General features: G+C 38.6%; 1 long non-coding RNA gene across 3 annotated transcripts; it reads right to left on the bottom strand.

Moving 5' to 3' along the window:
* Nucleotides 1-38,858: 38,858 nt before the first annotated feature.
* Nucleotides 38,859-65,093, bottom strand: LOC145554856 (uncharacterized). 3 transcript variants are annotated; one of them, XR_014090887.1, is made up of 6 exons: nt 64,831-65,093; nt 64,692-64,758; nt 54,684-54,751; nt 49,021-49,095; nt 44,532-45,119; nt 38,859-44,268 (listed from the first exon to the last, which is right to left on the bottom strand). It is a non-coding gene; the product is annotated as an uncharacterized LOC145554856 (long non-coding RNA). The 3 variants fall into 3 exon arrangements; XR_014090886.1 differs by lacking the exon at nt 49,021-49,095 and having other exon boundaries at nt 64,831-65,072; XR_014090885.1 differs by lacking the exons at nt 49,021-49,095; nt 54,684-54,751 and having other exon boundaries at nt 64,831-65,037.
* Nucleotides 65,094-72,089: the final 6,996 nt, after the last annotated feature.

The raw sequence follows: 72,089 nt of genomic DNA, 5'->3' as shown, positions 1-72,089 counted from the left end.
AATTTAATTAACCTTATGCAGTATAATTTCCATAATCTAATTTATAACATATATTGTTAGCATTTGTCTTTATGGTCATCTAAGTAGTTAAAGAAATGCAACCGCGGCAATTAATTGGACTTTGCGGTTAAAAACGTTGCTTTCCGTTTGTTGGAATTCACCTAAATATACATGTTGTGTATTTTTCTGATCAAGTCAATAATTGTGAGATAACACACAGTGTCTTTTCACAGATGAAAGAAAACTGCTCACCAGCGTTCTTGCCTGGTAAGTACATTGCAAAGTTCAGCAGCCTGTCGAGCCCAAATGTTTTTAACAATAAATTTGGAAATATACGATTAGACAGTGACAATGTGGAAAACCTGAATGTTTTTGACAGTTTCATTCTGAACCAACATTTTATGAACAAGAAATCTCACAAATTGGACTGAAAATATTTAAAGCTTTTTAGCAACTTCCTCATTTTGTTGAAATATTTTTTTCTGGACTGTGCTCCCATCTTTGTGCACTAACCAAATGTTTAACAGGGGGTGGACCTTATGAGTTGTCTAAAATCAATATACATTACAACCTTGGTATCTAAAAAACAGACTCGATGTCTTTTTAAAAAATCTCTTAGACAGAACCTTGTCTGAAAACATAAATAAGGTAATAGTGTCACTCCCAACTCTTCATTGCAATAGAATTTCAAATGCACTATTAAAATGGCCCTATTAGGGACAGACGCTCACAGCAGAAGCAGAGTGATGCAAACATAGGACTGCTGCTTTTTACGTTAGTCTGTTTTGTCTATGTGCCTTTGTTAAATAAATTCAATAAATTTAACTGTTATTTCCCTCCTTTCAGACAACCTAGATATTTCCACCAAATTCTGCTCAGTGAGGTGAGTACTAGCAGCATGTGGCTTTATTTGATTTAAAAAAGTTAGCTGAAACGTCCAGAAATGTCTAGATCAAAGCAGCTTGTGTACAGAGGACAAAGAACCTTAGCGGATATGTGTGTTCTGGACTCCTGAAGGTTTTCTGGTCAGCTATAACAAACTGTTTCTACTCTCCCTCACAGAGAGAAGTGGACCCAAACACCTTCTCCCTGGTGAGCGGATGTTTCAACGTGGATCAGCCGAGCTGTCACAGCTGATCCAACTGACTCACACACAATTTGAATAAAATCATGTCCACAAACATTTGCTTTAAATTAGATTCAAACAGGATATGTTGGTTATGCTCACATGACGACCCTGTTGTCCAAAACCCTGTAAGAAACATGACTCAGTACTGCAACAACCCTCTGAGTTGTTTTCTGGACTCATGATGAGGTTTTCTGTCACTCACTTTAATCTCTGTGATGAAGAAGGTCAAGTCAACATTAAATTCTGCTAAAGCAACTGGCTCTTTTATCTGTTGGTATGCTGGGATGCATCTTATTTCAGTAAGAATATCATAATCTACATTCATTGAACTATTTCAATAAAGGTCATGAAAACACAGCAACAACCCAATTCACACCACAAAGCTTAGTTCACAATAGTAGTAGGTATGAATCTCTTCACAGTTTGAACCTTTTCAGATGAAATCTGACCCAGAAGCTGCTCTGTTGAGAATGTTTCATTTTGATGTCTATTGGCTGTTCTTTGTCTCGCAGGTGTTCCACGGACCCTCTTTTCTAACCACTGTCGGAAGCATTTTAATTTTCCAACTGTGTTTTTTCCTCTTCCTTCCAACATATCTGGAAAACCATTTACTGTGCATTTTACTATCCCATCCCTAAACTCTCCTACGAATTTCTTCAAAAACCAGCATCCCAATAGGTGGCCTGGTTTTTCCGAATTCAGGAGCCTGGTTTACCAGTAACCAGAGTTCCCTTTATTTCTTCAACCATCAGTTTACTGCCAAATTGATGTTTGCCTGTCTCTCTTAATCTAGTTTACCAGTAACTAGATCTGTTTTCCACTCACATCTTACGTCCTGTGACCTCTGAACAGTTCTTCTATTGATTTTGTGACATGAATTTTGTGGCATTGATTTTGTGGCTATATATTTGAGAAATCCTACTTCTATCGAGTTCATCAGTAACTCATCTGACTATCATTGAGAATCTGAGAGAATCTCCCCTCTCACTGCTCTGTCTTTCCTGTCTACCTCTCTCCACCGTAAGAGTAAATAACTGGGAAGCTTCACACATCTAAGACGTCATTTTTGAGTAATCTCTTAAGTTTGAAAAGCTTCCATTTAAAAATTGGCCAAAAATAATTACTCAAAACAGGTCAACTAAAAACTTGATCTGTATAAATTTTGAAATTGAAAGCAAAGTTTGCTTTCTGCTGAACTACATTGCTCCAATTCTAATTGGACTTAAGTAAAGCTCTGGTCTTGTCTGACAAAATATATTTATAGAGCACTATTGGCATAAAGTCAAAAACAGTAAAAAGAAAAAACGTAAAACTTTGATATTTCTAAGACGTCTTTTTGAGTAATCTGATTTGGACCTGAAGTTTAAAAACACTTCTATTTCAAAATTGGATTATAATTTTCTATTTTAAATAATTTCTGAAACAGATCAACTAAATACTTGATCTGTATACATTTAAAAACTGAAAATTAATCTTCTGAGCTAAATCTTTATTGAACAAAATTCCAATTGGACTGAAGTAAAGCTCAGTTTTTATCTGAGCTGCCTAATTCGTGTTCCTGCTTGCTGCTACTGACGTTGGACTGAACTTCAGGTTTGTTCACAGGTTTGTACTGACTAGCTATTCAACACTAATACATTGATTGTAAGTGCATTGGTGTAGTTTTGTGTTGTATCTGCTTATCTTGAGATAAAAAGATCAACAACGACCATTGGAGTTGCTGTTTCCTGCCTGACCTGTCCAGAAGTCTAAACAACAATGCCCAGAAAGAATCAGCGTTCCCAGGCTCAGAAGCTCAGATGGCAGAAGGAGAAACAGCCTCAGAGCGATAAAGTGACAGGTACTGACTCGGAGAACAAGTCAGTTGGAGAGTCTTTTGAACGACAGCAGGTAAACAATATAAGTGAAAACAGTTTATCCTCTGTGACACTATCTAATGGAAACACTGCCAAACCAGTATTTCAGCATAATGCAAGAGATACAAAAAGTGCATCACAAATGTCTTATGCTGACATGGTGAAAAGGGGACGTGGTTCAGCTCAGCAGTCTCGAGTTAATGTAGAACTTCAGCCATCAGTGATAAATGTGTGTGCCTCACGGAGTCAAGATTCGTTAAAATATGGAAAATACAGGAACAGTCAGTGTATGGCAAACAGTTTGGTTTTTCTGGCTTTTTTCCATGAGAATGAAACAATTACCAGACCAGATCTTGACCTCATTCTGGATAAAGGTGATGCTGTGTACAGACAGGCTCAGAGAGAAAGATTTCCTCGTAGCATCCATTTGGCAACTGATGAACTACCAAATGAGGTACTGGCACGCAGGTCAACATATCAGATCGCCATGACTCCAGTACCCGTATGTGGAACATTTGGAGGTGGACAGAGTTTTCCAAGCCTGGAAAAAGCATTGAGACAATTGTCATCAGATGTACAATATGGGCTGCTGATCATGTCAGGCTTGGCCATTGGGGTTTTTAGAAGCAGATTTGGTGAGTATGGATACTTTGACCCACACACAAGGAACAAAAATGGAATGCCAATGACATGCAATCTTTTAAACTTTGGCACAGCAGTGATGCTGAAATTTTCCCGTCTTAGTGACATGATTCACAGATTAAAATCAGTGTACACAATGCTTAATGTTCCATCATCTTGTGCATTTGAACTCCAGCCCCTCTCATTTTACCAGAGAGATGCTTCAGACACAGTTGGCACCTCTCCACTGCTAAATGAATCGAGACACCAACTGCTGTTCAGCAAGAGGTTGAGTCTGCTTCCCTGACACAAAACATTCCTGCTCTTGAGTCAAACATCAATGTTGAAGTCATGTGTCCTGTTGCAAGTGGTCCTTCTGATGATGTAATTGAAGGTGTATCTAATGCAGTTAGTTTTATGTCGTCTGTCACACAAGAAAATATAGTACTCCCCATTTCCAGTGAAACAAAAAATGCAACAAGTGCACTTTTGGAAATGTCTTTGAAACTGTCAAAGTACCCTAAAGCGAAAAGACAAAAGATGAAGATGAGACTACTTAAGGCAGAGATACCGAAACAAAGAAAAGAGAATCAAAAAAGGAAGGAAAGAGAAAACTATGCATTAAGCGAGTCCTTCAGAGCAAAGAAAATATCTTATTCTCACAGGAATTTTCAAAACAACCCTGAAAGGAAGCAGAAGAAAAACCTGTACATGAAAAATCTGTATAGACAGAGTTATGAGTTTAAAGAGAAACAGAGATCACGCATCAGAACAGCATACAAAGAGAATGAAAAATTTAAACAGAGACAAAAATACTATGTGAGTAATTTATACAGAAATAATCCTAGATTTCAGGAACGACAGAAAAGCTACATCAGAAATTTATACAGAAATAATCCAACATTTAGACAGAGACAGAGGTCTTATATGACTGAGCTTTATGCAAAAAACAGAGAATTCAGGCTCAGACTCAAAGAACTGATGAAATCCCTAATGAGAGACAAATACAATAAAGACAGTTCATTCAGGATGCTGCAAAAGAACAGATGTGCACTGAATGTGAAAATACAGACAGATGAAAAGATTCCCTCAGAGAGAAACGGAGAATCTTGAAACACGTGTTGCACAAACTAATATGCCAGAGAACAGACTGATTAATGAAGCCATTTCAGTTTTCAGATCAAATATAAAGGCTGGCCTCACTTATGTGTGCACTGTGTGTCACAAGTCCTCATTTCCCAACCAAGTAGAACTCTGTAAAAGGTTGAATTATGTAAAGAAAGCAGATGTGTTTGACAGGCAAGTACATTCATGTTTGTGATGAAGGCTGCATGGATGGACAGTGTACAGTTCCTCATGAGAGAAGTCAAGAGTGGATTTGTCACACATGCCACAGACATCTAAAGAAAGGACGCATGCCTCCGCTAGCAGCAGCTAACAAACTTGACTTGGCAGTAATTCCCAGTGAGCTGTCAGATTTGAATATTCTGGAAAGACATCTAATTGCTAAGTGCATACCGTTTGCAAAAATCATTCCGCTTCCAAAAGGCAGACAAAGATTAATAAGGGGCAATTTTGTGTGTGTACCATCAGAGCTCCAAGAGACAGTCAATGCCTTGCCCAGGCTTCGGAGCGAGTCCCAAGTGATGAGAGTAAAATTGAAGCGACGTTTGTCCTACAGAGGTCATCAGCTTTTTCAAACAGTAACCTGGTCTAAACTAATCTCTGCATTATTAAAACTTAAGCAGATTCATCCAGAGTATCGGGACATAAATATTAGACATGAAGCTGAGCTTTGTGACCCTACACTTCCTGATGATGATGATGATGATGACGATGACAATAGTGATGTAAGTATGGATGAGGATGACTATGATGAAGCAGATCTCATGGAAATTGATGAGTATGAGAAACAATTTCCAACATCAGAGAACACTTTGGACACAAGGAGACTCATTAAAGTGACACCAAGTGGATATTTCAAGTCATGGCTATTTCATGTTGATAATCGCTTTGCCAGAGACCCAACATACTTGTTTTTTGCACAGTTTGTGACAGAGATACACTTGGCTAACAACAGCATGACGATTCAGCTACAAAAAGGAAAGACCAGAACCAGAGATGGTCGCAGAATAACCTCAGGTATGTTGCAGGACAAACGAGAGGTTGAGAAACTGGTGAGAAATAAAGACGCGTTGAGATTTATGCAACCGCTGAGAGGAACTCCAGCATACTGACACCGAACAACAAACGACTTGTTCAGTATAATTCGTCAACTTGGCACCCCCTGTTTTTTTGTCACGTTTTCAGCTGCGGAGTTCAGATGGCCTGAAATCATTCAATCCATAAAGAGGCAACAAGGTGAGGAAATTGATGTTGACGCTCTTGACTGGACCGCCAAGTCTGAGATTCTGCGATCCAATCCTGTCACCTGCATGCGTTTATTCGATAAACGAGTTGAGGCACTTTTCAGAGATTTGCTGCTGTCAGATGCTCAGCCTTTGGGAAAAGTGATTGACTATTTTTACAGAGTTGAGTTTCAGCACAGAGGAAGTCCACACATCCATGCGATGCTATGGGTTGAAGGAGCTCCACAGCTGGATGAGTCAGACGATAAAACAGTGTGTAATTTTGTTGATAAATACATCTCGGCACAGCTTCCTGATCCAGACAGAGAACCAGAACTATATCGGAAAGTTTCTGAAGTTCAGAGGCACAGTAAGAAACACACCAGGTCTTGTTTCAAGAGTGTGAACTCTGGTTGTCAATTTGGTTTTCCAAAGCCCCCCTGCAGAAACACAATGATCTCCAGACCAGGTGAGAATAATGATACTGAAACTGCTAAAGCCAAACTCAGACCTTTGATGCAGCTCTTGAATTAACCTGAAGTCGCTTCCATGAGTTTAGAGCAGATTCTTTCTCAGTGTCACTTGACACTAGAAGAGTATGAATCTTGTCTTCAGACCATGAACAAAAAGACTGGCATCTACTTGAAGCGTGGTCCCAAAGATTGCTGGATAAATGCTTACAATCCACATCTGCTTAAAGCTTGGGACAGTAACATCGATGTGTCTTTTATACCAAATGCCTACTCATGCATACAGTATCTAACAAAATACATCACAAAGAAAGAAAGTGGACTGTCAGGGTACCTGAAAACAGTGATTGACAATTCAAACATGGACTGAGTCAATGAGTGTGATGAAATGAAAGCGATCATGCAAGCGTACTCTAAAAAGCGAGAAATTAGTGCTCAGGAGTGTGTTGCTCGTGCCTGTGGATTAAAGATGAAAAACTGTTCCCGCAGTGTTGTGCTCATACCCACAGACGATAATCCTGTAAAGATGAGTCGGCCACTGTCTTTCTTGGAGGATATTCCATCGGATTCCTGCAATATATGGATGACCAGTTTGACGGATGAGTACAAAGCAAGGCCTGAAATACCAGAATATGAGGAAATGTGTTTGGCTGATTTCGCTGCTACCTGCAGGTTTGTAAGTTCAGAGAAGGCAAGCACTAATGGTGTTTTACCACTTTTAAATCAGCTGGGATTTGTAACAAGGCGAAAAAATTACAAGCCCTCCGTCATCCGCTACTATCATTGTTCTAAAGAGAAGGAACCGGAGCAGTTTTATGCCAGATTATTGAGACTGTAACTTCCTCATTAGTCAGAGTTTGAAATTCGAAGCGTCAGTCTTCCTACCTACGAATCCTTTTACTCATCTGGCTGTGTCCGCCTACCAGGTTCAGACCTCCTTGAAACCGTCAAAAGTGTTGTCAAGAGAAACAGAGACAAATATGAGAAAAACAGTGAGGAGATTGAGAGTGCCCTTGAAGAGTTTGAGGAAAGCAGAGACCATGTGATTGATGAGTGGTGTAATCTTGCTCCTGAATCTGAAGTTGTGAGGTTGCAGTGTGACGACGACCTTCAGCCGGCAGAGCCTGAAAACGAACAGGAAAACGTACCAGACTTTTGTCCTCAGTCTTCTGCCGTCAATGAAATGCGAGCCATCAGAGAACCTCCCGCTATGGATCCGACTTTGCTGAGACAAATGTATCAGAACCTGAACCAGAAGCAGGCCTGTATCTTCTATGCCATCAGAGACTTCTGCCTTAAACTTGTCTGAAACCAGAGCCATTCTTTCTGTACGTAAATGGTGGGGCAGGTACTGGAAAGTCGCATCTGATTTGATGCATTTACTCAGAGGCACGCAAAATACTCAGCAGGCTGCCACGCTTCTCAGAGGATGCTGATATTTCTGCTCCAACTGTTCTGCTCATTTCTTTCACTGGAACGGCAGCTTTCAACATCGGTGGAACAACACTGCACTCTTTCTTTAAACTTCCAAGGTCATTAAAACCTCCAATTCAAGGTCTTGGCAATCAGTTGGATGAAATCAGGTCAGAACTATTTAACGTTCAAATCTTGATCATTGATGAGATCTGAATGGTTTCTAAGCCCCTCTTTGCTTATGTGGATGCACGGCTCAAACAAATCAAAGGAAGTCATAAACCATTTGGAGATGTATCTGTATTGGTGCTCGGCGATTACGCTCAGCTGAAACCAATTCGCCAATCTACACCTCTGTGTACACGACCCAGCGGATATTGACTTGTGGCAGTGTTACGTCCACCAAGGACACAACATATTTAGGACACGAGACAACAAGGTGAGGGTTTAACAAAATGTTTATAAATTTTCTTCACGTTGATTTTCTTAATTCAGCTTCCCCTGATTTTCTGCGAAGAAAATAATGTTAAGACCCTCAATCCCGTGTTCCCAAAAGTAAAGAAAAAACAAAACCCCAAAAGTATTAACATAAAGTTGGACCTGGTGAGCCGATCAAACGGAACAAAACGGTACAGCAGGGGGCCAACCCTATACAGGGCCGTCGAAGCCCCTACTGGTACCGGACTAGAGCAAAAAGAGAATCTAATCAAAAGAAAGATCGAAAACAGGACAACCGGTCCCACCAGGCCAAAATCACAAGAAAGACAAACAAAAGCTAACAAAAATACCGCATGGCTGGCTGGAGAGTCAGCTGCGGCTCACAGCGACTGGACGTGCACGGACCGCACGGATGGAGCAAGTGGGACGAGCGGAAAAGGCGGAGCTCGGAAAGGATGATGGCGCTCCCAACATGTCGAAAGCCAGCCTATTTATAGGCGGACCAACAGCGCCACAAATTAACATAATTTTGTGAGCAAAAAGGAATTTATCCAAACTCCAAAATAGATTCATAACAGGTCATTCAACTAAAATCTATAAGAAAACAAGGAAAAGAAATAGTCAAGAATAATAATGTGCTCGCAGCACATAACACCCCCACCCAAAGAGTCTGAAAGGGGGTGCAAAAAAAATTCAACCCATTCAGAGAAAACCGGACTAGAGTCGTGAGAGTGCGTCGGCCACTACGTTGTCCTTACCACGAACATGTTGGATAGAGATGTTGAATGATTGGAGTCGCAGAGACCAGTTCATCAAGCGGCGGTTTTTATTGTGCATGCAATCCAAAAAAACTAACGGATTATGATCTGTAAAAACAATCACAGATCCGCTAGAACCTCCTACGTACACTTCAAAATGTTCTAAAGCCAGGACCAACGCTAATGCCTCCTTTTCAATGGTGGAATACCATCTTTGATACTTGTCCAGTTTCTTTGAAAAATAAGAAACCGGATGTTCCACCCCATCAGTACCATCCTGAAGAAGCACAGCTCCGACACCAGAATCACATGCGTCAACAGCCAACTTAAATGGTACATCAAAACGAGGGGCAGACAGAACAGGAGCATTAACTAACAAATGTTTAGGCTGCTCAAAAGCAGACTGGCACTGCTCAGACCAAATAAAAGCTACTTTAGGGCTAAGTAGGTCTGTTAAAGGGGCAGCCACAGAGGAAAAGTTATTACAAAAACCCCTGTAGTAACCAACCATTGCTAAATAGCGGCGTAGCTCAGTACGAGTGTTGGGTACTGGAACAGACAAAATAGCCTCTATTTTAGCCTCAACGGGGCACACATGACCTCCCCCCACCCTTTTTCCGTGATAGGTCACTGTCGCTTGGCTGAATTGGCATTTTGAGAGATTAACTGTCAAATTAGCCTCACTCAGACGCACAAAAACAGTCTTCAAGTGTTCAACGTGCTCAGCCCATGTCGAAGAACAAATCACTCGGTCATCCAAATAAGCCTCACAGAATGATAAACCTGACAAAACCACATTCATTAGCCGTTGAAATGTCGCTGGGGCGTTACGCATCCCAAAAGCCATCACTGTATACTGAAGAATATCATCGGGTGTGACAAAAGCGGAAATTTCCTGAGCTCGTGCTGTTAAGGGTACCTGCCAGTATCCCTTCAGCAAATCCAGTTTAGTCAAACTGGGCAGCCCCCACATGGTCCACACAGTCCTCCATACGAGGCAGTGGATAGCAATCCGGCTTAGTCACCCCATTTACCTTCCTGTAGTCTGAACAGAAACGGTCCTCTCCATTGGCTTTAACAGTCAGGAGGCATGGCGAACTCCACGCACTACTGCTGGCAACAGCAAGTCCGTGTTTCACCATGTACTCCACCTGCATCTTCAAACGGCGTCGCTTGTCAGGGTTCACTCTGTAAGGGTGTTGTTTAATAGGCTTGGAATCACCAACATCAATATCATGGCTGAGAACATGAGTCTGAGTGGGAATATCTGCAAACGGCGACCTATAAGACTGGATCAAATGAATGACATCAGCCTGCTTGGAAAAATCAAGGTGAGACAACAAGAGAGGTAAGTTTCCCAAAGCCTCGGAATTTGGAAATCTTCCTTCAGTGACAGCCGGAGAGAAGACGTCACCTTCAGGTTCAGCACTGGACAGCTCTTCCCGGGCGTCCGCACCTGCCGTGACGCATGCGTCAGCTCGTTCACTGGAAACACAACTTACAGATTTATTCAGAGTGGGCGCACGCTCAATATACGGCTTCAGCATGTTCACATGACATAGGCGTGATGACCGCCTCCGATCAGGAGTGGAGATCAGATAATCTCGATCTCCAACCTTCTTTGTGATCGTATAAGGGCCACTGTAGCGTGCTTGTAAGCTGGAGCCAGGAACCGGAAGTAAGGCCAACACTTTCTCTCCAGGCTGAAAAAGTCTCAAAGTTGCATTCCTGTCAAATAAAGATTTCATTTTAGCCTGTGCAGTTTTAAGATTTTCTTTCGCTATCTCACATGCCCGGCTCAGCTTCAATCGAAAGTTACTGACGTAGTCCAATAAATTTTGGTCAGTTTTTTCACACAACCACTTCTCTTTTAATAGCTTTAAAGGACCACAAACAGTGTGAGCAAAAACCAAGTCCGATGGGCTAAACCCAAGAGACTCCTGAACCACCTCCCATATAGCAAACATTTGTAAATGTACACCGTCATCCCAGTCTGTTTCGAACTCCAAACAGTAGGTGCGAAGCATTGTTTTTAAAGTTTGATGGAAACGCTCGAGTGCGCCCTGACTTTCCGAGTGATAAGCGCTGGAATGACAGTGCTTTATGTCAAGTTGGCGTAAAACCTGCGCAAAAACCTTAGACATGAAGTTAGACCCTTGGTCAGTCTGCACAACCCGAGGTAAGCCAAACAATGAAAAAAACTTCGTTAATGCTTTCACCACTACAGGCGTAGTTATTTTACACACTGGAAAAACCTCTGGAAAACGAGTAGAGGTGCACATCACTGTTACCAAGAACTTATTACCTGCTTTGGTGCGAGGTAACGGACCCACACAGTCAACCAATACCCGTTCAAAAGGTTCCGAGATGGCTGGAATAGGACACAACGGAGCAGGAAGAATCGTCCGATTTGGTTTCCCAGATACTTGACAAATGTGACAAGAATTACAGTAGCGCACTACATCGCTCTTTAGTCCAGGCCAAAAGAAATAACGCAAAATGCGATCATATGTTTTTCTGATGCCAAGATGACCTGCTAATGGGTTGTGTTGAGAAAAATTATTATTTTGAGTGTTTAACACAGTTTAAACCTTTTAGAACGAATTTCTTAAGTTTGAACAGGTTTGTGTTAGTGATTTAAAACCCGAAGAACTATAGGATCTGCAGGAGAATTTCAGCTCAGACCCCTGGAGTCTTATCATTAAAGACAGGAGGTCATAAATTAACATATGCAGGGAGGTGGAGGACATTATCACTTGAATTACTCTGAGAAAGGGAACTTTGGTCGGTTCACGTAACCAGGATGAGAAGTCTTCCAGAACTAACATCTGACATGGTGCAAAAACTGAATATAACATAAAATGTTTTAAATCACTAACATTTAATTTGTAAGACATTTTTCTTAGTTATTAATAACATGTTTTGACTAAAAATTCTATTATCTTGTTTTAGAATTAATTTAGTTAATGATCAAGTATTTGAATTGTATTATTTCTGACTATATTAGAATCACATGAAAATGTTTTGTTTAGTATGAGAAAATACTTAGGTTTATGGTGAATGAATGTCTTAATTCTTATTCGTTTCTATTCCTAATTAGAAACAGGATTGTACTTCATTATTTTCTGTTTATTATCTATTGCTTTTGGTTTGATATCAGGACTAAACTTTGGAGATGCTGATGCAGAAGAACAAATTGGGTTTTGGAGAACTTTTCATTGAATTAAAATACAGTATTAAAGGTTTGTTCCTGGCAGAGCAGAAGAGAAACCAGAATTTCACAGCTACCTGTGAGGTTCCTGCATCTGTTTCTCTTTGCCAGATGGCTGTAGAGCCACAGGAGGCCGGATAGTGTTAAGAAAAATAAATTTAAAATAAGTTAGTTTTAGAATTTATTATGACTTGATTGAAATACCATAATTATAGTTTTAAAATTTATAACATATTCTGACCTATTGATATATTTTACTGTAGTTAAAGCAGATTGTTTGCCAAGATCTTCTGATCTGCTCTTTGTCTGTTGGGAAACAATCAGTAGGAAGTTCTAGCTTTTCGCACTGATCTGTGAAAGCCATAAACCACCATGAATTCGGAGAGTCTGCTTACACCTTATTTAACAAAAGGTGTTTGATCTTGCGACCAAACTGCGGGATTTTTTCTAAATTTAAAAGGGCCAGAGATGTCTTCCAATTGGTCAAGTAGAGATACGCCTTATTTGAACGCATTAAAGAGGAAAACACACCTACAGGTATAAAAGTTTGTGCACAAGGGAAACAATTCAGAAAAAAGCTGATTCATTTTACTTCTGCACCAGCTCTTTCTCCAAGGACGTCCTTGATATTTCTTTGTCTTCTTGTCTCAGGTAACAATGTTTGTATCTGTCTTTCTTTAGTTTCCTGTACTATCTTATATTTTCTTCTGATTGGGTTAAATCCTGTAATTCTGTGACGTCAACACGCATTGTTGTGTTTTTGTCCCCGCACGTGGCCACGCGAGAAAACCCGGGATCAAAAGGAAGTATCAGAGCCAGAGTTTTGCTAAATTTACCAGTGATATAAAAATTCTTCCTTAACAGTTGTCATGCGCTAACTGCAGAATTTCCGAACGATATGGAGTTGGAACAACAATTTGTGTCACCACACTCCACTCCTCAAGAGGAGACACTTTTAAAGGCGTCCATTTACGCATTAGAAGGCCATCATTAAAAAAATAGCCCGTAGAAATGAAGTCAGACTTATCAGTTAGTGCATCGTTAAATAACGGCGCTAAACTTTTATCAGATTTTTGGAGCTCCATCAACTGCTGTCTAGATAATGACAGTGCATTTACATCCAACATGTCCTCCTCCACCATTTTCTTTAATGGAACATGTTTGGATTCAGCGTTAACCAAAAAACTCTCACTCACGTCAAAATCATCCTTACTTTCCTCTTGTTGACGCTTAAGTGCTGCACGCGTAACTGCGCACGACGTGAACACATCTGGAAATGTAAGTGCAAGCTCATCTGGACAGGTACGCAACACCGGAACAGGTGTAACGTCCGTAGTAACCAACACTCGACCCCCAGCCAAGTCGTTGCCCATGATCATGGAGACGCCCGCTATCGGAAACCTAGGACGCACTCTGACCACAGCGTCACCAGACCACAGCTCAGACTGGATCACGACCTTGTGCAGAGGCACACCAATGTCTTGCATGCCAAACCCGCGAACTGGCACATCAGACCCAAGCGCAGTGTCACTGTTTAACGGCAAGATCCCCTCCAGAATAAAAGACTGAGAGGCTGCAGTATCCCACAATATTTTCACAGGGATTCTCTCACCAGTTACAGACACCGAAACAAATCCATCCATAACGAAAGGCTTAAAATCAGCGTACTCGCAAAGCTTCGTTGTTGACAGTGACTGAGTAACGTGACTAATCGTTTTAATTAGAGCGACCGGCTTAGTATTTTTTTTCTGCAAAATCGGGCAATTAGCCACAATGTGTCCTCTCTTTTTACAATAAAAACACGTCACATGGGTTGTCAAATGATCTGATTTGTTTTCAACGTTGCCGAGCGCAGCAGGCACATCTGATTCAACAAGTGAAACAGTTTTTGTACTCTCCCTTCCGTTATTTTCAGGTTTGTCATACTTATTAAAGACATGCGAGCGCTCAAAATTCCCTTTGTGCGTTAACATGTACTCATCAACAAGCACTGCAGCTTCTGACACATTTGACACTTTATTTTCATTTAAGTAGGTGGCAACTTTCTCTGGCAAGCCATTTTTAAAGTCTTCCATCAAAATGAGCTGCTTAAGTTGTGTTAAGTCAGCAACATTTTTAGCAGCGCACCAACGATCAAAGAGAATTTCTTTATCTCTCACAAAATCCACATACGTTTGATTGTAGTGTTTTTTCAATTTGCGAAACTTTTGACGATAAGCTTCAGGTACTAGTTCATACGCCCTTAAAATAGCACTTTTAACTTTCTCAAAATCAAGGCTATCTGCCACAGAAAGAGACGCATACGCTCCTTGCGCTTTGCCACTTAATGCACACTGCAATAACAAAGTCCACACATCCTTAGGCCATTTAAGTGTTAGTGCCACCCTTTCAAACAGCGTGAAGTATTTATCCACATCTCGCTTATTAAATGGAGGAACCAAGCGAACATTTTTACTCGCATCAAAATCTTTTGATTTGGGTCGCGAAGACTCAGCACCAAGCTCAAGTTCCTTCAACCGCAGTTCAGCTTGTATCTCTAGTCTTCGTTGTTCAAGATGCAGCTCCTTTTCTCTCAAAGCAAGCCGTCCTAATTCTACTTCAAGTTCCTTTAACCGAACCGGGTCATCTGACAACGAAGCTTTCGATGGCGATCCAACAGGACTTTTTGGTAAGATCGTAGCAGGAAATATTCCTATCTGCACCAGTGCTGCCAATAACTCAGCTTCAACTGTTCCTCTTTAACACGTATCAAGCAACCTCGAAATGCTCGGCTACCACAGCAACTGCTCCTTTGTGCATTTAGTCAAGACGTCTAATGTAGGCTTTTCAATAAACTCATCCAGGTCAAACTCCATGTTTACCCCGTGGAATCAAGCTACACTAACTCCCATGCACAAACAAAGCTGCAACAAGACCAGACCTGAATGTCCTAATTAAGCAGCGCAACACGCCAGCTGCGCAAAAATGCACACAAAAGCCAGCACTCGCCAAAACATCTGAAACCTCAGCATACAAGTCTCTAAGGGTAAACCTTCGTTTAGATGAGCCCCCATAAATATGTTACGTCCACCAAGGACACAACATATTTAGGACACGAGACAACAAGGTGAGGGTTTAACAAAATGTTTATTTATAAATTTTCTTCACGTTGATTTTCTTAATTCAGATTCCCCTGATTTTCTGCGAAGAAAATAATGTTAAGACCCTCAATCCCGTGTTCCCAAAAGTAAAGAAAAAACAAAACCCCAAAAGTATTAACATAAAGTTGGACCTGGTGAGCCGATCAAACGGAACAAAACAGTACAGCAGGGGGCCAACCCTATACAGGGCCGTCGAAGCCCCTACTGGTACCGGACTAGAGCAAAAAGAGAATCTAATCAAAAGAAAGATCGAAAACAGGACAACCGGTCCCACCAGGCCAAAATCACAAGAAAGACAAACAAAAGCTAACAAAAATACCGCATGGCTGGCTGGAGAGTCAGCTGCGGCCCACAGCGACTGGACGTGCGCGCACCGCACGGATGGAGCAAGTGGGACGAGCGGAAAAGGCGGAGCTCGGAAAGGATGATGGCGCTCCCAACATGCTGAAAGCCAGCCTATTTATAGGCGGACCAACAGCGCCACAAATTAACATAATTACGTGAGCAAAAAGGAATTTATCCAAACTCCAAAATAGATTCATAACAGGTCATTCAACTAAAATCTATAAGAAAACAAGGAAAAGAAATAGTCAAGAATAATAATGTGCCCGCAGCACATAACAGACAGGAACATTTTCAAATGACCTCTCTAACTGAGATTATGAGGCAAAAAGATGATATTGCGTTTGCAGAGATGCTGAAAAGAATTCGGGTGAAAGGAAAAACTGATGAACTGTCTCAGGCTGACAGAGATTTGTTATCACAAGCCATCACAGAACCAAGTCTTTGCCCTGCTGACGTTTTGCACATTTTTGCAACCAATAAGTTGGTGGATGAACACAATTTGGCAACTCTGAACTTGTTACGTTCCAACATCATCACCATCGACGCAGATGACTTCCAAAAGGATCCACGAACAGGCAGAATGGCACGCAAAGAAAGACCATGCAAGGGAGGTAGAAATGATTTAGCAAACACTTTGAAAGTTGTCGTTGGAGCCCAGGTCATGCTCACCAGAAATATCGATGTTCAAAATGGACTAGTTAATGGTGCATTTGGTGTCCTAACAGCTGTTGTAACTTCTGACACTGATGAACACAGCATCAGTAAGCTGGGCCTGACAATGGATAATCAAACAAGTGGGACCAGAAACCAAAGTGGACCTTCAGAGACTGCCAATCTTGTTTACATCGAGAGAGCAGAGGAGAATCTGAAGCTAAATGGAGTGGTACGTAGACAGTTTCCTGTGAAATTGGCTTTTGCTTGTACTATTCACAAAACCCAAGGCCTGACAACAAATTCAGCTGTGGTGTCTTTGAAGAACATCTTTGAACCAGGTATGGCATACGTAGCTCTCATCGGGGTAACGTCTCTCAGTGGACTCTACCTACTGGATTTCGACGAAAAAAAAAAATTTGCCAATCCTCAAGTCACTGCAGCTCTTCAGACCATGAGACAAGCCAGCGTAGATGACATGATGCCTCTTCTTCAGGTGAAAGAAACTTTAAACAGGCCAGAAACACTGGTAATTGTTTCGCATAACACCGAGGGACTCCCATCTCACATCTGTGACATAAGAAAACATCACGAACTGTGTCTGGCAGATGTGCTGTGTCTGACTGAAACTCACCTAAAAGGATCTTTTGTTTACGACAATCTGCATCTGGATGGCTACAATATGTTCAAACGAAACAGACATGTGTCATACTCAAATTTTCCCCAAATGGCTTCCAAAGTGGAGATGGTGTGGCGGTTTATGTGAGAAACCATATTAAGGTTAATGAAAGAAATATTTGCAAATGTGACTGATCTTGAATTTGTGGCTTTGAAGGTTGAGTCTCCATTCAGGGCAGTGATTGCAGCTGTGTACCGACCTCCCGACTACAGCCTGAGACCGTTCCTGGAAAATCTGGTAAGCCTTCTGGATGCACTGGAGATGTTGGACTGTCACCCTGTCATTGTATGTGGAGATTTCAACGAGAATCAGGTACGCAGTTCACCAGGGCAAATTCTGGAGCTGTTTCAGTCTCGGGGATATGTTCAGTTGATCACTTCTGCTACCACAGAGAAAAACACATTGCTTGATCTAATTTTCATTTCTCAGCCACAGAAATCTTTACATTCAGGTGTGATGAGAACATACTACAGTTACCATGATCCTGTGTTCTGTGTCCTGTCCACAACCGAATCATCAGAGGTCTGTGAGTAAAAGCATGCCAAAGGTAAACTTTTTTTAAAATGACTGTATTTCCTCTTAAAATGTCTTACACAACAGCGTTCCTAATTATATTTCTTCAAATCATTACATTATTCAGCCAATAAGAGTTATGCCATTTTTTTAAATATTAGGAATCCAAACAGTTTATGTTTTAAGAATATTGCAATTTTTCCAGTGATAAACTTTGTGGTAGAAACTATTAAAGTTATATATATGAGGCTTTTGTCACAAAATCTAACCATTTGATTAAACCTAAATAAGTCTGCTCATTTAGATTTGATATATATATATATATATATATATATATATATATATATATATATATAGTATGTAGTATAGGATATGATTAATGTAAAATTCAAATTCATAAAAACTTTAAAGAAGTTGTGGCTTGTGCATTTATATTGATAAGTGCACAAACCACAACTCTTTCAGCAGTTCTAAACAAGCTGCTACAGTAGATCACAAAAAAATTCACCAGGTCGTCTGTGTATAACACAGGCTTCCTCATGAACCAATAACATATGCCAGCTGATGCCCCCTCGGGCTGAAAAATGGGAGTTTAGGAAGGGTTTAGGCATAGTGGGTGGGTAGGTGGGTGGGGGGCTTTGACTAGGAACATTTTAGTCTCAACATCAGTTAACACCACCTGAAAAACAACAACTGCAAGCTTCAACATATCCTCCAGTTCACACTCGACCAAAACGGAAGATCTTACTGCATCCTAACATGACAGTCGTTATTGAAGGCACAGAGTGAAATGCATCCTTTCAGCTCACAACTGAGCACTGGTGACCACTGAGGGAAAAAAAGAACTTCCTTACACAGAAACATGTTCTCCAGCTTGAGCACTCGGAGACATGTCCTCTTGCTGCATCAGTCAAGGAATATCCTACTGCGGCTGAAGTGGAGCTATTTGATTTGTAAGTGTAAATGTTCACTTCTTTTCTCCGAGAATGCTATTGTTACTCATGATAAATCTCTTTGCGTTACAGATTAAAGTGTCTTAAGTCATAGCTCGGCTATCCACTCCAATCAAGCCTAGAATCTCACAGCTAAACATGAACATAACATCTGTTCATGAAACTTCACTTACAAGACACTGTGTCTCCTGCAGCAAGGTTGAAGGTAACTACCTATCATGTGTCATAGGACGTTTACCGTTTATAGGTCATTACAACACATGTTTTCTCTTGGTTTCTCAGGAGGACTTTCCCATGCATGTCTGGTATTCCCAAGGCATCCATTTCACCAGCAGAGATGAGGTGCAGCCGACTCTGGTGAGAACTCAATATTGCTTCTGTTCAACTAACTGAGAAATAACTACAATCTTTGTCCAGCTGACTGTCGTATTTATTTTTTCATCTTTCGTGGCCGTCATGTTAGCGTGATACGACAGCAAAACGCGTTGTGACAGATGACATGATACAACAGTCAGCATTCCAGGACACCTGTGACGAGGACTGAGGCTTCCATTTATTGATTTATTTTGAATATTACAGTATAAAATCATGCACAGGAACAAGAAATCCAAAAGACAGATATTTTTGGACCACAGTTATCTTAACATGTTTGAAAAGAAGTAGGAAGAAGTAAGAAACTTGAACCGTTTGCTCAGAGGGTTAAAGTGTCTCACTTTTTTTCTGAAGATCTGCACCCATTGGACACAATGATGTTGCAAACACTGAGCAGGTTAAAGGAAGCTGCAGCGGCAATCAGAAAGGCCCCATCGAGTGTGAACATTTATATCTTCACAGTGACTGATTTTTATTATTATTTTAACTTGCATCACCAGAATCATCTTCACAACAACCATGTAAATGTGAACTATACACAGTTTTGACAAATTTGTAATTAAGCTAATTTCATTCTGCTAAAATCTCTGTAGATTTGCAGATTTACATCATGTTTATGTACAAATGTGTTTTTTTTATCAGGTTTCCACATGTTGGGTTAAAGTGTCAACTAGTGAAAGTTTAAATATGTAAGATATCAAATCTCAAGTGTTTTAGTTTAGCAGGATTATCTTCATCATACTAAAAGTGGGAATAAGACGGGACTCCTAGTGTGTAAACTTGTGACTTTATGCAATGAGTAATGCTTTGTCACCTGTTGATATTAATGAACATGGTGACAATAAAAAGGAAAGAAAAAACTAAATCTTTACGAGAAACCAAAAAGTAAATTATGCTATTGTAATATTTTTAAAGTCACATATTACACAACTGTGAATCCTGTATTTATGTGGGGGGAGGGGTATCAGCTGGTAAAATGTTATGGCAAAGGATTGCCACACTTAGGCTATTTGAGCAGGCTAATATAGACATCAGGGAAAAGAAAAGAGAAAAGCATTGTCAATTAATTTTAATCATTAGCAAAATTAGAATGAGGGTGTTGAACTAGTATAGTTTAGCAATAGGATAAACTACACCCAGATACTAAATTTTAAACTGAATTTGTTTCTTGGGGTGGGGGTTTGGTCACATTTTTTTCAGTAGAGGCTTTGTAATCTTGACATTCCATTTTTGTAATTGCACTTCACATTCCATTCTTTAAGCTTAAGAATGAAAATACAATACATTTCTAAATATAATTGACCATGTCCTCATAGGTTTTTTTCTGTATCTGTGTAACTTGTACACCTCACACACACACACACATGTGTGGGGGTGTGTGTGTGTGTGTGTATGTGTGTGTGTGTGTGTGTGTGTGTGTGTGTGCGTGTATTAGTGAAACTTAGTGAAGGTCTACCAGAATTCAGCTGAAGTAGCAGAAGTTTGTGTACAACCTGAATTATTTGAAAAAGTCAGAAAGTGAAACAGGGTTTAAGAGCATGATTGAAATAAAAGGAAATTAGTGCAAACCCAGGAATAGTGAATAGTGAATATACTATATTTATAGTATAATAGTGAATTACACTGTATAAATTATATAATAATTTATATAATTATTATATAATTATTACAGTCTCCTTTTGCTTTTGTTAGAAGCACAGCAGTGGGCAGATCCCAATGACTTCATACTACTGCGAGTCCACACCAATCGATTTGAGTGTTAAGGGCGTCTGGTTTATAGTTGAAGCTTATGTAGCTACGTTTCGCGAAGATGGTGGTTTGCAGTTGAAGCCTTTCAGGTGTTTTTGGGTGCGTTCACCCTGCAGCCTGAAGTGACACAATTCTGACTTTTTTGGTAATTCCGATTTTTAATTTGTTTTTGCCCGGGCCGTTCACACTACCAGTAAATGCGACCTGTATGTGTTCTGCAGAGTTGAACGGGCAAACGACCTGAAAGTGTCCCGCATGTGCAGTAGAGGGCGCAATAGCGTCCACGTTCTCGGTGTTCCGCCAACCGCCATAAAAAGAAGAAGAGCTAAGTGTTTGCGGAAGTAAACATGGTTGCTAATGGTGGAGCATAGTTTACATATTTGAAGTTCTGACCGGAGCAGCATATTAACAGCTTAATCTTCATAGTCCTCATTTATTCATACAGTAAAAGACTTGGTTCATTTGGTTAAAATTTATTTTTTCAATTAACATATTTAGAACCCTTTATATTTATTTGTTTAATCTCTGCTTTTTCATTATATTTTGAACCAAGTTGTAAAATGTATAGATGTTTGCAACAGGTGTGAAAAGTATCTCGGTCCTGCTTACAAGCCTCAGAACTTCTAAAAAGTTTTTAAAAATTATTTTAAAAATGTATTTTACACCTCTTTTTTAATGGCCATTTATTTTGCTTCTCATTACAGCTTTTCACTTGTGCGAGACTGAGATTTGGAAGTTTTCCACTGCTGCTTGCTGAGATTCCAACCTCTGCATCATCACACCATCAACTTTACATAGCTGGACTGTTACACATTGGATTAATGTAGCCATTAATCCAATGTGTAACAAAAATGAAGCTTACTGAAAATTTCAAAATAAAAGCCTTGACATTTTTCACATCAGGTATTTCCTCTTTTGTGCTTTATGTGACTGGTTTAAACAAACTACTGTTACACATTGAATTGGTGTGGTAGTTAAAAAGAAGCTAACTGAAAGTTTCAAAATAAAAGTCTGCATAGTGTCCGCCGTAGGCGGTGCAATAATATTAGCTTTCTTTATGTTATTTACTTCTCAGGATAGTGAACTGCCTTGCGCAGCAAGGCAGTTCATTAGCATTTGTACAAAAGTTAGCATTTCACTGTCTTTGACAAGTGCACTAGCACTTTTACCTAAAGTTAGCTTTTAGCTAATTTTCTCATTAGTTAGACATGTTTAGTATACTGAATGGAGTAGTAAAATTAAAACAACATGGTCCTGTTGCTCCACATGCTACTGCCAGCATTTAAGCTAACATTAGCATATTGGCTAATTTTAGCTTATGCATCAATTTTAACAGAATGAATGGTACAACTACAGCTTAGTCAACATGCTTCTGCCTCTCCACAGGTTATTGACTACGTTGCAGCTTTCTTTAGCATTAATGCTAATTTTTAACATCATAACGCTGCGTCAAATCCGACGGGCACACTTTGGCATGCCCCTTTAAAATTTCTGCAGGAATTTTCTAGTAAATATAATTTTATTATTCTTCCATTACCATTAATGCGGCTCGTACTGCTGCATGCCCACCCACAAAAGTGGTATCAAAACGTGCGGCTCAATCACGGGAAGTGAGCTATTATTTTTATTGGGGATCGGAGTTACGACGGTGACGTAAAAAGCGAAAAACAAGCAAAATTTCCAACTGCCGAAAGCTAGAGTGTAACTGAAACCAACTGCCGTTTTGTTAGAGTGAGAAGCAGAATGGAATTTTGACCTCAAAATAATTTTGCAATCGCTCTCATCGCCGCAAAACCTGTGCTGTTGGTATGAAAGTTGGTCATGAAATCGCACCGAATGCCTGCTCCGGTAAAATGTTTTCGAAATTTCTCTACGGCTTACGGTTTTCTCTCAAGGTGTTTCAGAGCAAAGTGATGGGACATGACCAACTGATGCTGCTCCTCAGTGTTTTATATAGATTTTTGAAAAATTACTGAGCTCAGCGCACACCATATTTCTCTCAACAGTGCAATTACTGTAAATGACCTACAGATATGAATCACGGTACTATTGGAGACGACAAATAGCCCTCTCATATGCTTCAAACGGTTTTTGGAACAGCCTTACGGTTCCTGAATGGGAAGGAGTTGTTTGGACTCCTTTTTTTTAGTGAAACTGGCTGGCTCAAACAGATAGAATTGCCTCCCTCTGTGTGTCTCTCTCACAGCTGGCACCCTGTGGCCTAATTACCATAGCAACAGAACACAGGCCACAGTTGCTGATTCAGACTACAAACACTATTGCAAACATTCAGTTAAAGCAGAGGGCTAGTATATAAGTGGTATAACACAACCACTGTTAAACATTGGATTAGTGTGGCCATTTACAATGAAGCTTAATAAAATTTTCAAAATAAAAGCCTTGATCATTTTTACATCCTGCAATTGCTCAATTGGTAACTTAAAAAACTGGTGTTACCAAATCACTATTACTGACTGGATTAGCGTGACCATTTAAAATGACGCTTACTGAACATTTCAAAATAAAAGCCTTGACCATTTTTACATCAAGCAATTAGTCTTTTGGGCTTTATATGACTGGTTTAATCAAACCACTGTTACACTTTGAATTAGTGTTGTCATTAAAATGAAGCTTACTGAAACTTTCAAAATAAAAACCTGCACATTCCTCTCACGTCAGTGCACCGCCCTAGGCAGTGCAATAATATTTAGCTTTTTTTTACCTTTTTTTTCGCTTCATTAACATTGGCACAAACATTAGCATTAACATAATGTGTGAGGAGAATAGAGAGGGGATGAATATTGTGGCAGGCTGGAAATCCATATTGCCAAAAAATGCATCCCTGTGCTAATTGGGGGAAATAAAGAGCTGAAAGAATTTCACCTTTTCTACGTAATGACACATATCATATCAACAAGACGGATGCGAATATTTTCAGGCTCATAAATTAAAATCCATTCCCTCCTACATTTACAGACTAGAAAGTCTGTAAATGTAGGAGGGAATATTGTTTGTTTCTCTCTTCTCACGTGCATCTTCAAGGAAGCACAGATGGTCCTCCATTTCGGCAATCCACATTTGGTTCCTCCTCCAGCTGTGCTGGGTTTCACAGAGTTTCTGGTCGACTTCGACATCTTACCACTAGTTTACATGCAAATGCGTTATGAGGAGTGGTGCGGGATGCTTCTAGGCAGCCATCATGTCAAGCGCGTCACGTGACTCATGATGACAGGATTTCTGCTGTTTGGAGCTTGTGGATTCCTGCCATATCGACAAATTTGTGACGGACTAGGTTGAACTAGCGAACACTCAGACTGTTGGTGTGGACAGCGACGAGGACTCTAAATCGCACTAACGGGATGGAATCGATCTTGGAGAAGTTGCTAGTTTTAGTTCAGTGGAACGACCAAACTAATTTGGATAATAGGGGTACTGAGACGTATCGGAGAGATTTTAGGGAAGATTGAAATTTATAATCTTCCCGACCTAAGGCATTCTGTTTCTGAATTGGCTTTCCCCGTGTGGCCTTGGGAGGGCTGCATATTTCCAATTTCCTTGGAGATATGTAAACATAATGCTCTCTTCCACCTAATGTGTCCTTTCCTCTTTTTTGTTTTAGTTTGTTCAAAACGGTGGAGTACTCCCTATTTAACCCAGAAAAGGATTATTTTAGTTTATTAGTAATATTAGAAATTGTGGAGTACGCACTATTTAGATCAATATTATACATCCCAGAAATGGAATCATAATTAGAATTAGAATAACTACGAAATTAGAAACCAGAAATACAGGAACATCACTGCTTAGTTTATTTTACTTTTAACCAAGAAAAGGATTTAGCTCTCTTTCTTCTTTTTGTCTTTCTTATGGTTTGCTATTTTGTTTGTATTTCCTTTTAATTAATGTAAAGCACTTTGAATTGCCTTGTTGCTGAAAATGTGCTGTATAAATAAAATTACCTTACCTTATTGTCACTACCAAAGTTTAAAGTGAAAGATCAGCAAAAACAAAATTAAATTTAGATGTGTTTATTTAAGTGCAACACAGCTGTTCAACCATTTGTGTACTTACACACAGTCACGCAAAGCTATGTAACAAAGCAACACATTGTAAAGGGTAACATCCTCACCCTCACATGGCAGAATCAGAGAAATTGGCATTGAACCTGACAATATCTTATATTTCTGACATATACTGTATTTACAATCCCCTTATCAACATGGATTCTCAGATGTGCTATTTTTTTCGTTTCCTTAATATTTTTTTTGCATTCAACTGAACAAAACCCAAAGCAGAAGAGAAGCTGCAGACTTCATGCATTAAAAAAAACTCACCATTTCAATTCAAATGTGCATATAATCTTTCCTTAAATATCAAAATCAATTAATCAAGTAATCAAGCAATTTTCTTGTAGTATGTTAAATAACTATAAGGCATTCTATTCCATGTTCTGTATCATGGTTGGCTCATACTCCGAATATAATAATGGACACAAGACCAGGATATGAGTGATCAACATCAAAGTTTATTTCTAATACATAGGAACCAAATGACAAAAAAAAGTTGCTGCATGGAGCCATAAAGATTAACTAGGCTTAACTTGTTCTGTGTAAATATTTTCCATCACACATTAAATGTATTAATGTGTTAAAAATTAGATTTAAAACAAACAGCAAACAGCCTTCACCGACAGAAGAATTTGGTACACTATCATTTTTTTTTAAAGAAAAGAATATATAGGAAACGCTATTTACAATGACATTGCACTACATTTCCAGCCTTAAAGCATGATGCATACTTAAACTCAAGATTTTCAAAACAAAATTGACACTATGATGTAGCTCTTACAACATTCTGAAAATTTGCCTGATAATCTGTGCTGAATCTCAGATGTCTTGCTAATGACAATTGTATTTAACGTTTTCATTTACTAAGAGTAAAATTACCAGCAGAAAAACTTAGCATACACCCACACACGCACGCACACACATTTATATATTTTAGGCATTCATGATTCCATTTTCTTTGAGCGCACATGTTTTCGACAATGACAGCAGCAACGACAGCAGTAATGTTGGAGCAAACAGAGGAGTCTGCTTGATGTTGCTGCTTCATTTTCTCCCCCTCTTGCTTTGTCCTGCTCTTGCATTTCTTGCTCTTTTGCTGGGATTATTTCTTTCTGAAAAGTTTGATCATCTTTTTCATAAGAAACAAATGTCTCACTTGTGTTCTCTTTCAGTTGAAGTCTTTCAATCTGACTCAGCATGTGAAACTTAAGTTGTTGAAGCTCAACATATTTTATATTGGCAGTTTTGGTAGAACTGTCAAAGTTTCCCTGAGTTGATGTGCATGTTCCTTTTTCTGGTAATGAATTATCTATAAGTTTTTCTTTTAGCGTTATTTTACCAAAATGAATTATTTCGTTTAGTCTTTTATCCAAATTATTTTTAATCTCCTGACCTCTGTGCTTCATCAGATTAATCTCCTTAAATTCCATTCTGGTGTCCTTCCAGGACCTTTGTAAGGAATTACTTTTCGGATGTTTAGTATAGTCCTCTGTCCTAGATGAAACCCTGGGAGAAGTTGCAGTCTTCTTTCTGTTCTCTACATCACTATAATCTTTGAGTGCTGTTTCTGGCCATTCTCTGTTAAAGCTTATAAATTTACTCAAAGTTTTCAAATCATCATCCTCCTTAAAACTAAGGTGGAATTCAGTTTCAAGAGGATTGAGATTCTGAAACTTTATTTCAGGTGTACCTATTTTAAAAGGATTCACATTCTGTTTATATGTCTCTACACTCTGATCACTCATACTCACAGTTTGTGTTGCCTTATCACACATGGTTTGGTTAAAGTGTTGTCTTTGTTGTTTTATCCAGTTTAAATGATAACTAATCCTGCCTCTGATCAAATGAAACTCGCTACTGGCTTGAAATGATGACAAAAAGTGGTCGAGATCTTCACTTTTTCCATCCAACCAGACTATACTGTTTTGGAAAAGTTCAACTGTCATAAGATTAACATGTCGTAATCTTTCTGTGAAGGCAGAAAATATGTCATTCTTCATCGGAGCGTCTTCTGTCTTCTGGTCTAGTTCAGTCTTTGTGATGTTTATTCTCTTTCTTTCTTCTTGAATATCTTGTTTTTCTTGTTGCAGTATTGCGCGCTGTGCCTGGATATCGGACATCATAACGTCCAAGTGCTCTTTTTCTTTGTCTACTTTGTCAGCCACTCTTTCCAGATTCTGTGTCTCCCGTTTCAGTTCTTCCTTCATTTTGTTCAGATCTTTTTTATCCCTGTCAAGCATTTGTTTCCACTGATGTTCCATCAATTCTTTCTGATTCCTCATGGATGAAATGATGGATGTTAGACTGATCTTTTCTCTTTCAACTACCTCTTTGTAAGGAGTTGGTGTTTTCATCTGGTAACCAATAGCTGACACATTTTTCTCCAGTGAAATACATAATAACTGTGCATCTTCATGACCTTTGTATAATCTTCTCATTTTAACGTTTGTCAAGCCACACGTTTTGTCTTTTACTCCTTGAAGTGTTATTCTTAGGTTTTCTGTTGACTTCATTACATCCGAGAGTTTATCTTGTCTCATTTTGCATTCTGACAATTCTCTGACCAGGCGCTTCATCTCACTTGACAGTTTTTCTCTGTCTATTTCAATGTTCTTCTTCATGGAAATCATTTGTTCTATGTCTTCATGGACACTGTTCATGGAATCTTTAACCTTTTCCTTCATGCTGTTAGAATTCTTCATCAAAATTTCCAGCTCTTGTCTTTTCTCCTGTAATTTTTTCCTACAGAGTTCCAGATTTTGTGTTTGTGTGAGAATTTCGGGGCCTTTTCCTTCTTGTTCTTGTGGTTTTGAACTGATTGCATTCATGAGAACCTTCAGTTTATCGCCTTGTGTCTTCAGACGGCGGTTAAGATCTTTGAGTTTAGATTTCTCTTTGTTGATTTCATCAAAGAGATTCTTGGTTTCTTCCATCTTCTTGTGCAGTACCATCATTGTGCTTTCCAACTCTTGCTTTTGTGTTTGAATATCTTGTTTGTCTTGTTGTAATATTTCACTTTGTTTCTGGATGTCATTCCTAATCGTCTCTAAGACCAGTTCATCTTTCAACATCTTTTGTTTCTCTAGTTCCAGATCCTGCTTTTCTTTTTTCAGGGTTGCTTCAAGAGAAGTAACTTTTTCCTTTTCCAAGTTCATTGTTTGTTTCCAACGGTTTTCCATATCTTCTCTTTGTTTTAGTGTATCACAAAGGAGACTATTCAGAATTCCCTTTTCTCTTTCAAATACCTCTTTATAACCTGCCACATTTTCCTTCTGTTCAATAAGACTAAGAAGCTTCTGTCCCAATCCAACAGAGAGGTTTTCTACACCTGCAATCCTTTGTTGTAGCTGGACCATTTTCACTTTGATGTTTTTACTTAGTTTCTCTCTTATGTGTTGGATCTGTCCTTGTCGGCGTTCCCTCATTTGACTTTTATCCAAGTCACTGTCTTCTCTGGGTGTCAACCCAGGCCTCTCTCTCTCAAGTTCTATATTCTGAATTGAAACCATGTTTTCTTTGTGCTTGTGCATCTTTATATAATCTACTTGTTGCTTTTCCTTTTGGGTGTTGATGATTGCAGCTTTAATCCACTCTCTCGTCTTATTAACAGTTGACATCAAAAGTTGCATCTCTTCCTTTTCTTTCTGTAGTTGAATCCTTTTAGATTGTAGTTCCTGTGTTTGTGTTTGGAACAGTTGATCTTTCCTTTCTCTGCCTTGTTGTTTTAGGGCAATCGTGTTGATGATGTCTTGAAGTCTTTCATGATTTCTTTGGACTGAAACCGACAAATGCGCAAGTTTGATTTTCTCTTTGTTGATGTCTGCCAAGCAACTGCTGGCTTCTTCTGTCTTCTGGTCTAGTTCAGTCTTTGTGATGTTTATTCTCTTTCTTTCTTCTTGAATATCTTGTTTTTCTTGTTGCAGTATTGCGCGCTGTGCCTGGATATCGGACATCATAACGTCCAAGTGCTCTTTTTCTTTGTCTACTTTGTCAGCCACTCTTTCCAGATTCTGTGTCTCCCGTTTCAGTTCTTCCTTCATTTTGTTCAGATCTTTTTTATCCCTGTCAAGCATTTGTTTCCACTGATGTTCCATCAATTCTCTCTGATTCCTCATGGATGAAATGATGGATGTTAGACTGATCTTTTCTCTTTCAACTACCTCTTTGTAAGGAGTTGGTGTTTTCATCTGGTAACCAATAGCTGACACATTTTTCTCCAGTGAAATACATAATAACTGTGCATCTTCATGACCTTTGTATAATCTTCTCATTTTAACGTTGGTCAAGCCACACATTTTGTCTTTTACTCCTTGAAGTGTTATTCTTAGGTTTTCTGTTGACTTCATTACATCCGAGAGTTTATCTTGTCTCATTTTGCATTCTGACAATTCTCTGACCAGGCGCTTCATCTCACTTGACAGTTTTTCTCTGTCTATTTCAATGTTCTTCTTCATGGAAATCATTTGTTCTATGTCTTCATGGACACTGTTCATGGAATCTTTAACCTTTTCCTTCATGCTGTTAGAATTCTTCATCAAAATTTCCAGCTCTTGTCTTTTCTCCTGTAATTTTTTCCTACAGAGTTCCAGATTTTGTGTTTGTGTGAGAATTTCGGGGCCTTTTCCTTCTTGTTCTTGTGGTTTTGAACTGATTGCGTTCATGAGAACCTTCAGTTTATCGCCTTGTGTTTTCAGTCGGCGGTTAAGATCTTTGAGTTTAGATTTCTCTTTGTTGATTTCATCAAAGAGATTCTTGGTTTCTTCCATCTTCTTGTGCAGTACCATCATTGTGCTTTCCAACTCTTGCTTTTGTGTTTGAATATCTTGTTTGTCTTGTTGTAATATTTCACTTTGTTTCTGGATGTCATTCCTAATCGTCTCTAAGACCAGTTCATCTTTCAACATCTTTTGTTTCTCTAGTTCCAGATCCTGCTTTTCTTTTTTCAGGGTTGCTTCAAGAGAAGTAACTTTTTCCTTTTCCAAGTTCATTGTTTGTTTCCAACGGTTTTCCATATCTTCTCTTTGTTTTAGTGTATCACAAAGGAGACTATTCAGAATTCCCTTTTCTCTTTCAAATACCTCTTTATAACCTGCCACATTTTCCTTCTGTTCAATAAGACTAAGAAGCTTCTGTCCCAATCCAACAGAGAGGTTTTCTACACCTGCAATCCTTTGTTGTAGCTGGACCATTTTCACTTTGATGTTTTTACTTAGTTTCTCTCTTATGTGTTGGATCTGTCCTTGTCGGCGTTCTGTCATTTGACTTTTATCCAAGTCACTGTCTTCTCTGGGTGTCAACCCAGGCCTCTCTCTCTCAAGCTCTATATTCTGAATTGAAACCATGTTTTCTTTGTGCTTGTGCATCTTTTTATAATCTACTTGCTGCTTTTCCTTTTGGGTGTTGATGATTGCAGCTTTAATCCACTCTCTCATCTTATTAACAGTTGACATCAAAAGTTGCATCTCTTCCTTTTCTTTCTGTAGTTGAACCCTTTTAGATTGTAGTTCCTGTGTTTGTGTTTGGAACAGTTGATCTTTCCTTTCTCTGCCTTGTTGTTTTAGGGCAATCGTGTTGATGATGTCTTGAAGTCTTTCATGATTTCTTTGGACTGAAACCGACAAATGCGCAAGTTTGATTTTCTCTTTGTTGATGTCTGCCAAGCAACTGCTGGCTTCTTCTGTCTTCTGGTCTAGTTCAGTCTTTGTGATGTTTATTCTCTTTCTTTCTTCTTGAATATCTTGTTTTTCTTGTTGCAGTATTGCGCGCTGTGCCTGGATATCGGACATCATAACGTCCAAGTGCTCTTTTTCTTTGTCTACTTTGTCAGCCACTCTTTCCAGATTCTGTGTCTCCCGTTTCAGTTCTTCCTTCATTTTGTTCAGATCTTTTTTATCCCTGTCAAGCATTTGTTTCCACTGATGTTCCATCAATTCTCTCTGATTCCTCATGGATGAAATGATGGATGTTAGACTGATCTTTTCTCTTTCAACTACCTCTTTGTAAGGAGTTGGTGTTTTCATCTGGTAACCAATAGCTGACACATTTTTCTCCAGTGAAATACATAATAACTGTGCATCTTCATGACCTTTGTATAATCTTCTCATTTTAACGTTGGTCAAGCCACACATTTTGTCTTTTACTCCTTGAAGTGTTATTCTTAGGTTTTCTGTTGACTTCATTACATCCGAGAGTTTATCTTGTCTCATTTTGCATTCTGACAATTCTCTGACCAGGCGCTTCATCTCACTTGACAGTTTTTCTCTGTCTATTTCAATGTTCTTCTTCATGGAAATCATTTGTTCTATGTCTTCATGGACACTGTTCATGGAATCTTTAACCTTTTCCTTCATGCTGTTAGAATTCTTCATCAAAATTTCCAGCTCTTTTCTTTTCTCCTGTAATTTTTTCCTACAGAGTTCCAGATTTTGTGTTTGTGTGAGAATTTCGGGGCCTTTTCCTTCTTGTTCTTGTGGTTTTGAACTGATTGCATTCATGAGAACCTTCAGTTTATCGCCTTGTGTTTTCAGACGGCGGTTAAGATCTTTGAGTTTAGATTTCTCTTTGTTGATTTCATCAAAGAGATTCTTGGTTTCTTCCATCTTCTTGTGCAGTACCATCATTGTGCTTTCCAACTCTTGCTTTTGTGTTTGAATATCTTGTTTGTCTTGTTGTAATATTTCACTTTGTTTCTGGATGTCATTCCTAATTGTCTCTAAGACCAGTTCATCTTTCAACATCTTTTGTTTCTCTAGTTCCAGATCCTGCTTTTCTTTTTTCAGGGTTGCTTCAAGAGAAGTAACTTTTTCCTTTTCCAAGTTCATTGTTTGTTTCCAACGGTTTTCCATATCTTCTCTTTGTTTTAGTGTATCACAAAGGAGACTATTCAGAATTCCCTTTTCTCTTTCAAATTCCTCTTTATAACCTGCCACATTTTCCTTCTGTTCAATAAGACTAAGAAGCTTCTGTCCCAATCCAACAGAGAGGTTTTCTACACCTGCAATCCTTTGTTGTAGCTGGACCATTTTCACTTTGATGTTTTTACTTAGTTTCTCTCTTATGTGTTGGATCTGTCCTTGTCGGCGTTCTGTCATTTGACTTTTATCCAAGTCACTGTCTTCTCTGGGTGTCAACCCAGGCCTCTCTCTCTCAAGTTCTATATTCTGAATTGAAACCATGTTTTCTTTGTGCTTGTGCATCTTTATATAATCTACTTGTTGCTTTTCCTTTTGGGTGTTGATGATTGCAGCTTTAATCCACTCTCTCATCTTATTAACAGTTGACATCAAAAGTTGCATCTCTTCCTTTTCTTTCTGTAGTTGAACCCTTTTAGATTGTAGTTCCTGTGTTTGTGTTTGGAACAGTTGATCTTTCCTTTCTCTGCCTTGTTGTTTTAGGGCAATCGTGTTGATGATGTCTTGAAGTCTTTCATGATTTCTTTGGACTGAAACCGACAAATGCGCAAGTTTGATTTTCTCTTTGTTGATGTCTGCCAAGCAACTGCTGGCTTCTTCTGTCTTCTGGTCTAGTTCAGTCTTTGTGATGTTTATTCTCTTTCTTTCTTCTTGAATATCTTGTTTTTCTTGTTGCAGTATTGCGCGCTGTGCCTGGATATCGGACATCATAACGTCCAAGTGCTCTTTTTCTTTGTCTACTTTGTCAGCCACTCTTTCCAGATTCTGTGTCTCCCGTTTCAGTTCTTCCTTCATTTTGTTCAGATCTTTTTTATCCCTGTCAAGCATTTGTTTCCACTGATGTTCCATCAATTCTCTCTGATTCCTCATGGATGAAATGATGGATGTTAGACTGATCTTTTCTCTTTCAACTACCTCTTTGTAAGGAGTTGGTGTTTTCATCTGGTAACCAATAGCTGACACATTTTTCTCCAGTGAAATACATAATAACTGTGCATCTTCATGACCTTTGTATAATCTTCTCATTTTAACGTTGGTCAAGCCACACATTTTGTCTTTTACTCCTTGAAGTGTTATTCTTAGGTTTTCTGTTGACTTCATTACATCCGAGAGTTTATCTTGTCTCATTTTGCATTCTGACAATTCTCTGACCAGGCGCTTCATCTCACTTGACAGTTTTTCTCTGTCTATTTCAATGTTCTTCTTCATGGAAATCATTTGTTCTATGTCTTCATGGACACTGTTCATGGAATCTTTAACCTTTTCCTTCATGCTGTTAGAATTCTTCATCAAAATTTCCAGCTCTTGTCTTTTCTCCTGTAATTTTTTCCTACAGAGTTCCAGATTTTGTGTTTGTGTGAGAATTTCGGGGCCTTTTCCTTCTTGTTCTTGTGGTTTTGAACTGATTGCGTTCATGAGAACCTTCAGTTTATCGCCTTGTGTTTTCAGTCGGCGGTTAAGATCTTTGAGTTTAGATTTCTCTTTGTTGATTTCATCAAAGAGATTCTTGGTTTCTTCCATCTTCTTGTGCAGTACCATCATTGTGCTTTCCAACTCTTGCTTTTGTGTTTGAATATCTTGTTTGTCTTGTTGTAATATTTCACTTTGTTTCTGGATGTCATTCCTAATCGTCTCTAAGACCAGTTCATCTTTCAACATCTTTTGTTTCTCTAGTTCCAGATCCTGCTTTTCTTTTTTCAGGGTTGCTTCAAGAGAAGTAACTTTTTCCTTTTCCAAGTTCATTGTTTGTTTCCAACGGTTTTCCATATCTTCTCTTTGTTTTAGTGTATCACAAAGGAGACTATTCAGAATTCCCTTTTCTCTTTCAAATACCTCTTTATAACCTGCCACATTTTCCTTCTGTTCAATAAGACTAAGAAGCTTCTGTCCCAATCCAACAGAGAGGTTTTCTACACCTGCAATCCTTTGTTGTAGCTGGACCATTTTCACTTTGATGTTTTTACTTAGTTTCTCTCTTATGTGTTGGATCTGTCCTTGTCGGCGTTCTGTCATTTGACTTTTATCCAAGTCACTGTCTTCTCTGGGTGTCAACCCAGGCCTCTCTCTCTCAAGCTCTATATTCTGAATTGAAACCATGTTTTCTTTGTGCTTGTGCATCTTTATATAATCTACTTGTTGCTTTTCCTTTTGGGTGTTGATGATTGCAGCTTTAATCCACTCTCTCATCTTATTAACAGTTGACATCAAAAGTTGCATCTCTTCCTTTTCTTTCTGTAGTTGAACCCTTTTAGATTGTAGTTCCTGTGTTTGTGTTTGGAACAGTTGATCTTTCCTTTCTCTGCCTTGTTGTTTTAGGGCAATCGTGTTGATGATGTCTTGAAGTCTTTCATGATTTCTTTGGACTGAAACCGACAAATGCGCAAGTTTGATTTTCTCTTTGTTGATGTCTGCCAAGCAACTGCTGGCTTCTTCTGTCTTCTGGTCTAGTTCAGTCTTTGTGATGTTTATTCTCTTTCTTTCTTCTTGAATATCTTGTTTTTCTTGTTGCAGTATTGCGCGCTGTGCCTGGATATCGGACATCATAACGTCCAAGTGCTCTTTTTCTTTGTCTACTTTGTCAGCCACTCTTTCCAGATTCTGTGTCTCCCGTTTCAGTTCTTCCTTCATTTTGTTCAGATCTTTTTTATCCCTGTCAAGCATTTGTTTCCACTGATGTTCCATCAATTCTCTCTGATTCCTCATGGATGAAATGATGGATGTTAGACTGATCTTTTCTCTTTCAACTACCTCTTTGTAAGGAGTTGGTGTTTTCATCTGGTAACCAATAGCTGACACATTTTTCTCCAGTGAAATACATAATAACTGTGCATCTTCATGACCTTTGTATAATCTTCTCATTTTAACGTTGGTCAAGCCACACATTTTGTCTTTTACTCCTTGAAGTGTTATTCTTAGGTTTTCTGTTGACTTCATTACATCCGAGAGTTTATCTTGTCTCATTTTGCATTCTGACAATTCTCTGACCAGGCGCTTCATCTCACTTGACAGTTTTTCTCTGTCTATTTCAATGTTCTTCTTCATGGAAATCATTTGTTCTATGTCTTCATGGACACTGTTCATGGAATCTTTAACCTTTTCCTTCATGCTGTTAGAATTCTTCATCAAAATTTCCAGCTCTTTCTTTTCTCCTGTAATTTTTTCCTACAGAGTTCCAGATTTTGTGTTTGTGTGAGAATTTCGGGGCCTTTTCCTTCTTGTTCTTGTGGTTTTGAACTGATTGCATTCATGAGAACCTTCAGTTTATCGCCTTGTGTTTTCAGACGGCGGTTAAGATCTTTGAGTTTAGATTTCTCTTTGTTGATTTCATCAAAGAGATTCTTGGTTTCTTCCATCTTCTTGTGCAGTACCATCATTGTGCTTTCCAACTCTTGCTTTTGTGTTTGAATATCTTGTTTGTCTTGTTGTAATATTTCACTTTGTTTCTGGATGTCATTCCTAATCGTCTCTAAGACCAGTTCATCTTTCAACATCTTTTGTTTCTCTAGTTCCAGATCCTGCTTTTCTTTTTTCAGGGTTGCTTCAAGAGAAGTAACTTTTTCCTTTTCCAAGTTCATTGTTTGTTTCCAACGGTTTTCCATATCTTCTCTTTGTTTTAGTGTATCACAAAGGAGACTATTCAGAATTCCCTTTTCTCTTTCAAATACCTCTTTATAACCTGCCACATTTTCCTTCTGTTCAATAAGACTAAGAAGCTTCTGTCCCAATCCAACAGAGAGGTTTTCTACACCTGCAATCCTTTGTTGTAGCTGGACCATTTTCACTTTGATGTTTTTACTTAGTTTCTCTCTTATGTGTTGGATCTGTCCTTGTCGGCGTTCTGTCATTTGACTTTTATCCAAGTCACTGTCTTCTCTGGGTGTCAACCCAGGCCTCTCTCTCTCAAGCTCTATATTCTGAATTGAAACCATGTTTTCTTTGTGCTTGTGCATCTTTTATAATCTACTTGTGCTTTTCCTTTTGGGTGTTGATGATTGCAGCTTTAATCCACTCTCTCATCTTATTAACAGTTGACATCAAAAGTTGCATCTCTTCCTTTTCTTTCTGTAGTTGAACCCTTTTAGATTGTAGTTCCTGTGTTTGTGTTTGGAACAGTTGATCTTTCCTTTCTCTGCCTTGTTGTTTTAGGGCAATCGTGTTGATGATGTCTTGAAGTCTTTCATGATTTCTTTGGACTGAAACCGACAAATGCGCAAGTTTGATTTTCTCTTTGTTGATGTCTGCCAAGCAACTGCTGGCTTCTTCTGTCTTCTGGTCTAGTTCAGTCTTTGTGATGTTTATTCTCTTTCTTTCTTCTTGAATATCTTGTTTTTCTTGTTGCAGTATTGCGCGCTGTGCCTGGATATCGGACATCATAACGTCCAAGTGCTCTTTTTCTTTGTCTACTTTGTCAGCCACTCTTTCCAGATTCTGTGTCTCCCGTTTCAGTTCTTCCTTCATTTTGTTCAGATCTTTTTTATCCCTGTCAAGCATTTGTTTCCACTGATGTTCCATCAATTCTCTCTGATTCCTCATGGATGAAATGATGGATGTTAGACTGATCTTTTCTCTTTCAACTACCTCTTTGTAAGGAGTTGGTGTTTTCATCTGGTAACCAATAGCTGACACATTTTTCTCCAGTGAAATACATAATAACTGTGCATCTTCATGACCTTTGTATAATCTTCTCATTTTAACGTTGGTCAAGCCACACATTTTGTCTTTTACTCCTTGAAGTGTTATTCTTAGGTTTTCTGTTGACTTCATTACATCCGAGAGTTTATCTTGTCTCATTTTGCATTCTGACAATTCTCTGACCAGGCGCTTCATCTCACTTGACAGTTTTTCTCTGTCTATTTCAATGTTCTTCTTCATGGAAATCATTTGTTCTATGTCTTCATGGACACTGTTCATGGAATCTTTAACCTTTTCCTTCATGCTGTTAGAATTCTTCATCAAAATTTCCAGCTCTTTTCTTTTCTCCTGTAATTTTTTCCTACAGAGTTCCAGATTTTGTGTTTGTGTGAGAATTTCGGGGCCTTTTCCTTCTTGTTCTTGTGGTTTTGAACTGATTGCATTCATGAGAACCTTCAGTTTATCGCCTTGTGTTTTCAGACGGCGGTTAAGATCTTTGAGTTTAGATTTCTCTTTGTTGATTTCATCAAAGAGATTCTTGGTTTCTTCCATCTTCTTGTGCAGTACCATCATTGTGCTTTCCAACTCTTGCTTTTGTGTTTGAATATCTTGTTTGTCTTGTTGTAATATTTCACTTTGTTTCTGGATGTCATTCCTAATTGTCTCTAAGACCAGTTCATCTTTCAACATCTTTTGTTTCTCTAGTTCCAGATCCTGCTTTTCTTTTTTCAGGGTTGCTTCAAGAGAAGTAACTTTTTCCTTTTCCAAGTTCATTGTTTGTTTCCAACGGTTTTCCATATCTTCTCTTTGTTTTAGTGTATCACAAAGGAGACTATTCAGAATTCCCTTTTCTCTTTCAAATACCTCTTTATAACCTGCCACATTTTCCTTCTGTTCAATAAGACTAAGAAGCTTCTGTCCCAATCCAACAGAGAGGTTTTCTACACCTGCAATCCTTTGTTGTAGCTGGACCATTTTCACTTTGATGTTTTTACTTAGTTTCTCTCTTATGTGTTGGATCTGTCCTTGTCGGCGTTCTGTCATTTGACTTTTATCCAAGTCACTGTCTTCTCTGGGTGTCAACCCAGGCCTCTCTCTCTCAAGCTCTATATTCTGAATTGAAACCATGTTTTCTTTGTGCTTGTGCATCTTTTTATAATCTACTTGCTGCTTTTCCTTTTGGGTGTTGAGAGAGTGATTAAGCTGCATCATCATCTTATTAACAGTTGACATCAAAGTTGCATCTCTTCCTTTTCTTTCTGTAGTTGAACCCTTTTAGATTGTAGTTCCTGTGTTTGTGTTTGGAACAGTTGATCTTTCCTTTCTCTGCCTTGTTGTTTTAGGGCAATCGTGTTGATGATGTCTTGAAGTCTTTCATGATTTCTTTGGACTGAAACCGACAAATGCGCAAGTTTGATTTTCTCTTTGTTGATGTCTGCCAAGCAACTGCTGGCTTCTTCTGTCTTCTGGTCTAGTTCAGTCTTTGTGATGTTTATTCTCTTTCTTTCTTCTTGAATATCTTGTTTTTCTTGTTGCAGTATTGCGCGCTGTGCCTGGATATCGGACATCATAACGTCCAAGTGCTCTTTTTCTTTGTCTACTTTGTCAGCCACTCTTTCCAGATTCTGTGTCTCCCGTTTCAGTTCTTCCTTCATTTTGTTCAGATCTTTTTTATCCCTGTCAAGCATTTGTTTCCACTGATGTTCCATCAATTCTCTCTGATTCCTCATGGATGAAATGATGGATGTTAGACTGATCTTTTCTCTTTCAACTACCTCTTTGTAAGGAGTTGGTGTTTTCATCTGGTAACCAATAGCTGACACATTTTTCTCCAGTGAAATACATAATAACTGTGCATCTTCATGACCTTTGTATAATCTTCTCATTTTAACGTTGGTCAAGCCACACATTTTGTCTTTTACTCCTTGAAGTGTTATTCTTAGGTTTTCTGTTGACTTCATTACATCCGAGAGTTTATCTTGTCTCATTTTGCATTCTGACAATTCTCTGACCAGGCGCTTCATCTCACTTGACAGTTTTTCTCTGTCTATTTCAATGTTCTTCTTCATGGAAATCATTTGTTCTATGTCTTCATGGACACTGTTCATGGAATCTTTAACCTTTTCCTTCATGCTGTTAGAATTCTTCATCAAAATTTCCAGCTCTTGTCTTTTCTCCTGTAATTTTTTCCTACAGAGTTCCAGATTTTGTGTTTGTGTGAGAATTTCGGGGCCTTTTCCTTCTTGTTCTTGTGGTTTTGAACTGATTGCATTCATGAGAACCTTCAGTTTATCGCCTTGTGTTTTCAGACGGCGGTTAAGATCTTTGAGTTTAGATTTCTCTTTGTTGATTTCATCAAAGAGATTCTTGGTTTCTTCCATCTTCTTGTGCAGTACCATCATTGTGCTTTCCAACTCTTGCTTTTGTGTTTGAATATCTTGTTTGTCTTGTTGTAATATTTCACTTTGTTTCTGGATGTCATTCCTAATCGTCTCTAAGACCAGTTCATCTTTCAACATCTTTTGTTTCTCTAGTTCCAGATCCTGTTTTTCTTTTTTCAGGGTTGCTTCAAGAGAAGTAACTTTTTCCTTTTCCAAGTTCATTGTTTGTTTCCAACGGTTTTCCATATCTTCTCTTTGTTTTAGTGTATCACAAAGGAGACTATTCAGAATTCCCTTTTCTCTTTCAAATACCTCTTTATAACCTGCCACATTTTCCTTCTGTTCAATAAGACTAAGAAGCTTCTGTCCCAATCCAACAGAGAGGTTTTCTACACCTGCAATCCTTTGTTGTAGCTGGACCATTTTCACTTTGATGTTTTTACTTAGTTTCTCTCTTATGTGTTGGATCTGTCCTTGTCGGCGTTCTGTCATTTGACTTTTATCCAAGTCACTGTCTTCTCTGGGTGTCAACCCAGGCCTCTCTCTCTCAAGCTCTATATTCTGAATTGAAACCATGTTTTCTTTGTGCTTGTGCATCTTTATATAATCTACTTGTTGCTTTTCCTTTTGGGTGTTGATGATTGCAGCTTTAATCCACTCTCTCATCTTATTAACAGTTGACATCAAAAGTTGCATCTCTTCCTTTTCTTTCTGTAGTTGAACCCTTTTAGATTGTAGTTCCTGTGTTTGTGTTTGGAACAGTTGATCTTTCCTTTCTCTGCCTTGTTGTTTTAGGGCAATCGTGTTGATGATGTCTTGAAGTCTTTCATGATTTCTTTGGACTGAAACCGACAAATGCGCAAGTTTGATTTTCTCTTTGTTGATGTCTGCCAAGCAACTGCTGGCTTCTTCTGTCTTCTGGTCTAGTTCAGTCTTTGTGATGTTTATTCTCTTTCTTTCTTCTTGAATATCTTGTTTTTCTTGTTGCAGTATTGCGCGCTGTGCCTGGATATCGGACATCATAACGTCCAAGTGCTCTTTTTCTTTGTCTACTTTGTCAGCCACTCTTTCCAGATTCTGTGTCTCCCGTTTCAGTTCTTCCTTCATTTTGTTCAGATCTTTTTTATCCCTGTCAAGCATTTGTTTCCACTGATGTTCCATCAATTCTCTCTGATTCCTCATGGATGAAATGATGGATGTTAGACTGATCTTTTCTCTTTCAACTACCTCTTTGTAAGGAGTTGGTGTTTTCATCTGGTAACCAATAGCTGACACATTTTTCTCCAGTGAAATACATAATAACTGTGCATCTTCATGACCTTTGTATAATCTTCTCATTTTAACGTTGGTCAAGCCACACGTTTTGTCTTTTACTCCTTGAAGTGTTATTCTTAGGTTTTCTGTTGACTTCATTACATCCGAGAGTTTATCTTGTCTCATTTTGCATTCTGACAATTCTCTGACCAGGCGCTTCATCTCACTTGACAGTTTTTCTCTGTCTATTTCAATGTTCTTCTTCATGGAAATCATTTGTTCTATGTCTTCATGGACACTGTTCATGGAATCTTTAACCTTTTCCTTCATGCTGTTAGAATTCTTCATCAAAATTTCCAGCTCTTGTCTTTTCTCCTGTAATTTTTTCCTACAGAGTTCCAGATTTTGTGTTTGTGTGAGAATTTCAGGGCCTTTTTCTTCTTGTTCTTGTGGTTTTGAACTGATTGCGTTCATGAGAACCTTCAGTTTATCGCCTTGTGTTTTCAGACGGCGGTTAAGATCTTTGAGTTTAGATTTCTCTTTGCTGATTTCATCAAAGAGATTCTTGGTTTCTTCCATCTTCTTGTGAAGTACCACCATTGTGCTTTCCAACTCTTGCTTTTGTTGTTGAATATCTTGTTTGTCTTGTTGTAATATTTCACTTTGTTTCTGGATGTCATTCCTAATCATCTCTAAGACCAGTTCATCTTTCAACATCTTTTGTTTCTCTAGTTCCAGATCCTGCTTTTCTTTTTTCAGGGTTGCTTCAAGAGAAGTAACTTTTTCCTTTTCCCAGTTCATTGTTTGTTTCCAACGGTTTTCCATATCTTCTCTTTGTTTTAGTGTATCACAAAGGAGACTATTCAGAATTCCCTTTTCTCTTTCAAATACCTCTTTATAACCTGCCACATTTTCCTTCTGTTCAATAAGACTAAGAAGCTTCTGTCCCAATCCAAGAGAGAGGTTTTCTACACCTGCAATCCTTTGTTGTAGCTGGACCATTTTCACTTTGATGTTTTTACTTAGTTTCTCTCTTATGTGTTGGATCTGTCCTTGTCGGCGTTCTGTCATTTGACTTTTATCCAAGTCACTGTCTTCTCTGGGTGTCAACCCAGGCCTCTCTCTCTCAAGTTCTATATTCTGAATTGAAACCATGTTTTCTTTGTGCTTGTGCATCTTTATATAATCTACTTGTTGCTTTTCCTTTTGGGTGTTGATGATTGCAGCTTTAATCCACTCTCTCATCTTATTAACAGTTGACATCAAAAGTTGCATCTCTTCCTTTTCTTTCTGTAGTTGAACCCTTTTAGATTGTAGTTCCTGTGTTTGTGTTTGGAACAGTTGATCTTTCCTTTCTCTGCCTTGTTGTTTTAGGGCAATCGTGTTGATGATGTCTTGAAGTCTTTCATGATTTCTTTGGACTGAAACCGACAAATGCGCAAGTTTGATTTTCTTTTTGTTGATGTCTGCCAAGCAACTGCTGGCTTCTTCTGTCTTCTGGTCTAGTTCAGTCTTTGTGATGTTTATTCTCTTACTTTCTTCTTGAATATCTTGTTTTTCTTGTTGCAGTATTGCGCGCTGTGCCTGCATATCGAGTTTGATTTTCTCTTTGTTGGTTTCTTCCAATGAGCTTTTAGGTTCTTCTATTTCCTGGATTATTTCAGTCTTTGGTTTTTCCACCTTATCTTTCCCTGTTGCAGTGAGTTGGTTATCATCTTTTAATATCCTTTCTTTTATGTTTTTTATAATATCTATCACGTTCACCAATTTCACGCTATTGTCTTCTAATTGCCTACCCATGTTGGAGAAAGATTTATGTGTGTCTTGAATTTTATGTAATTCTATTCCTTTATTTTTGTTTTTAAATTTGATCTTTTTCATCAGTACTTGAACAGTTTCCATTTGTGTTTTCACATGTTTTTCCAGATTGTCAGTTTTCTTTTTATCAATTTCTCCAAATGGGTCTTTCTCATTCTTTCTTTTTTTCTGTTTCTGTTGTTTTGTTTCGGCAGTCACCATTTCAGTCATTAAAACTTTTCGCTTTTTTGCTTTTTGTTCAGTTGTCAATGATTTGATCCTAAACTCCTGCTTATGCGTATCCTTCCTGAGTTTCCATGTTTCATCCACATCCCCTTGTTTGGTCATTTTATCCATTCCTATCAAGGATTTGAGTCTGGCTATGTTTTCTTTTACTGTGTTGTTCTCAGCTGTTAATGCTGTGATTTCATCTCTTTTTTTGTGTATTTCAACATTTTGATGCTTGAGAATTAGACATATTTCATTCTTCAGTGTTTCTAAATAGCCATAGATCTTTACACTGAGGTCTCGAACATTATTGATGGTATCTCCAAGTCCTGGTGATTTGGGTACTGTTTCATATTGGGTGTTTGTGATTTTCCACCAATTCCTTTCCACATCCTTTGGTTCATTTTCAGTCAAAACACAGACAACTGTCCTCTGGTCTTGTGCTTTTTGGTTGTCATGGAACATTGCTGCCTTTGGTTGTCTCAATTTTAATTTCAACATCTCTAATTCATCCTTCTCTCTTGTGATTTTCTCCAGTCTTTGGTCTAGTTCTCTTCTCCTTCTTTGTACCTCTCTCTTAAATGATATATTTGCTTCTTTTATTTCATTCATCATTTTTTCATTCTTTTCTCCTTCTTTCACCAGTTGTTTTAACATGGCCTTATTTCCTTTGCTTTTGATTTCCTCCATTTCTCCTATTTCTCTAGTCCATTTAATGATGTCCTGCCCTTCAGTCATATGCTGTTTTTGTCTTTCATTTGTTTCACCTAAGAAAGCCTTTTTATTATGTTCAATTTTCATTTGTGACAGTTTTCCATTCTGTCCCTCAGCTCCAGTTTCTTGTGCCAACATCTCATTTACTTTTCTTAATATCTCTTGTATCACTGTCTCACTTAGTTCTAGGTTTTGTTCCTCGCCATTACATTTTCTATAAATAAATTGATTTATTATTAGTCTTTCTTGATGTGGTGTGAGAACTAAGAATTCTTCAAATGTTTCCTCAGCTTGTGTTGTTTTTTTACTTGTGAATGATTTGTCCCTTTCCAGTTTCTCAGATCTCTTTATGTTTTCTCTTTCAAATAGAGATTCTCTTTCGTTTTCATGTCCAAGTTCAGTCTTTAGTTTTTCAGTTAAAGCTTTATGCTGAGATGTTAAAAGGTAGATTTCGTTCCAGCGTTGTTTTGAAGCTTCAATCTTCTTGTTTAGATCTTCAATTATTCTTACTTTAGTATCACTCTTATTCATATTATACATTATTACTTTGCTACTCTCCTTGGCCTTTCCAGCTATTTTTTCAATGTCATTTTGACATTTTCTAATCTTTTCCAACTGCTGCTGAGTCCCTTCAGATTTTCTTTGTATTTTTGTTTTTAGCATTTCTAATTCATCCCTCTCTCGTAAGATATTCTCCAATTTATGGTCCAGTTCTCTTCTCTTTTTCTTCATTGTACTTTTCTGAATGCATGTATCTACATTGAGATTATGTTTCTTCTTCCCCACTTCAGTTTCCAAGAGCTTCTGAAACTGTCTCAGATCTTGCAGTAGTTCCTTGATTTCATTATCAACAAGGTCTTTGGTCTCATTACCTGTTCTAACTTGGCACCCAATTTCTGGTTTGATCAATTCCATGATTTGCTGTGTTTGATATATCTCAGCCCTGAGTCTTTGTAAATCTGTGAGTCGAAGATATTTTCCATCAGAACATACTTGTGTCTCTTTAGCAAGTGCTTGGGGATCTTCTTTCCACTTTTCCAGTGACTTCATGTCAGGTTTTAGCTCAGCAATAGTAGTTTTTGTCTGATCTTCCAGGTCAGTCTGCATTATTTGTTTCCTAAAAACATTAGTTCTCTGCATCAGATAATCCCTCTGCTGTACTTCCTGCAGCAGTTTACTTTCTATAGTCCCCATTTCCCTGATTATAACTTCAGCATCTGTCTTCTGACACTGTATTTCATCTAATTCTGTGACAATACTTCTCATCTTTTGCGTTTTATCTTGCAATTTTCTAATGTTGGTTTTTATTTGCACCTTTAAGACTTTCTCTTGCTCATTTAGCTCATATATCTGCTTTTCCAATGCCTGTATTTCTTGTGGAAATGATTCTCTCTCACTACTATGTTTTAAAAATTTCTCATGAATGTCTGTCTTTTCTTCAGTTATATAACCTTCTGATATTCTAATATTCTCCAAAGGATTTTTTTCTGCACCTGAATTTTTTTCTATGTCAGTGAGAATTTCTGATCTTACTTCTGTCTGGGTACCTTCAAGTTTTTCTTTCAGAAGTCCTGAAGTAACTGGAGGCTGTGTCAATTTCCATTTGTTGATCTGGTTCTTTATGCATGCCAGCTTGTCCTAAAATAGCAACACAGATGTATTCTTAAGTAAATGTACATTGGGGAAAAGCAAAGATCTCATGTTATCAGAATATTGTACTAAAGGCAATATTTAAAGCTAGAAGAAGTTGCAACTCTGTTCTCCAAAATTAAACTCGAAAAACACCGGTACTAAAAAATACATTTTTTAAATGCATTTCTGCTTCTGTATTTTTAAAATAACCTTTAAAATGTTTGGCTTCCTACTTTTAGTTGATAAAGCAACATTTAAAAAAGACTTACCATGTATGTTTTTACTTCATTGCTCTTTTTGATCTTCTGTTGGGTTTTGAGCATTTCCGCGTTTGTGCTTCTAATTTCTTCAGTAGATTTTTCTAAATTAATTTTTATTTTTTCTGAAATCAAAATTAAAGTCAGTATTTCTTTCCATTTTTTTTTAGTCTCTTGTCTTTGCTGGTCAATTTTTTTCTTCAGAATGTCTAACTGATCACCTTCTTGAATTATTTTCTCCAACTTCTGGTCAAGCTTTTTTTTTCTTTTCTCAGCCTGAAAACTCATCCATTTCATTTGGGTCTTTTCTTCAAAAAAGTGTTTCTTGCAAAGTTTTGTGTCTTCTTGGATAGTATGTAACATTTTTCTGATTTCATCTGGTTCAAAAATTACTCTCTGCATGTCAGGCCTCACTTTTTTCTTCAAATATTTGATTTTACCTTTCTCTCTTCTCATATTTTCCCAAAGATGTTTAACATCTTCAGCTACTTGGCTCATGAGTTGCTTTTGCCCTTCCATTTTGTCCCTTTTGTGTTCCATATTTGTGTTTTGTTATCTGCAGTCAGTTTTCCATTTTCTTCATATAGTTTTGGTGTTCTTCTGTTCAACAGAAATGAGAAAGCAAAACAAATTAGGAAAAACTAAAATTTTACACTGATGAGAAACAACACTGCTGCAGTGTAATTTTTCATCAGATTCACAGATTGTATGTTGTGGTACACATAAACATAATTACAATCGTCATTCAGTAAATCTTGACACTACTCTTGACTCTACATTTTGTGCTCCTCTGCCTAAATTGATCAATTCTTCTTTTGTCAGTTCAAAATAAACATTGACACGGCCTTTTAGGAAAGCAATCCAAATTCTGATTTGAACTCTTTAAAATAATAAAACTTTTGGCCTTTGCAGTACTGTTTCAGTTGGACATTTAGAAATATGTACAGAAAAAGAATCTCTGAAAAACATTTCTGATAACAATAGGAATGTTGTTGTCAGAAATGTTTTTCTATTTACATAAGAAAACAAAAGGGAGAAATGGTAAATGAAATAAAACATAAAATATTTCTGATAAAATTTAATGAAGATAAAACATTTCTGATAAAACTTTACATTTAAAACACCTGATAGTCTCCTTTCAATTCTAGATAGATGATTTGGAAAACTTGCAACACACCCTGTAAAATTTTATTTTTGGAGAATAGTAAATGCAAAATTGCTTTCAATTTTTTTAATTTTATCAACAGGGGGTGAAGAAGAAATAGACTCCAGTTCCTAGTGGGTTTATAGATATGGTTAATTATGAATTTGTTAATCAAGACTTTAGAATTTATTCATTTGACATTGGTATATTGTGAGTTTATTTAATGAGCTCTGTTGAGAAAAGTCGAGCTCATTCCACTTCCCCATGCTGGAGATTTTAGTTTAATATTAACAATAAATAAAGTTACCTTTAAAATTAATTACACAGGTGACATCAAGACCCAACAGTAGATTCAGACAGTAATAAAATTAATCTGGTTGTGTTTGTTGTTATTGTGTCCTGCAAACTTAGCTTTAATTCTACTTTTTTCTATTTAATCATAAAAAATCATAGTCAGGCAGAAAGAGAGTCATGGAACAGGAAGAGCAGATTTCCAGAATAAAGTAAGTTTCTAGTTTGCATCAGTATAAAAATAGTTCAGACCATTCCTTATTTTAAAGCATTAAAGGTATAAAGAATAAAATCTAAACATTTTGAGTAATTGGATAAAACCCCCTCTCCTTGGGCTGCCACCTTATCGTGGTGGAGGGGTTTGAGTGTCCCAATGATCCTAGGAGCTATGCTGTCTGGGGCTTTATGCCCCTGGTAGGGTCACCCAAGGCAGACAGGTCCTAGGTGAGGAACCAGACAAAGTGCAGCCCGAAGACCCCTATGGTGAATACAAACTTTGGACTGCGTTTTTCCCTCGCCCGGACGCGGGTCACCGGGGCCCCACTCTGGAGCCAGGCCTAGAGGTGGGGCACGATGGCGAGCGCCTGGTGGCCGGGCTTTTACCCACGGAGCCCGGCCGGGCTCAGCCCGAAGAGGAGACGTGGGTCCCCCTTCCGATGGGCTCACCACCTGTCCGAGGGGCCAAAGGAGTCGGGTGCATTGTTCTATGGGCGGCAGCCAAGGGAGGGGACCCTGGCGGTCTGATCCTCGGCTGCAGAAGCTGGCTCTTGGGACGTGGAACGTCACCTCTCTGGTGGGGAAGGAGCCGGAGCTAGTGTGCGAGGCTGAGAGGTTCCGGCTAGAAATAGTCGGCCTCACCTCGATGCATGGCTCTGGTTCTGGAATCAGTCTCCTTGAGAGGGGCTGGACGTACTTCCACTCTGGAGTTGCCCACGGTGAGAGGCGCCGGGCTGGAGTGGGCATACTTGTTGCCCCCCATTTGGGCGCCTGTACGTTGGGGTTCACCCCGGTGAACGAGAGGGTAGCCTCCCTCCGCCTACGGGTGGGGGGACGGGTTCTGACTGTTGTTTGTGCTTACGGGCCGAATGGCAGTTCAGATTACCCACCCTTCTTGGAGTCCTTAGAGGGGGCACTGGAGAGTGCCCCTCCTGGGGACTCCCTTGTTCTACTGGGAGACTTCAACGCTCACGTGGGCAATGACAGTGAGACCTGGAGAGGCGTGGTTGGGAGGAAAAGCCCCCCCGATCTGAACCCAAGCGGTGTTCTGTTGTTGGACTTCTGTGCTCGTCACGGATTGTCCATCACGAACACCATGTTCAGGCATAAGGGCGTCCATATGTGCACTTGGCACCAGGACGCCCTAGGTCGCAGTTCGATGATTGACTTTGTCATCGTCTCATCGGATTTGCGGCTGTATGTCTTGGACACTCGGGTGAAGAGAGGTGCGGAGCTGTCCACTGACCACTACCTGGTGACGAGTTGGCTCCGGTGGTGGGGGAGGAAGCCGGTCAGACCTGGCAGGCCCAAACGTGCCGGGGGAGGTGGGGGACATTGAGTCTGAGTGGACCATGTTCCGTATGTCCATTGCCGAGGCGGCCTATCGGAGCTGCGGCCGCAAGGTTGTTGGTGCCTGTCGCGGCGGCAACCCTCGAACCCATTGGAGGACACCTTCAGTGAGGGATGCTGTCAAGCTGAAGAAGGAGTCCTACCGGGCCTTTTTGGCCTGTGGGACTCCAGAAGCAGCTGATGGGTACCGGCGGGTGAAACGGCATGCGGCTCGGGTTGTCGCTGAGGCAAAAACTCGGGCGTGGGAGGAGTTTGGAGAGGCCATGGAGACAGACTTCCGTACGGCTTCGAGGCGATTCTGGTCCACCATCCGGCGTCTCAGGAGGGGGAAGCAGTGCAGCACCAACACTGTTTATAGTGGGGATGGTGCGCTGCTGACCTCTACTCGGGACGTTGTGGGCCGGTGGGCGGAATACTTCGAAGACCTCCTCAATCCCACCAACATGCCTTCTGTTGAGGAAGCTGAGCATGGGGACTCTGGGTTAGACTCTCCAATCTCTGGGGACGAGGTCGCCGAGGTGGTCAAAAAGCTCCTCGGTGGCAGGCCCCCGGGGGAGGATGAGATCCGCCCGGAGTTCCTTAAAGCTCTGGATGTTGCGGGGTTGTGTTGGCTAACGTGACTCTGCAATATCGCATGGACATCGGGGGCAGTTCCCCTGGACTGGCAGACTGGGGTGGTGGTCCCCCTGTTTAAAAAGGGGGACCGGAGGGTGTGCTCCAATTACAGGGGGATCACACTCTTAAGCCTCCCTGGTAAGGTCTATTCAGGGGTCCTGGAGAGGAGGGTCCATCAGATAGTCGAACCTTGGATTCAGGAAGAGCAGTGTGGTTTTCGTCCTGGTCGTGGAACACTGGACCAGCTCTACACCCTCAGCAGGGTCCTGGAGGGTGCATGGGAGTTCGCCCAACCGAAATGGGTTTCCTCCGCAGGGTGGCTGGGCTCTCCCTTAGAGATAGGGTGAGAAGCTCGGTCATCCGGGAGGGACTCAGAGTAGAGCCGCTGCTCCTCCACGTCGAGAGGAGCCAGTTGAGGTGGCTCGGGCATCTGGTAAGGATGCCTCCTGGACGCCTCCCTGGTGAGGTTTTCCGGGCATGTCCCACCGGGAGGAGGCCTCGGGGAAGACCCAAGACACGCTGGAGGGATTACGTCTCTCGGCTGGCCTGGGAACACCTTGGGATTCCCCCGGAGGAGCTGGAAGAAGTGGCTGGGGAGAGGGAAGTCTGGGCCTCCCTTCTGAAGCTGCTGCCCCCGCGACCCGACCCCGGATAAGCGGAAGAAAATGGATGGATGGATGGATGGAACAATTTCTTTGTATGCTAAAAGTGGAATCATGACTTTCCTGAAGGAGGAAAAGCTGGAAAATGAAACTAAATAATAAAATTTTCCTCAGAGAACAATGTTTAATGTATTGTGTCGTAATCAGATTATAACACCAACTTGGTGAAATGATCCTTTGGCTGTATATCTGGAGGGGTCAGCGGTCAGAGTAAGGTACCGACCTGGACATCATCTAGCCTCATGTCTCTCTTAGGCCTTGAGAGGAGGGCTGTCCGCTGACTTCACAGTCTGCAGCACTGAGATCAACAAATTTAGAGAAATCCATTGTTCTTTGGTGAGATGTGACTCAGACAAAGTATACATAAACTTACATTCTACATTTTAAAGGCTAATATTGTACAGGATAAAAGAGACTACAGCTTTTAACATGTTTCATGTTTATATGTGTTTGAATAAGGAAATGATTTATGACTTTTTAAAATGTTGGATAATAAGTGGCTAAAAACTATACGATGAAAAGAAAGAAAAGTTATATGGAAAATGTTTGTGTATAAAGGAAAAAAACACAGAAAAACAAGCAAACCCTAATTGACTCTTATTTGCTTCTTTCCTTTTCCTCTGTCTGAGCCTCGCTGCGGTGCGTCTGACCTCTGACCTCAGCTCAGACCTGTCCTGCCAATCAGATGACGTCCCTCCTTCATCACCAGCCAATGACAGTTGATAAAGAAGCGAAAAAGGACAGGACAATTTCTACCATCTGGACACTGAAGGCACTAAAGTGTCCACTGATCCTAATTCCTGGACATCTGGGAACTGCCATGCAGCAGAACTACTGTATGGAGTCCTGCTGGACGTTTGGACTGGAACTATATCTCCATGTTTGGATGCAACTGAACCCTTACAACCCCCGCTGGTTTACTCTTTGGCATCAGCATAGAGAAGGAAAATAATGTGCTTTAAAGAAAAAGAAAGCAAACTGAACTGTTGCCGCTTGTTTCATTGGTGGACTAAGGGATGGTCTGGACAACTTATAAAAAAATCCAACACCAGAGCTAGTTGGCCTGACAGGGAGCTGGAGGAGAGACGGAGGGAATACCAGCTGCAGCGACGCCAGCACCAGGAGGGGGAAGCGAGAAGCGAGACAGAAATGCAAGATAAGTTATACACACACCACTGTGATAGAGAATGTGCTCATTAATCCTGTTTGCATATAGGAATTTTATATCTAGAAAAGAACATTTTGAAGGTTTTTAGGTACAATGTTAGATAAAATTGTTCATTTTGTACCCGTTAACTCAGTCCTTAACAGAAGGACCAATGATCCTCTTAGGGCCCACGAGCCATAGATTGGGAAACTGTGAAGGAAAAAACTGTAATGGTTAAAAGTTAAGGAAAAAAAAACTGATAGCGTGATACGGCTAAATTACACCAACTAAAAATGATTAGATTCAAAGCTAATAATGATTTGAAAATGTTTTATTTTCTTTGAAATAAATACTAGTTTGGAACTAAATTGAACATCTCTAAGTGTTGAAAATAATTGATATTGCGGTGTTGAAATATGAAATATTTCTTTGCATTTAACTGAAACATTTAACTTAGAGTTTAATTCTATAAAGACTCTACAAATTGATTGAAATTGGTTTTGTGTTTGTGTATTTTATATTGGGATGAATGAAAATTATTATGGGAAGAGAGAAATTTTACTACAAAATTGAGTAACGGATGAAATTATTGACCATTTAATTTAAAATATAAAAAACTTACATTGCTAACTTGTCTGAAATGCACATTTAAGTGAAAGTCTAAGACATTAAGCAACCTGGGAAATGTAAATGTCTACTAAAAACTGATGATTGTGAATAAAAGCAACATTTTCTAGATTTCAGTCTAAAACATTTTAATCCAGATTTGATTGATAGTCAATAAATTCAAAAAGAAAAATCTTGAATTAGAAGATTTGAGATTTGGTTTAAATTAAAAATGGTCATTTTTATTTTAGAGAAATAAAATAAAGATGTTGAAAGCTGCTGAATTACAAGAAAAACTAAAATAAATGAAAGGTAAACCTGTAATTAAAAATACTTGTTTGCTAAAGGATCTTCTAAAAGCAATAAACCTGAGAGTTCATCTGAATTAACTATTAATCCTCCCACAGACCAATTTGAAGCTAAAGTGATTGTGACACATGGGCAATGTCATGTGTAAAAAGGGGGGAAAAGGGAAAATGGTGAGGTAATACTATATAACTACTAAATAAATTCTTACATACATTTTTTTGTTATGAACTTTTGAATTACCAAATACTGTTTGATGCTTTTTCTAAAAGAGTTGAAGTAGTTCCAGCAAAGCCTGCTTTTGAAATAATTCATGGTAGAGCTTATAGATTGCCTCTGTTTGCTCCAGACTTGCAGTAAGCAGATGAAGAGCAAACATTAGCAGATTATATAACCAGAACTCTTACACTGAAGGAAGTGTCCAGTGCAAATTTACTCCCTTCTGATTCTCTTCCTTGGCAGGAGGCCGCTCCCATCGAGCCAGGAGACTGGGTCTACATTAAAGTCATCAAACAAAAGAACTGGACGAGTCCACGGTGGGAAGGACCGTTCCAGGTGCTGATGACAACACCAATAGCTGTAAAGATTGCTGAAAGACCCAGCTGGATACATCTCAGTCACTGCAAGCTGCAGGGAGTGTTGAACCCCTAAGTAGGCGGAGGGAGGAAGACCGGACTTCAAAGGGGGGCTATTTTTTAGGGTAGCTTGTCTCAAACCCGGTGAAGAAACGCTTAAGATTCCCCCGTCTTTAGGTTGGGGGTTTTGACATCTCTGCGCGCCGAGCAGCAATGGAGACTCCATATGCCAGATGGATCTTCTACTGCACTGTGACTGCAGCATGTCTGATGTTGGAGGAGGAAGTGACCTCACTTTCCACCCACATGACTACAGCACCAACCTGTGGTGGCAGCTGATGAACAGGACTGCTCACGAGGAGAAGGAGGTGAATTGCTATATGTGTGCGCAGCTGCCAATTGCCACACACAACTCAGGTCTGCGTGCAGGACACATCACTGATGACAAACAGATGTGTCTCTATGGCCTAAGCACACAACCACGACTCAGCGTCCCCATACCAAAGGGATGTAAATGGTGCAAAAATGACTATTCTGTTCTACTTTGGACAGGAGATGCCGAAAGGAACTTTTTGGATCTATGAACTGTTCCTTTAATGCTGACGTATTTCCATTTCCACTAACCGCATGGAAAATACCAGAGACCATTTCTTTAGCAGGAGCTAAGCCCGGGTCTCTGAGGAGCTGCGTTTTCAACAACGGACACGTTTCTCTTGGGATGTTACCTTGGAATTTGTGTAACAAAGTTTACACCTGCTGCAAAACGACACCGGATTACATCAACTGCATTGCCTGCAGGGGTCAGAGGCGACCCCGACTGCAAAGTCTGGAAGGACAACCCAGACTGTGACAACTTGCTTCAGGAGAGGAGTTTCAACATCACGCATAAGACAAAGAGGAAACAGGAGACAACGCTGTGCAGTGCCATAGTGCCAGGAAACTGGTTCACGGATGTTGGCAGACTGGTACTTCATATGTGGAAATGAAGCGTACATGTTCTTGCCGAAAAATTGGGGAGGACTGTGTGCTGTGGTTCCGTTAATCAACCCGATTGCGTTCATCAGGAAAGCACAAAATGATCCACGCACCCGCTCCAAACGAACAGTTATGCCAGAGGTCAAAAGATGGGGAGGCCTCACTACACATACTGGAGTTCCATGGGAATTCAGGATTTGGAACGGCGGAGAAAAATTCATGCAAGGCCTGTTTCCGTAGGTTGGAGTAGGTGAGATTTGGGACCACGTAGAGATAAACAGGTACGGATTACTGCGACTAATCAACATCACATACCAGTTGGCCAATGGCACCGCGAAAGAGCTGACTGAACTGAGAAACATGGTTATGCAAAATCGTGTTGTTCTGGATTTCCTCACTGCCCCTCAGGGAGGGGTCTGCAAAATTAGGTTCTAGAAAAATACCTATCAGTGTTGGTCCACTGTGTTTTATCAAGGGCAGGGTCAATGCAGCAGCTATCAAGAGGTTTTGGAGCACTTCATGCTTCCATCTGCTGAAAAGCTTTATGGAGATGAAGATTTAATTTTTCAGCACAACCTGGCACCTGCTCACAGTGCCAAAACCACTGGTATTACTGACCATGGTGTTAGATTAATACCATTATTAATGACCTGAACCCCATAGAGAATCTGTGGGAGATTGTGAAGAGAAAGTTGAGAGACGCAAGACCCAACACTCAGGATGAGCTTAAGGCCGCTATTGACACATTCTGGGCCTCAATAGCGCCTCAGCAGTGTCACAGGCTGATTGCCTCCATGCCATTCCGCATAGTAGCAGTAATTTCTGCAAAAGGATTCCCGACCAAGTATTGAGTGCATAACTGAACATAATTACTTGAAAGTTGACTTTTTTGGTATTAAAACACTTTTATTTTATTGGTCAGATGAAATATGCTAATTTTTTGAGATAGGAATTTTGGGTTTTCATGAGCTGTATGCCAAAATCATCAGTATTAAAATGATAAAAGACCTGTAATATTTCAGTTGGTGTGCTATGAATCTAAAATATATGACAGTTTCATTTTTATCATTACATTATGGAAAATAATGAACTTTATCACAATATGCTAATTTTTATGAGAAGGACCTGTATAATGCAGTGGGTTCAGTGGTAACGTGAACTTAAATATTTTTTTAATTTCTGTCTGAACCCCCTACCAGAATGGAATCAGTACTAGGCAGTCCCAAAAAATGTGAGTGTGATCCCCAATCTGATTACAGTTCCTCCAACACAAACCTGTAGCATTTCTGTCATATTTTGACTCCAATTTTAATCTATCAAATTAAAAGCTAATATGTTAGATGAAGTTATCCTTTATGCGCATTATTTAGCAACTTGGCTGATGTGACATGATGCTTTGTTTTGCCAACCTTAGCCACATGAAGAACAATTTTATCCTAAGGACACATGGTGGGGGTGGGGAGGACAAATGTGGCTAATGAAGACATGCTACATTGTGGAGGATGATAATAAGGACCAGGCACCAGAGAAAGAAGTCCCTGTTTGACCAAAGAGAAAGAAGCAGATGAAATATTCCCCAAGAAATGTAGGTAAGTCATTTTTCTGTTACTATTTTCTCCAGATGAAGGTGGGTGGGCGGGGACAGGTAAGTAGGGTAGGGAAAGCAGGAATCAATATCCACCAGCTGAGTTAATAAGTTGCGTTTTAGACAACTAATGTTTGTCAAATGTAAAACTGGTGATTAATCTGTTTATTTATTCATAAACATTTTGCAAACATACATAAGCCAGAGTATCTGATTGGAAATGCTTTCAAATGCTCATTAAGTGAATAGATACTTTTGTGCCTAGAACTATACATTAAATGATGCAATCTGAATAACAACAGTGGCAGTCTGTAGGAACATCTGCCAAACAAATATTTGATCAGAATAATTTTGTTCAGCTATAGTCATTATATTACACTTGTATTACACTTTAAAACAACCAGTCATGCTAACTAGACATCTGTCTGCCAGTCTACCATTCTGACAGTGTGCAGCAAGTGACATTTTTGGAATAGTACTTAAATAAATGCTGAATTAAGATCACATTGTTTTTTGTTTATTTGTTTTTATTCATTTTTTTTAGGTGACCACAATGAATCGAGTCATCACCCACTAAGAAAATGTCCAGAAGAGATTCACCAATTTAGAATTCATGACAAGGTTTTCACCATGATTAACACTGACCACAACTATTGCAAGAACAGCTATAATTTTTGAGAATTTTCGGATACCTTTAAAGAGCTGCTTCCAGGAAATGAAGACAAGAAGATCTCCCTGTTTTCAGAGTGTTACAGGAAGGCTATAACAAAGGAGATGGATGACACAATCAAAGCAAAAAATATGTTAGGACTATTGAAAGAACCTATTTTCGTAAGTTAAAGAATAAGTAATTCTGGTTTAGTTTTTCAATCAGTATTTCAGAGTTACAATATACTGACCAGAAGTTATACCCTCTGTTTGAAGAACAATTCATCTTTTCTTTTATTCCAATGTACAAAGGGTTTGTTCTTCAGCTATGATGGTAGTTATAAGTATTTCAGTGTGTTCCACTTCACTTGAGGTAAGACTTAATATTAATGATTCTGTTAGCATAACATGTGGCACTAATAACACTTAATGACATCTTCATAACTGGTGCTACTTGTTCCACTTCATGTAAAAGGAATTATTAATGACTCTTATTAAATCATTTGACAGTGTAGTAAAGCTTAATGACATCTTTATTGTTGGTCCTACTTGCTTTGCTTTATTTCAGGTAGGGCAAATATTAATTACTGTTTTGTTAAAGATTTTGACAGTGTAATAACACATTATAATGATCTTGTTAAAACGTGATACATATCACGTTTTAACAAGATACTTATCACGTTTTAACAAGATACATATCACGTTTTAACAAGATACGTAACACGTTATAACGTGATAGCGCTCGAATTTTTTTTTTCCTGCGTGATAGCAATGCGCTTCCGTAGTATTCTGATTTAGTAACGTGATTGTTAGTTGTTTTACCACCGCCAGGCCACTAAAGGCAGTAGTAGCCCCGAAAAAATGCGACTAAGGAGCAGATTTAGAAGTACACCGAAAGTTACAGAATTTGTTAAAAACTGTGAGCTGCGTTTAAGTAAATAAAAGATTGAAGTTCAAATACATTCTGAGAGTGAAAATCCTTCCTAAAGGTGAAGATATATCACATATTTCAAAAGAAAATAAAAACGGGAGGCCGCGGATAATACAGGAAATAGCGCCCCCTTCACTTCCGGAGTGCAATGGTCCCATTTCCAAATAAGGTATGAGGTTGACAGTGGTCCGTCCCCGCCCCTTTCCGTTTGCTGCAGCGAGGACCTTCTCGAGTAGACCCCGCATTGGCTGCTCCGGCGCAGGAAATACGGCAGCCATCTTGGAGCAGTAGTCCCTCCTACTTTGCTCAATCAAAACAACAGAAGATGTCTCAGCACCGAGGGATATTGTTGTACAGATCGATGGACTATTGATGTGAGGGCTCGACAGACAACATTTCACAAGTAAGATGGACATATTATTGTGTATTACTTTACTGTATGTATGTCCTCTGGCGAGATACCAGCTAATATTAGCTACAGTGCTTGGTGTAATACGGGGTTCAGCCCCGCTATGAAGGCTAACTGTGATTCCGTAAATCTAAAAAAATTAATTATTCTCCAACATTGACTTATATTATCTGACACAAGAGCCTACATTAGAAATGAAACAATGTAACACATATTATAAAACTTATGGGTTATAACATTCACCAGCAAAGTTTACACAGGTGGTAAAGACTATCCATCCATCCATTGTCTTACACCCTTGTCCCTAGGTGGGGTCGGGAGGCGCTGGTGCCTATCTCCAGCTAGTGTACCGGGCAAGAGGCGGGGTCACCCTGGACAGGTCGCCAGTCTGTCGCAGGGCAACACGGAGACACACAGGACAAACAACCATGCACACACACACTCACACCTAGGGGCAATTTGGAGAGGCCAATTAACCTGACAGTCATGTTTTTGGACTGTGGGAGGAAGCTGGAGTACTCAGAGAAACCCACGCATGCACAGGGAGAACATGCAAACTCCATGCAGAAAGGCCAGGGCCGGGTATCGAACCCTGAACGTTCTTGCTGCAAGGCAACAGCTCTGTGGTAAAGACTATTATTATGTAATGCTTTCACTTGTAAGATACATCGCAAATCTTCCGTTTTTTTTTGAAAGTTTCATAAAGACACGATGTGAGGAAGAAGAGGGAGATATCTATAAAGAGAGACAGTTTCACTGCAGCACGGATGAATCTCACATCGGATTTTGGACTGAATCTCTGAAGCTAGATCTCGTCGGCTGAAAAAAAAAAAAATTTATATATATATATATATATATATATATATATATATATGTACATACATAGAAACATGTATCCAATATATATTATTCAGTATTAATCATTATTTATTTGTGCCATTATTAATCATTATTTATTTGTGTTTGTATAGTTAAATACATATGTATTATTATAATAAATTATACACACAGCCGTTCATAATAAATTATTCACGGCTGTGTGCTTAGTAATATGCTCATCATACATCGATATCAGAATATTCCATTCCTATTCTATTGTTATAGCCACTAATCATACTTAAATATGCTGAACTATGTATTAAAAACATACTTAAATAATACAATTGTTTATAAATGTAGGTTTGATAGATGTTTGAATATAGTTCCCAGTAACAAAAAAGCATTTTATGATCGATTAATTGCGCTGATATGTCATTTTGCCTGCTAAACACATCACTCTGAGTGGAGTGGTCTACCGCTCCAAGATGGCCGCCCTAAATCTCGTTAGCGACAATAGGCGAGAGCGGTCCATGAGGCGCTTATCCTTATATTATGTCTATGGCTGCTGTCACTGTGGCTACCTGCTTGTGTTGGCGTCTTCCAAAATTACGGAAGAATACGGCTGGATGGAGCCTTATTAACACAGCCGAAGGATTTTTTTGGCGCGAAGATGGCGGAGAGAGCGGATGCGTAGTAATGAGCTCCTGGTAGCAAGCTCCTAATTAGAACATAATTGAACATTTATGAAGCCCGGATTTGACACCAAGGAGTATCATCGTGAACTAATGACTTAAAAGTCCAGGGATAACCGGAAAATTAATTACAAGCAAGAGTTAAACAACGATAATGGCTAACAACAAAGCTAACAGCAAAGCTCTGCTAACTCACGACTACTCCTTGGACGCAGATACCAAAGGGACTAAAAATGCCCTAACTTCACCGTGTAAGACCCCAGTACCACATAAGAAGACAAAGGGAGACGAGGAGGTTAGTTCCAAGGCATCAAATACCATGATCTTAGAAGCAGTTGAAAATCTACAGAAAATGATGATGAACTTTGGAGAAGAACTGAAACGAAACACGCTCTCTATTGCAAACATTGCTAAAGCGGTGGAGTTCAATAGCGCTGAAATCCAAGATTGTAAAAATAGAAATAAAAAGATGGAAGATGAGATTGGTCAACTTAAAACCGCAAACGCTGTGCTGACAAAGAAGGTCGAAGATTTTGAAAGGAAAGCGGCAGAATCAGAGCGCTATAAAAGAAGATGGAATCTGCGTATCAAAGGCTTAAAAGAGGAAAAGGAGGAAGACACAAGACAGAAAGTCGCGAATCTCATTATGCAGGTTATGCCACACTGGAAAGAGAAGATGGACATTATTCTCGACACTGTGCACCGTCTTGGCCCGAACAACACCAACCGCCCACGGCAGATCATTGTGCAGTTTACAGGTCGGATCTTCAGGGATGAACTCTGGCGATCCACTAAACAACACCCCATCTGCAGGGAGCTCAACATCCGTTTCTCTGAGGATCTCACCAAAGAAGACCGTGAAGCACGACTGGCTGTGTGGCCCAAAGTAGAGCAAGCACGGAAAGCTGGAATAAAAGCGGTGTTCAAAGGTCCATATGCCTTTATCAACGGACAACGAGTTACTCCTTAGGAGCTCATAGTTCTTCATGATAATTTCTGACTTCAGATAATTTTATTAGCTCAGGAGTTTTTGCTACCTATAGTTCAGTTTCCTCTCAGGTAAAACTCATTCAATACTGTTCAGTTTTACTTATTTTATTAATCCTTTATGTTTAACTTGAAAAGTGAACTTTCTCTTATTTCTGTTAATGCGAGGGGTCTAAGAGATTTGACTAAAAGGAAAAGTTTATTTTAATTTTGTAAAGGGAAAAATGCAAATATTATATTCCTACAGAAAACTCATTCGAAACAAGAAGATAACATCTTTTGGTCTAAACAATGGGGAGATGAAGCTTATTTTTGTCATGGCTCTTCAAGATCAGCAGGGGTCGCTATTCTTTTAAAAAAACTTCCAGGGTCAAATTATCTCAAATAAAAAGGATGAAAATGGCCACTGGTTATCTCTCACTGTCTGTTTAGATAACTTAATTCTTATTTTATTAAACATATATGGTTACAATAATCTAAACCAAAACAAATTATTGCTAGAAGAAATAACCTTACATCTAGACCAGCTAAAATCATTTTACTCAACAAACAATGTTATAATTGGTGGAGATCTCAACCTTGTTCCAGATGAATTTTATGATAAGTGGCCTTCTAAACATAACTCAAGTTACCCCAACAAAACATTTAACAATTTTTGTAATGAACAAAATCTAGTTGACGTGTGGCGTCATCTTAATCCCAATTGTATCAAATTTTCATGGTCTGGTTCAAATAGCAAATCAAGACTTGATCACTGGCTTGTAACAAATGAATTACTAACCAATGAAACCAACTCAGATATTTCTGCTGCACCGTTGACTGACCATTGCCTTATTTCCTTACAAATGAAACCTCAAAACAGGAAACCAGGCACAAGTAAATATTGGAAATTTAACTACAGTCTTCTTAAAAATGACACTTACTGCCAAAAAATCAAAGTTTTAATCCAAAATATTAAGGACTCTGAAGAGCTAAATAGTTCTGTTCAAAAATGGGAATTCCTAAAGTACAAGGTCAGACAATTTTCTATCTCATTCAGTAAACGAATTAAAAAAGAACTCCAAAAAAAGAACTTGATATTATACAAAACTTAACCTATATTGCAATAAACCCAACCCCTCAATTGAAGACAAACAAAAAGTACAACTCCTCCAATCTAAACTGGATGAAATTTATATTCAAAGGGCTAAAGGAGCTTTTGTTAGATCAAGAGCGAGATGGATAGAGGAAGGAGAAAAAAACACTGCTTACTTTTGTAACTTGGAAAAAAGAAGACAACAACACAATTCTATCAACTTCTATCAACAAGGAGTTGATAGAATTGTGTTGTTGTCTTCTTTTTTCCAAGTTACAAAAGTAAGCAGTGTTTTTTCTCCTTCCTCCTTCCTCCATAGTAGATAATGTTGAAACCAATGACACAAACTTAATATCAACAGAAGTTTTTAAATTCTATAACAACTTGTATACCTCCAAATTTTCAGAACAAAAATCTCTTACCTTTTTTAAAAAAATTGAAACATTTATCCCTAAAATAGAAGATAATTTCAAACAAACTTGTGACAACAATATTACAATAGAAGAACTTGACAAGACTGTTAATCGCTTATCATTAAACAAAGCACCAGGTCCAGATGGACTCACAGGAAACTTTTATAAACACTTTTGGGAAGACATAAAATCTTTACTACATCAAGTTTTTACAGATATTTTTAAAAATCATACTATACCTACTACAATGAAACAAGGACTTATTATATGTATCCCCAAACCAGACAAGGACCCAAGATTGATTGAGAATAGAAGACCAATTACACTCAGAAATTCAGATTATAAATTACTAACATACATATTTACCATGCGTCTCCAAACAGGAATCTCAAACATTATTGCTGAATCACAGTCTGGCTTCTTAAAAGGAAGATCAATCCACAACAACATTAGACTGGTAAAGGACCTGATTGAATATAGAGACATGATTAAAGATGATGCCTTTATCCTTTTCCTTGACTTTTATAAGGCCTTTGACTCGGTGGAACACCAATTCTTATTCTCAGTTCTTGAGCATCTAGGCTTTGGAGCAAGCAAACTTTATTAACTTAATTAAAGACCTATATCAAAACATTAATAGTTGTGTAATACTGCCTCAGGGCACCACAGCTAGATTTAACATTGATGTTGGAATTCCTCAAGGGTGTCCCATTTCCCCATTTCTCTTTAATTTAGTTGCAGAAATGTTAGCGATCTATCTTAAAAACTGTGAAGACATTGAGAAATTAGATGTTTTCGGTGCAGAATTAATCATTAGCCAGTTAGCAGATGACACCACCGTTTTCTTAAAAAATTACAAGCAAGTTCCAATTGTAATTGATAAAATTAAATCCTTTTCAGAGGCTTCAGGTCTAATGTTGAACTTAAAGAAATGTGAGCTTATAGCTATTCATGACACTTCCCTAAAAGAAATATCTAGCATTCCAGTTAAATCTGAAATTAAATACTTGGGTACTGTAATAACCAAAAACCAAGAATCAACCGTAACTATTGAAAAAACGATTAAAGAATGTAAATCCAGACTTAACTTATGGCTCCAACGAGACCTTTCTATTTTAGGACGGATTTACTTATCAAAAATGGAAAGTTTATCAAGATTAATTTATTCAACTTGTAGCACTGCTGTCCCAAATAGTTTAACTAAAACTATTAATCAAATGAACATGAACTTTATTTGGAGAAACAGGCCACACTACCTACGGAAAGGTCACATGATCAAAGAAATCAAAGATGGCGGTCTGAAAGTAATTGACTTTGAATGTCTGAACGGTACTCTTAAGATTAACTGGTTAAAATCCTGGATTAAAAATTCTCAACTATTTTGGTATTGTGTCCCTAATTATATTTTTAACAAAATAGGTGGTTTAAAACTTGTACTTCTAGCTGATTTCAATATACATAAATTGCCCATTAAACTATCAGAGTTCCATAAACAAGTATTACTATACTGGAAGATGCTCTATGTACACAACTATTCGCCACACGGCTCTATCATATGGAATAACAGATTCATTCTGCATCGAAACAAATCCTTATTTTACAAAGATTGGATGGAAAAGAATATTTGGTCTATTATACACTTAATGGATGTTAATGGTTGCATGCTAAACTACGTACAATTCTGTGCAAAATATCAATTCTTTCCCCCAAAAGTTGAGTTTATAAAATTATATAATGCCTTACCAAAACAATTTATTAATCAGTTTAAAAATATAATAACATATAATCCGATGACCCCACAACTACCCAATTTATTAATTAATGGAATATCACTCACTGATCCAAAATTCAATAACCACACAATTAGAAACTGTTTAAATGAGACTTTATTCCCTGGGAAAATAAATAAAAATAAAATTCTTTCCAAGTTTGATAAAATAACAATTGAAAGGTTGAGAACTCTTTATATTAAACTCCCCATTCAACCAAAAGCTAAAGAAACACATTTTAAAATTTTAAATGCAATTTACCCCTCAAAAGAGCTACTAAGAATTCGCTTTAATATTGATGACAATAAATGTTAATTTTGTGAAAGTGATGTTGAAACAATAGACCACGTCTTCTATGACTGCAATCACACCCAAATATTTTGGAATTGTTTAGAAAAGTGGATCAAATCAAAAATTGCACTTCCTGAATTTATTTCGAGAGATATGGTAACCTTTGGAGTGTTATTGGAAAACAAAAAAATGGAAATATGTTGTAACCTAATATTTTGTTTGGCCAAATTTTTTATTCATAAACAAAGAATGCTGAGATCATCTCCAATTTTTAAACAGTTTTTATCTGAATTCCAGTTATATTTGAAATCTCTGAAATGTATTGGATCATTTGAAGACCTGACTGAATTATTAATGGAATTGCCCATCAATCTATCCTAACATATAAATCCCCTTGTTGCTATTTCAGTTATTGTTTCATTAATTTCATTATTATTATTATTATTGTCATAATGATATGTTATCATTTTTCTCCTGAGCAATCTCTGTATTTTCACTCTGAAATCTGCCTCTATTATGCCTTCTACAGAGTTCCACTGTTGTATTTGCCTTTCTTGTTTGTACTTACCTTGTTTAAATAAAGTTTTAAAAAAAAAAACACAGCCGAAGGATTATATTGGGTGTTTTCTGGCAACCGCTCGAAGCTGAGTCGTTTGTTTTACGTACTTTGTTTGTTTTGTTGTTTTTTAAATAGAAATGCGGTGGCGACTCGCCCACTCAATCTATGTATTAGTGATTGAAAAATGGTCTTATTGATTAAAAAGTCATTCTCTTTTTGTTAATTTTGTGGCCGAATAGTTGATTTGATCTCAAAATGTTGAATAGACCCTTTAATTTTTGTTAATTCGTCCTTTTAGAATAGTTTTAGTTATTTTCCATTGATTTTGTTGACAGCCTATAGAACTCTGGAATTGGTTAATTTCTTTGGAGTTGCGCAACAAAACAAAAGAAAAAAAAACAATTGTTTATTGAAACAATAGTGAAGTCAGGTATGTTGAATTGACTCTGTCAATTTAACTTAGATACAACTTGAAAGTTCACTTTAATTTGATCTGTAACCTTGATCTGTATCTTTATTTGAATCTGTAACATTAATGTGAACTTTAACTTGAAATTCATTTGAATGATTCCTGAGAAATACTTTATGGAATATAGCTATTTTTTTGTAATTATTGAATGTTTAGTTATTTAACCCTGTTTAAATGTGAATGCTAATTTGTTTTTATTTTTATTTATGACCTTGTTTAGGTCAGGTTTTTCTCCACCCCCTGTTTCAATCCAGGGTGGCGAGCTACCGGATCACTGCAGCTTTGCGGTAGGACTTAAATGAACCAAACTACTTTATGCATTCTGTACCTATTGCATTGGATCATGGACTAAAAACAGTCGGATTATTGATTGATGGACCATGGACTAAAAACACCCTGGATTCAAGAACGGACTTAAAATAGGAAAAGAAAAACTCTTGGGTGTCAAGAGTTTTGTTGTTGTTTTTGTTTTTCTTCTTGTGTCTTTTGGTTATAGTCATAGGAAATCACTATTATTATAGATATTATTATTATTATTGAATACCTTCCTAAATATATGCAAAAATATAAGCTTGAATACATTAACTTGAACTTACTTTCTGTCTAATGGTGTTTATTCACACACACGGGCTCCTCAGCCGAACCTTTATGACTGCCTATATGTGGCCGTAGTCAGCCGCCTAGCCTTAATCCTCTCACATTTTACCTACAGAGCTACTGTCTGGTCTCAGACTAATCAAACTATACTCAAACCATTAGCAAGTCTCCATAATCGGGCCTTAAAATTTTTATATCATAAGCCGATTAGATTCCATCACCGTCACATTTTGGCTAAATTTGGCATTTTGGATTTTACAAATTTTCTAAATTATAATGTTTTAAATTTGATTCTAAAGTGTTTAAATGGACTTGCACCTACACCATTAAGCGATTGCATACAGAGACTGCAGGGCAATAGCAGATCTACCAGAGCAGCTTTAGATGGAAATTGTAAGGTCCCCTTTCGAAGAACCACTTTTGCTCAAAGTGCTCTGTCCATGAGAGGATCTGCAGTTTTGAACTCACTTCCTGTTCATTTAAAGTCCGTAACCAGTTTTAGTACGTTCAAAAATCAAACAAAACTCTGGCTATGTCAAAAACAGAACTGTACCCATTTTTAATGTTTTAAATTTTTCTGTTTCTATACATTACATTGTGCTATTTTAAAAGATTATCACTTCAATTTTTAGAGTTACTTTTTAAAAACCCATCTAGGGACAAGTGCTGCAAATTAGCTGTTGCTATTGCACCATGACGCAAACACCGGACTGCTGTTTTATTCAGTTTGCCAATGTCGATGTCTGTCTATCAAATAAACTTTCTAATAATAATTAGCGTTACATTTGGATGAAATTAGCAATATGAATAATTTTGGACTTACCTGTCTTCTATTTCTACAGAAAAACATGTATGTATACGGAGAAATGTACAATTGCTGTATAAAAAGTGCAAAAAACTAGTTTCATAACTGTGATCACGTAAGCAGCTTTTAAAATGGCAGTTTTTGTTTAAAAGCAGTTTGCCAGATTGTTTCATTTTGACTTGGCAGTATGTGCCCTCTCCATGTTGCTCCAGATCTATCAGATTATGAAAACTCACCATTTTCTCCAAATATAGCCATGCTCCAAAGTTACAAAATCAAAGGTGATGCCATCACAATACAGACCTGGGTAGAAATGAAAAAAAATAAATCAGAAAATTATCCAAAGGTATAAAGGTAAAGTATTATGTTTTGTACCTCAGTTGTTGTTCCATTTCCATTTTATAAACCCACCAAACTGATGCTGCATTTCATCTGTCAATAGAGTGCTGGTATGCATGTTCGGCTGCTCATATGTCTGCTCTGAAACTTGTACATTTGGAGGTGTGTCCTCTGGTCAGTGGCAAAGTACTGAGAAGGTGCCTGAATGATTGGATCCTGGTGGCTGTTTCTAAACTGAAATGTCATGCTCACCAAGTCTGGTTTCTGCTGATAAAGGATGGGACATGTCTGGCATGAATATACACACACACGCACACATGCGCGCACACACATATATATGTATGCTCGAATGTGTTACCAAAAAAGTGTTACCAAAATGTGAATATATGGAAAGCACAATGTAATTTGTTTCACCTGGAAAGTGTGTTGTAATCCCTCTGTGTTCTGGTAGCCTGATGTGTTTGCAGTACTGTAGTGTGTATGAAGCATATAATATACAAAGTGGCAAAGCATAATAAGACATTAAGTAGCTAAAAAGTGTACTTCATTAGCAATTATAATAAATCAAAAGTGTAATTGTAGTATACTGTAATCACACTAATATATACAATATGTAATGACAATACAATTAAAATACATTCTAAATATATTTCAAATGTAATTCAATCACAAAAATACTACACTCAAAATATACTTATCTAGCATGTTCATATTACAAAAAGCAATATACTTAAAGTATATTGCTTTAAGTATGTACTTTCACATACTTTCACAAAAAAGTATGTGAAAGTACACTTAGTATACTTTAAATTGTGCTGTAATACAATTTAAATACTATCAAAATACACTAAGCACAAAATTAGTTGTTCTAAAATGTCTCACTTTAAGTTAACTAATCCTAAATGAACTTGAAGTATACTCATGATTAGTCTGACTTAAAGTATGCTTAAGTATACTAAAATATAACATATTCTGTATATTTATTTTTCACCAGGGATGCCCTCTAGGATTGAGGACACCTGGCATCCAATTAACTCTCTACAGGAGTGTGGAGTATAAAAGGAGACTCTTTACTCTGTTTCTTTATGCAGGTCACGCTTCAGCATGAGTGTTGCTTGGTTGGTTTTCAGTGGTCATAACTCGACTAACATCAGTAAGTAATGTTTCTCCTGCATAAAGATAATTTAAAGGTAATTTTATCATTTATATAGCACATTTTCAGCAGCAAGGCAATACAAAGTGCTTTACAGGAATTTAAAGGAAATACAAACAAAATAAACCAAAGGAAAGAGCAAAAGAAGAAAAACAATCTAATGTTGATCTAAAGTATGTAACCTAGGTGCTCCTGTTCAGGGTTGCTAGATAAGTATCCTCTGGTCTAATTCCATTTCTGGGTTGGAAGAACAGGAGTCTAAAAAGTAATTGCTAAGGTAGTTTTTCTGGATTCCAAGTTTGTTCTAATCCCTGTTCTGGGTTGCTAAATAAGTATAAGTAAGTATCCTCTGGACTTTCTAAGTATGCTCTAAATTTATGAAAGTAATGAGTACTCCACCGTTTTTCTTAGTAATAGAAACTGTGGAGTACTCATTACTTTCTAAGTCAGTGGTTCTTAACCTTTTTTGAGGTACCGAACTCACCAGTTTCATATGCGCATTCACTGAACCCTTCTGTAGTGATAAATAAAATATGAGTCCCCCCCCCCCAAATTCAAGACATAGGGGTGACCCAACTAGAACCTAGTTGGGTCACCAGAACCCACTGTCCGTGAGAGGACAGTGGGAAGATCTATTGTAGATCCTCCAAAACAAATACATAACCCTTTCATCACAAGGTCATAAAACCACGTTGCTCAGTCTCCTGGCAGAAGTCTGATAAGATGTTGTTATCAAGGCATGTCCCCTGGATGAAAGGAGACCCTGCCCCTTTCATCCTTGATACCCCTAGTGCCCTTTTTGAGTTTTTTTTTCAACTTTTTTTTTTTAAATTTGTATGTCAGAATGCCTGCTTGTGCCCCTCAGTAATAATGTTTAGCTAATTTAGCAGAAATAAACTAGTCTGGCTGCCATCAGTCTAATAATGACTCAGTTTCTCTGCCTCCATGTTGTTCAGACACCGGTTCCATGGTGAGGGGCGGATCTGTGCACTCTAACTATCAAATTATGGGCAAGAATATTTTTATTCACAAACTAAATACACTGGTTTGTGAATAAAAAATGTAGATCTGATGACTTTAGAAAAATGGTTTCTATTTATATTTTCGTAATTGTCCTCACAATAATGGGAAAAAACTCGCCCACAGGCACCACTGTGGTCTTCACCTTCCAGGTCTTTTCCAGTTCCTCCCTGAGGCCCTGGTATTTCTCCAATTTCTCATGCTCCTTTTTCCTGATGTTGTAGTCACTTGGTATTGCTACATCCACCACAACGGCTTTCCTCTGTTCTTTATCCACCACCACAATGTCCGGTTGGTTCGCCATTACCATCTTGTCTGTCTGGATCTGGAAGTCCCACAGGATCTTAGCTCGGTCATTCTCCACCACTTTTGGGGGTGTATATATATATATATATATATATATGTATACACATACATATAAACATGCATCCAATATATATTATTCAGTATTAATCATTATTTATTTGTGTTTGTATAGTTATATAAATATGTATTGATATTACTAAATAATTAAATAAATTATGAACGGCTGTGTGCTTCGTAATATGCTCATCATCAGTGGCGCAAAAAGTGGGTATGCAGGGTATGCAAGGCATAGGGGCGCAGCACCAGAAGGGGCGCCAAAACTCCGTCTATAGGGGGCGACGCGCCGATGATTTTTTTCCCATACACTTCAGCGCGCCTTACGCTCCTTCACCTCGCGCACATACAGTAATGAGGTAAATGTAGCGAGTTTTACCTTTCACGTATTGTCGCCTCGCAGGGGTGGGGGTGGGAGAAGAGCGAGTGAGCGTCGCCAGTGGCGGAGCTAGACTTTTAAAGTTGGGAGGGCCAAGGGGAAGCCAGGACTACCTCCGGGGGGGGCAAAATTTAAAATATGTGTGTGCACATCTGTAAGAGCCAAAAATGTCAGTTTGTAACATTGTTTATTATTGTGTATGCTTTTTACATATTTAGATATTTTGTAAATAAGATTACATTTCATTATGTTTTTTGTAGAAAAGCACCACCTATTGGATGTAACTGAAGTTGTGTGAAAGGTGCTGTGTCACTTTAGTTTAAAAAAAAAAAAAAAAGGAAGTTGAATGTGGCGCATTCAACAAAGCTCTACACAGTTTTTGACCGTTACGTTACTTTTCATGTGGAATGCTGTGCAAGATTAAAGAATCATCTGTAACATCTACTCAAAGAAAATTAAAGTTCGTCAGACTTTACATGGATGTTGTAAGTACTTCTTTAAGTCACTGAAAGATGCACAAAGGCATATTGAGGGACAGAAACGCGTCAACTGAGAGCTAAGCTAATGAAGGTCAACGAAAGAAAACGAAAGCTTGTTAAACAATATAGTGGCTTACATTGAACGGAATAAGCAGCCACTACATAAGTCAAAAACTGTATTTTCGGATGAAAAGTTGGATGACTGTGTGTTTATTGAAGCCGAAGAATAACGTAACGATTTTTAAAACGTGAAAAGGTCATAATGGCGGAGGAGTCAGACTTAAACGTTGTAGTGACCGAAGATGACCAAAAGAGGGCGCCAAAGCTCACAGAAAAGGCTCTGGATTCTAAACTCCATAAACTGATCAACGTAAGAAACTATGTGCTTTCTCAACTACGACAGAAATATTGGATTCTTAAGGCACATTCATCAGTAAGAAAATTGCTTTCAAACTGTGCTGTATGCCAAAAGCTTCATGGAAAACCCGGAGAACAAAAAATGTCTGACTTACCACAAGATCGAGTTTTGCCTGATTCACCACCATCACCACCGGGTATGAAGTGCTTTAGCCTTTGAGTTGCACCACAGCGCAGCACAACTGAAACATCCAGGAGTTTTTATGAGTACAAGTATAAAGGAGGCTGGTATCGCGCCTGATCTGGACCAAAGAAATCGACACACAGGTGTCGATTTCTTTGGTCCAATTGAAATAAAGAGAGGACGGAGTAATGTTAAAAGATACGGTGTCCTATTTACATGCCTTGCAATCAGAGCTGTGCATGTAGAAGTGGCTCATTCACTGGACACAGATTCTTGTATAAATGCTATACAGAGATTTATGTGTCGAAGAGGACAAGTCCTGGTGCTTCGCTCAGATAACGGCACTAACTTTGTTGGTGCTGAAAAACAGTTGCGCGAGTCTATTCAGCAGTGGAACCAATCAAAAATTGAAGATGCATGGGTCATGGGAAGAGTCTTGAAAACTTTGCCAGATAAGAAGGGTCTTGTTCATAAAGTTCTTGTGAAAACGATGACCAGCACATTGGAAAGACCCATTGACAAGCTGTGCTTGATTCACAAAAGGGACAGTGTTGGAGCCTAATAAGAATTAGATGCATTTATTTTTTGCTAAATTAATTTCCACAGATTTAAAGCCATATGAATGGTAGATCTATTTATGTATTTATTTATTTGTTTTGCTTAGACCCTCCTCCTCGTCAGTCAGGCTCCGGCAGTGATTAACAGGCAGAAGCAGCTGTTGGGGCTGATCTGATTGTTTGGTGAAGGAGTGAGGAGTGAAATGGTTTTTGTACCGCAAATTAATGATTTATTTGAAGTCAACTCGGAGATTTTTTTGTTTTGTTTTGTTATTTTTTGTAAGTAAAAGAAACTCCTTTGAAACAGGAAAAGTCTCCGCGAGTGCTTTTTTTATTGTTTTTGAGTGAGTCGAAAACCTCCTCCTGAGGAACTACTCTGGCATTTTTGTTTTCTGGAACTTTTTGTGATGCAAGAGTGGCCATAACAGACGGTGTATAAAGACATTCATGACACCCCTGTTTTGAATGTATTATATATTTTTGCTCTTGCTAAAGTTATGTAATATAATTGATATGTTTTCCTCCATATGCAATTATGGGGTCAGAAATGTAAGAGCCAAAAATGTCAGTTTGTAACATTGTTTATTATTGTGTATGCTGTTTGCATATTTAGATATTTTGTAAATAAGATTACATTTCATTATGTTTTTTGTAGAAAAGCGCCACCTATTGGATGTAACTGAAATTGTGTGAAAGGTGCTGTGTCACTTTAGTTTAAAAAAAAAAAAAAGGAAGTTGAATGTGGCGCATTCAACAAAGCTCTACACAGTTTTTGACCGTTACATTACTTTTCATGTGGAATGCTGTGCAAGATTAAAGAATCATCTGTGACATCTACTCAAAGAAAATTAAAGTTCGTCAGACTTTACATGGATGTTGTAAGTACTTCTTTAAGTCACTGAAAGATGCACAAAGGCATATTGAGGGACAGAAACGCGTCAACTGAGAGCTAAGCTAATGAAAGTCAACGAAAGAAAACGAAAGCTTGTTAAACAATATAGTGGCTTACATTGAACGGAATAAGCAGCCACTACAACATCTATCTAGTTGATATATATATACCTCAGCGAGTGTAGTGATGTAATTGAAGTGGAATTTCTTAATTTCATTCATAAGTTATTGGAGCCTCAGTGGTTTGTGGCACTACGGAGTAAAAGTTAGATGCATTTATCTGCTTTATGTGTGATGGGAGATTCAATTAGGTGAATATTAACTAAACCGCATAAAAATGCGGCTAAATAGTCTAAGTTAATATGTTTTGACAGCTAATTTGACAGGTAAAAAATAGTCCGGGTCGGACCATAATTATTTGTCTGATGGTGGCTCGGGCTTCTAATGAGTTTACATTTAATGAAACTAAAGAGAATGTGTGATCTACTTATTGTAGTTTAAGTAGAGGAATAGCAGGTGACTGTTGAGGGAGGAAATAAATTAAAGTGCAGATTCGTTAGACAGAAACAAGCGCAGAGCGCTGGGCAATATGTGCTCCAATTAATCACACATGAGATGACAAACGCCAAATATACAAAATATAGTTACACTGCTTACGTTAATGGTGTTTTAAAAAACAAAACCAGTAAAAACTTAACTGAGTTAATATGTCAGATTCCCTCCTCAGCCTCGTCTTGATAAGAACAGAGAGCAGTTCGCTGGTTTCTGTCCAGACTGTGATGAAGCGCAGCTGACACAGACAGTTTCAACTTTGCGCACAGAGAACATCGTGGAGCTCATTATTAATCAGACTAAGAACAATATCTGTCAGAGAATCATCTCTGATCTGGACGCTTTAACGGACCAGAGGCTTTGGAGCGTCCAGCAGCTGATCCGCTTCTGCTGGTTTTTCTCCCGCTGAGGGAAGTGATGCGGGATCAGGAAATGATCAGAGTTCTGTCGTCTTCTAATCACGTCATTTCGTGAATTGTTACCTGATTTCAAAAACGTTCTCGCAGAGAAATACTACATTTTTCATTTGATAACTACAAATTGGAAATAAAATGATTTTTTTCTTTGACGGACAACAAAAAACTGTAGCGCAACCTCTGCTCCAAACTACAAACATTGTCGGCCCCTCTTCGGTTTTTTCTTTGTTTTTGTTTTTTTTTTCAGAGGACCAGTAAATAACTTATTGGTGTTTTACCATCACCACCGGGTATGAAGTGCTTTAGCCTTTGAGTTGCACCACAGCGCAGCACAACTGAAACATCCAGGAGTTTTTATGAGTACAAGTATAAAGGAGGCTGGTATCGCGCCTGATCTAAATCTATTTATTTATGTCATCACATGGACTTATATAAAGTTTTATAAAAAAAAAAGTCATATATTCATTATTGTTTTTCTTTTTTAGATATTAGGTTGGCTTACAACGATTCCAAATAATGTACAGGAATGACTTGGTGCTGTTACATGTCAATCATCAGGGGGGGCTACTGGGGGGGGGGGCAATCAGATGACAGGGGGGGCACTGGCCCCCAGGCCCCCCCTCTGGCTCCGCCACTGAGCGTCGTCGCTCCTTCACCCAGACGTTCTTTCCCTCGGGGGGGTGGCGCCGATCTATGTTTTCGCATCCACCTGAAGAATGTGTAGTTGCGCCACTGCTCATCATACATCAATATCAGAATATTCCATTCCTATTCTATTGTTATAGCCATTAAGCATATTTAAATATGCTAAACTATGTATTAAAAACATACTTTAAAAATACAATTGTTTATAAATGTAACTTTGATAGATGTTTGAATATGGTTTCCAGTAACAAAAAAGCGTGTTATGATCGATTAAATGCGTTGATACGTCATTGTGCCTGCTA

This window comes from Poecilia reticulata, chromosome 14 (genome assembly GCF_904066995.2).
Source record: "Poecilia reticulata chromosome 14, P_reticulata-male-v2, whole genome shotgun sequence".
In the NCBI taxonomy this organism is placed as follows: Eukaryota; Metazoa; Chordata; class Actinopteri; order Cyprinodontiformes; family Poeciliidae; genus Poecilia; species Poecilia reticulata.
The sequence above is the reverse complement of the archived record's forward strand: the minus strand, read 5'-3'. Positions and strand labels throughout refer to the sequence as shown.